General features: G+C 47.7%; 2 protein-coding genes across 11 annotated transcripts; both read right to left on the reverse strand.

The window, feature by feature from the left end:
• Window positions 1-375: 375 nt before the first annotated feature.
• Window positions 376-40,446, reverse strand: ZDHHC18 (zinc finger DHHC-type palmitoyltransferase 18). Of its 5 annotated transcripts, none has more exons than XM_056795468.1 (9): window positions 39,323-40,081; window positions 33,471-33,631; window positions 21,857-22,006; window positions 12,934-13,071; window positions 12,785-12,833; window positions 11,093-11,195; window positions 7,321-7,433; window positions 4,108-4,207; window positions 376-978 (listed from the first exon to the last, which is right to left on the reverse strand). In XM_056795468.1, the coding sequence occupies exons 1-9, from the start codon at window positions 39,628-39,630 to the stop codon at window positions 880-882; spliced, it is 1,221 nt and encodes a 406-aa protein (XP_056651446.1). In that variant the 5' UTR covers window positions 39,631-40,081; the 3' UTR covers window positions 376-879. The 5 variants fall into 5 exon arrangements, with proteins under 5 accessions (XP_056651446.1, XP_007491439.1, XP_056651449.1 ...); XM_007491377.3 differs by lacking the exon at window positions 39,323-40,081 and adding an exon at window positions 34,797-39,103; XM_056795469.1 differs by lacking the exon at window positions 376-978 and adding an exon at window positions 1,556-1,633 and having other exon boundaries at window positions 39,323-40,072.
• A 4,919-nt stretch (window positions 40,447-45,365) lies between these two features.
• Window positions 45,366-63,989, reverse strand: PIGV (phosphatidylinositol glycan anchor biosynthesis class V). Of its 6 annotated transcripts, none has more exons than XM_016422107.2 (6): window positions 63,911-63,989; window positions 61,979-62,066; window positions 61,606-61,679; window positions 52,335-52,457; window positions 50,292-51,434; window positions 45,366-48,640 (listed from the first exon to the last, which is right to left on the reverse strand). In XM_016422107.2, the coding sequence occupies exons 4-6, from the start codon at window positions 52,434-52,436 to the stop codon at window positions 48,359-48,361; spliced, it is 1,527 nt and encodes a 508-aa protein (XP_016277593.1). In that variant the 5' UTR covers window positions 52,437-52,457; window positions 61,606-61,679; window positions 61,979-62,066; window positions 63,911-63,989; the 3' UTR covers window positions 45,366-48,358. The 6 variants fall into 6 exon arrangements, with proteins under 6 accessions (XP_016277593.1, XP_007491436.1, XP_056651451.1 ...); XM_007491374.2 differs by having other exon boundaries at window positions 61,606-61,772; XM_056795473.1 differs by lacking the exon at window positions 63,911-63,989 and adding an exon at window positions 63,087-63,858.
• Window positions 63,990-70,083: the final 6,094 nt, after the last annotated feature.

Here is a 70,083-nt window from a genome sequence, read left to right on the forward strand (position 1 = left end):
AAGAATTGGGAGTCACTGTGGCGGAGTGGTCAGAAGAGTGTGGCCTCAGACTTCCCCGCTGGGGGACCCTGGGCAGGTCACTTGACCCCATTGCCTAGCCCTGCCCACGCCCACAGAATCGATTCTAAGGGGAAGGTCAGGGTCGGTTTATGAATACTCTTTTAAACGGAAGAGGTGGGCCTAGAGCCAGAGGACGCTGCAGCGGCCGCCATGATCCCGGCAAAGGCCGTCTCACCTTCGCTTCCCAATCTACAACACAGACCAGCCTTTGGGCCCCAGAGCGAGGGGAGCGCTCTGTAACGTCCCCCCCAGCCCCAAGACGCCTCCCCATGTCTCTCCCGCAGCCCAGAGTGAAGGCAACACAAGCAGCGAGGGTCCAGCAAGGAGAAGCGGCTTTATTTGGTGCGTAAAAAGGTCAAAGGCAAAGACGAGGAGCCCGACGCCACCCTCCCCCTCTCCGGCCTGGTCTCACTCCGCAGGGCCCGCATCCACCCGCACCTCCAGGGGGAGGCTCGCTCGGCGTCGTGGGAACCGGCGGGCCGGGGTGCTCCAAGCAGTCGCCCAACCTGTTCAGCAGCGTCATGGGCACGAAGGACTCCCAAGAAAACTTGTTCAGCGAGGCGAGGATGGCTGTGCCTAGGCTGGGGGGACGGCAGTAAGGCAAGACTGGGGAAAGGCCTGGCTCCTTGTGAGTCGGGGAACAAGGCTGGAGGAAGGGGGGCTGCTCACGGCTTTATGGCTTCTGACGGCGGGGGAGGGGAAGGGTCTCCGCTCAGCGGCAGGGCAGGGGAAGCTTCTTTCAGGCCCCGGAGGAGGGGCAGGAGGGGCCCTTGCGGAGCAGGCCCCGGAGGCACAGACGGTGGCAGAGCGGCCGAGGCTTCAGGCAGGGGGGGGTCCAGGATGCCCTGCCTTCTCGGAGCTTCTCCCAGAGAGGCAGAAGGCGGCGGTCCTCAAAAGCTCTTTAAGGCCCCTCACGCCCTGGAATTCCCCCATCATTGGGACAGCAAGGAAGGAGAAGAGAGAGGTTAGAAGTGGACCCGCTCAGGAGGGGGAGGCCTGGGGAAAGTGAGGCAAGGCTACCCGGATGGGGGTGGGCCCCCGCCCTGAGGAGGATCATGGAAGACACAGAACAAAGAAGGAATAAAACCAAGCGGAAAGGACTGCAGCGGGAGAAAGCCGAGGGCCCCCACACTCCCGGCCTGAGCTCTGGCTCCACGGCGGGGGGCTCTTCTGCCCAACTCTAGCCAGGGCCTAGGAAAGCCTGAGGGAGGGGAGTCTGCCAGCGCGTCCCCTCTTCCCGCCTCTCTCCTGCGGCTACCAGCGCGACTGGGACCAGGTGGGGGCCTCCGTCTTCGGGGTGCTGACGTCACCGGCCTCAGCGCCTCAACCCTCCATCCTCTTTCCTAGGGGTCAGGGGAGCCTGAGGCGAGCTCCCCCCTCCCCGGCCTCCTACAGAGCACTCACACACACGACACACCACACCAGACGGATGGACGGTTTCTGTGAGGCATGCGATGAGGGTGAGATGGGGGTGGGCGGGGAGGCGCGGTCTTACCAGCTAACCCTCAGCAAGGAGGCCTGTTAGCTCCCCTCAGGCTGTGCAGGAGATGGCAAAGTCCTGACAGGTGTCCTCCTGGGAGGGGAGATAGCGGAGAGTGCCAGCGTTATGAGCTGCCTGCCTGGCACTTCTCCCCCGGGCACAGAGGTGGGGGCGGCTCCAGGGTCTTCCAGACTCACTCAGAGGTTACTGGGAGTGGAAAGAAGATGGCTTGGCGAGGGACCGATGAAGATGGTCAGGGAGGAGGAGGGAGATGGAGAAGAGACAAACAGGACGCCCTGGGCGGTCCGGCCATTGGCCCTCTCTACTCTGGCCTATGTGGTCTGCAGCCTCGGCAGAATCGGGTGAGATGGCTCTGCTTTCCCTCCTCCCTAGAGGGACCCACACCTCGGACGGAAAAGCAGAGTCACCACCAGCTCCCCCCTTTTCAAAGGAAAAATAAAGCCAACCAAAGCAAATCAACTCTTAAAAATAAAAATTTTATTACAGGCAGGAACAAAGAACACTGGCTTCAATGAAAGGCAGATGGGCTCCCCCCACCCCCACCCAAGCCAGCGTCCCCCTGCTCTCCTCCGCAGGGCCAGGGACACGACGCTCGGGCCACTTTGAGCTTTCCGGGAGGTCCCTGGGCAGCGGCTACTTCTAGACAAACTGGCTCTCCAACCCTGGGCCCTTTGGCCCAAGGGAACATTAATGGGAGTGTCCCGAAGCCTTCGCTCCTCTCAGGAGCGTCCTGGAATAGCCACGCCTAAAGGACCGCGGTGGACGGGCCAGTCCGGGGCTTCTCCCTGCTCCTGAGAGGTGCTAAGGCTCTAGGCAGCGAGGGGAGGCAGGGAATGGGGCCTAACTCTAGCCCCGGCTCAGTCGTTCCCCAGGGCTACACCCTGACTCGTCCCTCCTCTCCAAGGGCCCCTCCTCTCCAAGGGCCGTCTCCCACGGCACGGGTGGAGGCCATCCGCCACTCTCGAGGGGCTCCGGGCTCGGATGCTCTCCCTTGCTGGAAGGGGCCACAGGCTGCGGGGACTGTTCCCATCTCCTGATACTCCCACAACCCCACCCAATGCACTTGGCTTGTTGGGGCAGATTTCAGGCGGAAGTTCATCGTGGAGAAGGGAGGGGGGCCCTGGCGTCACCCAGCTACCAGGATTCCGACATCAAAGTCCGTGGTTGGGAGGTGGGGGTGGGAGGTGGGAAGAGAGTGTGGGAGGACACCCAGCATGGGCACTTGGCCCTCCTGGGAACTCCAAGTTGTCATTCACAAGCAGTGTGCACACATGCGCGCGGGCACACGCACACACACACACACACACACACACACACACTCACTCACTCTCCCAGCACCCATGGCTCATAGGGCTCCTCTGCCTGCTGCTGCTGGGCCCACAAGTGGGAACACAGGCACGTGGGGAAGTGGGAGACACCCAGCCAATCAGCCAGGCATGCACGCATGAAAATCACACTCATACACACACACAGCCAGATACACTCACAACAAACCATAAGGTCTCTCGTGACAAAATCACAAAACCAACCTGCTCTTGCCAACACCACCCAGCACTAGAGAAACAACAACGGGGCTGAGGATTTTTTTTTCTTTTAAAAATTCTATGTAGAAAAGAGTTCTATAAAATTGTGCAAAATACCCAGCAGCTTCAATAACACCCATTTCAAGTATTGCCAGCATGTTTGTGTGTGTGTGCATGAGTGTGTGTGTCTCACCCACACTAGGGAGGTGGGAGAGCCTGGTGGAGGGTCTCTGGGGGGCCTGAGGGAAGGGCTCTCACTGCTTAATCCAAGGCCCAGGAATCTAAGCACATGGATGCTTCCTGGGCCCACTGGCCACAGGCGGGCTGGCTCCCTCTGTTCCAGGAGCCTTAAATAGGGACACTGTCCTCCTCCTACCATCACTGGACCGCCGGCCCGACCCTATCAGATAGCTCCGAGCAGGGGCCTGGCTGCTTCCCAGGAGTCAATCAAGAACAATAAGACAAAGGCAACCCTGACGCCAGACTCTGAAATCTGCTCTTCTGCCTGCTAAGCCTTTGGGGCTCCCAAACTTCCCTGTGACGGCGGCCCACGGTCTCTGGATCTCTTAGACCAGCCAGGCCTGGGGCCTCCTCATCCACATCCAACCATCCAGGGCTACACCTCCTCAGCACAGACATGGGTATAAAAGGCAAAGAAATTGGTTCTCTATGGCAATGTGGGCACTTGTCCAGCCCTCCATCTTCCCAACTATGACCAGGTGGAGGTTCTCTTGTCTCACCACTGGGAGCCAGTAGGGAGTCTCTGGTCATTTTCACATGGCTCCAGGACTTGGGCAAAGGGGAATCCCCCTGGGATGGGCCAGGGGCAGCAACAGAAGAGATCAGGAACAGCCATGAATGGGGAGGGGGGGGAGTGCAGAAATAAATAGGAGGCTTGACATGAGCGTTTGGTAGCTCTGCCCCGGTGGGGGTGGGTCCAGCAGGCACGGGGAGGCAGTGGGCGCAGGGAAGAGGGACTGGCAGCCTGGCAAGCACTGAGTTCCTCTAAGAGTGGCCTCCTACCATGCTGCTGTCTGGCTTGGCTCCACAGGTAGGTTCTTCGTTCTTGGTGGGAGAGGGCAACAGGGTATCAGGCTGAACGAATCCCCTCCGGTCAATCAAGCTTAAAAAAACACACACAAAAGTGAGAGAACCTTTGGGTCAAGAGCTCTCTGCCACCAAGCAGCCCTTGCCTGCCCTCTGCATGCATGTGAGAGGAAGGGAAGAGGAAGCAGGCAGCTTGGTTTCCCCCTGGGATGAGAGAATCAACAAGACCCAGCCTCTAGGGAGAAAAGCCCAAGAAGCAGGATGATCCGAAACCCAAGCCCTTGAAGTGTAGAATGTGAGTTGGAAAAGATTTCGTTCAAGCCCTGCTTGAAGCAAGAATCTCCAATAACCCCAGTGGGCCTCTGGCCTGACTGAATATCTCTAGTGATGGGAAATCACTGCCTTTCTAATCTGTGAACTCTTCTGGATTAGGAATTGATGGGGAAATAGGAAGCAAATGAATGTTGGGAGACAGTGAAGGGAGAAGGGCTGGCTCTCCAACCATCAGTACAGTCTCTACTCTTAGTGAGGAATAGCCACAGGCTAATGCTTCCTGTTTATTAAGGAAATCTGTCCATGCTGTGTTCCTCAGTAGAATGTAAGTGCCTTTCTAGGGAAGCTCTACAGAACCGAGTCAGAATTCTGGAGAGCCCTTTGGGACCAAGGCCTCAAAGTCATTAAACTGCAAACCCATCAACCCAGTAATAGCCCTACAAGGTCTATGTCCCAAAGTTATCAAAGAGGAAGAGTGCACATTTACACAAATAATTCTGGTATCTCTTTTTTGTGATGATAAACAACTAGAACCGGGAATGCCCAAGAATTGGGGAATGGTAGTAAATGGCTGAACAAGTTGTGGCATATAAATATGATGAAATATGATGTTGTCGAAAATGACAAAGGGGACAGTTACTGACAGCCTGAGAAGATTGCAAAGAGAAGTGAGCACAGTTAGGAGAACATCATGGGCAGGAACAGCAATACTGTGAGATGGCCAGCTATGAAAGTTTCAGGTTCTGACCAATGTAATAACCGACCACAACTCCACAGGACCCATGACGAGGCCTGCCGCCTACCCTCCTGGCAAGAACCAATGGGGTCAAAAAGCAGACTGAGGCAGTTTTTTGGACATGGGCAAAGAGGGAACTTGTTTTGCCTGACTATATATGTCTGTAATGAGGGTTTGCCTGGGTTTTTTCTTTCTTTCTTAGTGGAAAAGAGAGGAAGGTGAATTTTCATTGATTGAGGGTAAGGCCTGCTTTGGCTTTGTCTCGGTGTCCCTAGCCCTGTAGCTGGTCCACAATAGGCACTTAATAAATGCTTCCTGCCTGGGAGAGCAGTAAAATTGTATCGGGGACTCTAGGCTTCTTACAGAATTCTCTCCCTCCTGGGTTCACCAGGATGTGAGGCCTTCTAATGCTTGTTCATATAGTCAAGGGAGGAAGGGGAGGAGGAGAGCCCAGGCCTTGGTTTAGCTACTGTGAGGAGTCACAGGTAGGCTGGAGGGAAGGCTGAGGGAAAGCAGGATACAGGGGCAAGAGCCCTGAATTTGAAGTCAAAGTTCCTCATAACAACTAGCCAGTATGATAAAGTGGAAAAGGCACTGGCTATAGAGGTAAGGGAGCTGGGTTCAAATCTCACCTCTGCCACTTAATGCCTGGGTGACCCCAGGAGTCCCATAATGTTTCTGGGCCTCAGTTCCTCTCTGAAAAATGAAGGGGGTGGACTTGATGAGCTCAAAGGTTTCTCTAGCTGGGAGCCAAGGCCAGAGATGGGCTTTGGCTTTCTGTATTGTTTCTCCTCCAGGAAGAAGGCCCTGAGAAAGCACCTAGGCCCAACCCTCTTCCCTTCAGAGCTGAGGCCCCAGGGAAGGAAGGGGAAGTAGAGACTAGGCCACAGCAGCAGTTGGTTGCAGGGTAGATCTGTATGAGCAATCACCTAACATTCTGCCCAAGCTACCCAGAGCCTCCTTCCTGGACCACTCATACCCCAGTCCTACCCACCAGCTCCCTCTGGTGACAAACTGGGCTCCATGCTTGGGGTTCTGGTGAAGGCGGAGTCAAGGAGATGTCCCCCTCCCCCTCTGTGAGGAGGATAAAAGCTGGGCCCTGGAGCCACTTTCAGCACCCCAGCCAGTTTGGGAAGAGTTGGGAGGAAGTCTGCTGTACAGAGTACTTGTCTGGGAGCTGGGTCCCCTAACTCTGGGACTCAGTTTCCTCACCTGTAAAGTGAATTGGTTGGCACTAAATCTTAAAAGACCCGTTCTGAATCTCATGAACTTATTTCTAGGAGCCACAGGTGGTAGCCAAGACCCTTCTGAGGGGCCTAAGGAGTGAAGCCCAGGGACTTGGTTTCTCTTTCCCCAAGAGGCAGCCTGATACAGTGACCATGGTACTGGACTTTGAGTCTGGAACACCTGGGTTCAAATCCCATTTCTGAAGCCTACTTTACTAGCTGTATGACCTTGGACTTTCAGCCTCAGCTTCCTCCTCTGGAAATGGGTATAACAAAAATACTTTTCTCCCAGGGTTGTTGGGAAGATCAGATGAGATAATATAGGAAAAAATGCTTTGTACATTTTCAAGCACCGTGCACACGTTAGTGAGGCTGATGTTAATATGCATGGAATTCTAAATGTCTTCCCCATGGCAGTTCTTAGACTGGCGTTTCTCAGGGCATCTCCAGGTCTCTAGCATCTTTGAGGACATAGACCACATGTTGTTGGGGAAATTCTGGAATGGCTCAGGGACTGCACTAAGTGACCTGTGTGTCTGTCACTTTTGAGGTTTCTGGTGACTGGTTCCCTCTTATAGTCCATCTGTTCCTCAGCAAGGGGTCACTCTGACACCAACTGCCCTCACCTCTTAAGAAGTAGCCTGGTGAGGCAGAACAGCCTGAAAGCATGAGACAAGCACAGTCCAGCTCAGCCACTTCCTCTTTGTATGGTCTTGGGCAAATCCTTTTCTCCTCCCTGAGCCTCTGCAAAATGAGAGAGGCTGGACCAAGTAGCCTCCAACCACCCTTTTTGGTCTGCCTCCTTAAGATGATCCTCTTATTTCCCCATCCTGGGCCAGGGCCCTGGCCTTGCCTGGTGGCTAGGCTGAGAAGAAAGCCTAGAAGAGCTGCAGAGGCCCCAGTGTTTGATGCTTGGGGAACCTCAGGAGCCAGACTCCAGAAAGGGATGCTTACCTTGGGGGCAGAGGCCCACAGAGCACAGCGCAGCAGTTGGCGACAACACTTTTATGGCTGTAGGGGTTAGTGGAATTCTCTGGACTTTTCTTACTGGACCATGAGCCTTTGATCTGGAAGTAGAGGAGGTCAAGTTAAAGGCAAGGGTGGGGGGAAAGGAGATTTAATGAGCCAACTCCAAACAAAGTGCCACTCGATAAGGGTGAGTTTTGGGGTCCTGTTTATGTGTGGTGTGGTGCAGTGGGTGTGTCTCTGTGTGCGCCAAAGTGTCTGTGTATGTAATCTGATACCCAGAGGGCCAGTTCCTTCACTATTAGCCTCCTTTTCTGTGTCCTTCCCTCCAGGCCACAGGCATTGCTCCCACTCCTCTTCGACCCTGTTGAACTAATCCAGCTACTTCTGAAGCACTTAACACAGATGACCTCTCTGAGAGCTTCCTGTTTGGGTGTGGGCACTCAGGAATGAGTGTGCAGCTGGGTCTCATCTTCCCAGGCAGAATGGAAGCCTAAGGAGGCCCAGCACTGGATCTTACTCTTCTGGGCCTCCTGAATTCCCTCCAAGGAGCTGTTGCAGAGTCAAGAGATGCTTTTAGTCTGGGAGCTGACTGGATCCCATGTCCTCAAATCTCTCAGGCTCCTTCCCTTCCTGTGTGGGTCTTCTTCCTACATGAGTGTAAGCAGGGATGATGGGGGGGGGGGGGGGGGCTGTGTGAAGGTGTCTCATAAGAGCCCCAAGTGGGAATTCCAACTTGACTTCTCCACATGTCTGAGTCTCCATTTTTTTCCTTTTCTTAAGTAATGCCTTTACTTGATCAATGAGCACCCACTTTCTTTCCAACTCTGTGCTACCAAAAAAGTGCTCCTATGACTTCTCTTGACTACTGGGGGACACACAGATAGCAGAGGGCTCTCTGGTGCAATTCAGGTCCTACCTTAATCTGCAAAAGGGAAGTCACTTAGCTCCCATTGCCTAGCACTTGCTCTTCTGCCTGGAAACTGATATTCAGTATCAACTCTAAGACAGAAGGTAAGGGTTCAAAAAGAGGAGCACAGGCATGCTTTGACCACCCAAAACCCCCAAAGCAGAGGCCACATATCACCAAACATTAGTGCACCGCTTTCAGAAGTGGCCCCAGGGTATCTATCTATCACTTGGGGAACGGACAAACAAGCCATGGTATATGGTTGTAATGGAATACTATTGTGCTGTAAGGAACGATGAGCAGGATGAGTTCAGAAAAACCTGGGAAGACTTATATGAACTGATACAGAGTGAAGTGAGCAGAACCAGAACAATGTATATAGTGACAGAAATATTATACAATGACAAATGGTGAAGGACTAAACCACTCTCAGCAAAGCAATCCCCAAGATAACTGCAAGGGACTCATGAAGAAAAAAGATAGCCACAGCCAGAGGAAGAGCTTCTGGAGTCTGAGAACAGATCAGAGCATGCCATCTTCCACTCTAGTTCCTTCAGGAGATTTCTACTGTGTGTGCAATATGTGTATACCCTATATAAGACTATACATTGCCTTGGGGAGAGGGGAAGGAAGGAGAGAACTTGTACCCTAAAATGTCAAGAGGCAATTGTCAAAAATTGTTTCTATATGTAACTAAAAAATTAAAAAACATTAAAAAAGAAATGGCCCCAGCTAAAAGTTCCTTCACCTTAGGGCCAAGCTAGGGATGAACCTCTCTGAATTTAGCCATGCTGGTCCAAGAATGCCATTAACTTTTTTGGCTCCCATGCTTCACTGCTAACACATTAACTTTGTTATCTACTAAAATCTCTGGTCTTTTCTCCCCCCATCTTATACTTCTGAAACTATTTTGAACTCCTGGGTAACATTTTATATTCTCCTCTAATAAATTTCATCTGATTTGATTCTGCCCAGTGTTCTAGATGATGAAAATAGTTTAGAACAGTATCATGCGGTATGCTATTTCTTCCTGGTTTGGGGACAAAAGAAGATTTGCTAAGCATGCCCTCTATACTTTATCCAAATAATTGGCAAGAGAATTAAACAGTGTGGGGCCAAGCCAAGATCCCTTAAGTACTCCTATAAGGAGTTCCTTCCAGAGGGCAGCTAGGTGGCTCAGTGGAATGAGAGCCAGGCCTAAGGATGGTAGGTCCTGGGTTCAAATCTGAGCTGACACTTCTTAGCTGTGTGACCCTGAGAAAGTGCCTTAACTCCCATTGCCTAGCCCTTACTCTTCTTCCACCTTGGAACCAATACATAGTACTGATTCTAAGGGTTTAAAAAACATGTTCCTTCCACACTGATGTCAAAACACTAGGGACACTTCCTGGGTACTAGCCATTAAACTTGCTGTCTTCTTCAAGAATTGCACAAGAGATTTTCACTGGCCTCACTGGCCTTGTAAATTCCATTTTCTTCCTTTTTTGAAAGCTAGAACATTAGCCTTCTCCAGGCCCGTGCTGTTTCTCCTGTTCACCACCATCTTTCAAAGCTAGCAATCCATCTGCCTGTTCTTTCAGAACACAAGGATGCAGAGGTTCATCTGGGCCAGGCAACCTGAACTCATCCAGGGCAGTAATGAGTCTCAGTTTCCTTATCTGTAAAAGGAATGCTGTACTGCACACCTCACAGAGTTTTTGTGGAGAAAGCACTTTTTAAACCCTCAAGCACTATATAAATGAGTTACTCAACTGAATGTGTGATCTCAGGGATTTGGGAATCCTTTCCTGATGCAGACTGTGACCCATTCAGGTGTGCCTCTCCTGGGTGAGTACCTCTTGTCCATGCCCTTCTAAAAGCTCACCACAGGGCTCTATCCAAGGTGCTGGGGGCTTTCCCCACGGAGCCATTGTTATTATTCCAAAGGGCAGACAGTACATGACAGATAATCCTGACTGAGCCTGGAAAACAGGATCGCGGATTTATAGCTGAAAGAAGGTAAGTCCAACTGTCTCATTTTACAGAGGAAACTGAGGCCCAAGGAGTGACGTGGCCAATAACATGGTACTGGATTCTCTGCTTTAATCTAGTGTTCTTTCCACTCTACTTCCCTGGGGAAAGCCAAGGCTCTGAATTCAAGGTCCTCACTGGGGCCTTACCATTGATATGCAGGCCCAGTTTCAGGGCTGGCTTTTCTCATGAGAAGCCCCAAAGCCCTACATATATTAGGGGCTGTCTTCCTGGGGTCACAGATGTGCATCCTTTCAAACTGCTGGAGGAAGTTGAGATACAGGTCTTTAAGACAAAGTATCTGGGCAACTGAGCCAGTGTGCTCACACTGTTTAAGACAGTATCAACAGAAAGCAGGGAGATCAAAGCCCTGCTGGCTTTTGCCCTGGTCTACGGCGCTCAGAAGGTGAACACAACAGATGAGAGACCTGGAGGCCACCCATAGGACACCTCTTCAGGTATCTGAAAGGCTGTCATTTGGGAGAGGGATTAGACTTCTTGACAGGGCTCAGATGGATATTCTTGGCCCAGGAGCCCAGGACTAGAGTGATGGGTAGAAGCTCCAGCAGAGATGGCTCAGACCTGATTGAGCTATGGAAGAAGTGGAATGAGCTGCCTTGGAGACAATGAATTCCCATTTATAGAAGGCCTTGCTGCCTGCTTGTCGCCAACATTGTAAAAGAGATTCTTGTTCAAGTCTGGCTGGGAATCTGGATGGCCTCCTAGGTCTCTGCCAGTGCTGGAGGTCCAGCCCTTCCTCTGTTCAGTCTGCTCTGCTGACCCAACAGTCCCCACTTCCTTTCCCAGCTGGTACCCAGAACGTGCCCTGGCTGTACTCACATCCTCGTTGGTTGTCAGGTTGGAGGCGACGAGGTAAGTGTGAAACCCTGAGAGGCCCAAGATGGACCAGATGGAGAAGAAGCAAATCACCAGCTCCAGCACAGTGAGCAGGAGGTCAAGGAAACCATAACTTCCCAAGGAAGGAGAGGAAAGGAGAGCTGAAGACAGGCAGGTGTAGACAAATGGCCCAAGGGGGAGTTCGGAACTTGGGTGTCAGATGACACTCGTTTATAGCTAGGGGATGTTGGGCAGGGTGTGGCCCCTCTGGGGATCATTTTCCTTATCCGTAACATGGGGATAAAGAGCACTGTATGACTTACCTCACAAGGCAGACAGTAAACCCCTCTTGATGGCTAAGCCATCACTATGATGAGAAGCTTGGCTTGTGGTCCCTCTCAAGGGATCAGGGCTTGATGCCGAGAAGGGGCAGTCCAACATAGACGTTTCTGAGACCCGAAGCAGCACCTTAACTAGCCTGGGGTGACTGTGGTTTGGGCCCAAGCTCCCTGAGGGGCACAATTCTTCCCCTGAGTCTTGACAGGATAGGTTTCCTTTCTGAACAGCTCTGCCAGGAGGCATATGATGGAGGACCTTGAAGCACGGAGGACTTGCCACTTCAAGCTCCCTGCCCCAACCAACCAAGAGTCCCTTCTCTCTTCTGAGGCCTGTCCTTCCCCCATACTACACCCCTCCCGATCTGGGGACCTCACACACAAAGGATGTGCAGGGTGAGAGGCGATTGTGAACTCTGCTGGTCTTTGTTTCTTCATTCCTTCAACCAATAGTTGGTGTGTCCCTCCCTGGATTTCTAATTCTGTCTTTCCCCTAAACAGAATCAACCTTGGTGGTTATCATTCTCCCATATAGCCCTGGGGCTCAGACCATCTTACCCTCCAACCTTCTCTCCATCCTCTTCTCCTTCTTTTGGCTTCTCTAGCAGGCAAAGAAATGTAGTCACCAACAATCCTCCCTTTGCCTTCTCTCCCCTTTCTATAGAGACCAGTCTCTTATCGCCTGACTGACACACCAGACTGAGGCCAGGAAGGGACACCTGAGGGTCTCTGAGTTCCCTAGGACTTCACACATGGAGAACTCTACAGAAGGCACTGGGCATTCTAACAGGGCCACTTACGTATGAACCATCTCCTCTGACTCTCCCTCGACCTCTGCCGACACAACACCTGATCACCCAGAGCAAGGCCTGACACTTCACGGGGACCAGGAAATACAACCTCATGCAGTAACCGTTGTCATTGTCATCATGGTTGTAGTTATAAGTAGTGACAATAATAATAACATAGCGTTAGCATTGATCTAGCACTCAAAAGTTTGCAAAGGGCTTTATGAATAGGATCTCATTTGATCCTCACAACAATCCTGGGGAATAGATATTGTGATATTCCCCATTTTACAGATAAGACAACAGAGGCAGGTGGAGGTTTTGGGTGGCTTTCACAGCCTCACCAAGTTAGTCTGAGGTGGGATTTGAACTCAGGTCTTCCTAACTCCAGACCCAGTGCTGTATTCACTGTGCCATCTCCAGATCCTATAGCAAAGCTGCAGACAAATACCAGACACCTGGCATGCAGCTGGACATACATATCTCACGTCCCTCCCACTCAGCACAGGGAGAGAAAAGAAGAAACCAGGCCAAGGGAAAAACTAGGTTCTAGCGGTACCCCCAAAGGATATCTTGCTGGTGTCTCCTTCAGAGTGTCGAGTAAGGTGCCTCCCTGAGAACCTACAAGGAGAAAACAGCAGAGAGCGATGAATGCCGAGGGACGGCCACCACAGGGCCCTGGCCCGGTGCAGCCCTTCCCCACCTCCCACCCTCTACTTACGCAAAGTCAGGTGGGTGATGACACAGGCAAAGATGAAGGAAGTCAGGAAGGAGAGGGAGAGGATGAAGGCATAGAAGAAGCGGTAATTCCGTTTTCCTACACAGTTGCCCACCCATGGGCAGTGGTGGTCGAACCGCTCTGCAGAGAGGAAGTGATAAGGGAAAGGGTCATGGCCATGTCCTCCACAGGCCAGCAGAGAAGGCTGGACTGCGCTCGGCTAAGGGGGCCGTTGATCCCCAGGCTGGGAACCTCTTTGGGTCTAAGGACTCAGATGTCATCCAGCCCAAACTGTCCTGCAAGAGGAATTTCAGTGTTCCCTCGAGGGCCTCCAGGGGTGAGGAACTCGCCACTGTCTGAAGCAGTGCAGTGTCCTGGGCAGCTTTCCTCCCCAGGGAGTCTGTCTCACGGAGCCCTCTCAGCTCCTTATTCCATTCTCTGGACAGAGGCAAGACAAGAGGAAGCCCTTTTTTATCTGGCAGCTCTCCAGACCGTTGAGACTTGAATTACCTATAGGGCCTGGCACCCAGTGAGTGCTTAATAAATGCTTATGGATGCTGACTGCCTGCCACCACCCGTCTTCTCTTCTCCAGGCTAGCGATCCCTATTCCACCAGAGCTGACCCACAGCCGTTAGAGTAACAGTTGCCAAACGGCAGCCAGGGAAGAGAACTAGAGGCTGGGTCCAGGGAAGAGAGCTGAGCTCACCCTGGAGACTGTCACGCCCAGGCTGCTGTGGAAAGTTCCCAGTGGGACGGGCAGGGCAGGGCTCGCCCCAGACTGCAGCCTGTGGGACGGGCAGGGCAGGGCTGATTCACAAAGATGAATGACACCCACTGATTCACCCACATGGCGGGCAACTAGTCAGAGAGGGCTGAAGCTGACGCTGCTTAGCCAGCACAATGAGCTCATGGCAAGTGCCCTGCACAGTCACTGGGGCCCAGCTCACCTGGATCTCGTCACCCAGCCCTCTTCACTCCCTTTGAGCTATTCACACTGGGTGGCTCCCACGGCCCCAGCCACTGGAAGCACCCATTCCTGGCAGTTATCATACCCCGAGCCCCTCCCCCACTCCAATTAGAGTAGCTCCCCAACATGATGGTGTTAAATTCTCTCATCCCAGAGTCTGTAAAATGAAGCCCCCACTGGCCTCCCCTGCCCTGGGAAGGGTATTCATAACGACATCATGGCCTTCCTGCTCCTGCATGAGCTCTAGATCAGCCAAGGTGTGTCTCCCTCAGTCAGGGGCCAGCCCTGATGTACTTCAAGGCTGAGGCAGCAGGCCAATTGTACTTTCCCACCTCAGAGCCATCTTCATCTTCTTTTGGGGGGCCCGCTTTCCTCAAACTCACCCGGCCCCCACACCTGTATGGGAATCCCAGCTAGGCTACTTTCTACGGAGTGGCCTTGTAGGTCTCAGTTTCTCTATGTGGACAGGATGTCTCCAGAGTCTAAAAATGTCACTATGACTTCTGGGATACCCCGTATAATGACACTGAAGGTCCTTCCTCATTCTAAATTCTGTGATGCTTGTAGAATGTGGCTATCTTTCCAGCTCCACTTTCCAAACAGAGATCCAGAGTCAGAGTTTGGAGGAGGAGAAGGGAACGGAGAAATTATAATTTAACTTCCGGCTTCTGTGGCAGGCAATATGAGTGAAGAAGCAAAAGGGCATTTGGAATTGAAGCAGAAGGAGTAAAGGTGATCTGGTGGGCTCTGTGACAGCAAAAAGGCCAAGAACTGAATTTGGGGAGAAGAAATGAAGGCAGCAGACTTGAAAAAGGCTCCATTTGAGGGAATCCAGGAGAAGAAGAAAAACTTAGTCAGGAAGACCCGGGGAAGAGGAACATTAAGGGAAGGAAAGGAACCTGAGGAAAAGAAGAAGAGAAGGAGGACTCAAAGAAGAGGATTAAAACCCAAAGGAAGAGTCAGGGATTAGGAAAAGAGACAAAGACAGAGTGAGTTGGGTGGTGATAAGAGAAGGGAAAGGAAGCTGAGTGTGGCTATCAAGGAGGTGATGAGAGGAGGGGACAATCTTAGAAGTGAAGGGGCCCAAGCTGTTTGTGACCGTGGTTGTCCAGGGGAGCTAATACAAGGAGCCATCCAGACTGGGGACCTCACTTCCCCCAACTTGGAGGACAGAGACCTGCCCCAAGGACATGATGTTCATATATCTATTAAGACCGTGTGACTATGGCCTAGGGTCAAAGCATTAACTCTCCTTTTTTCTCCCAGAAGAGGTCAAATGGTTGAGGAATGCTTAGCATCTCTTAAGTTGATTGGGGAAAATCAAATATTCCTTTTTTAAAAATAGAAGAAAGACTTTAATGGAAAAACAAGCCAGAAAGAAGACCTGAAGAAGCTAAGGGAACACCTCACCTGTGCCAACAATCTGGGGAAGGGATGGGTGGAAGGATGTCACCCAGAAGAGGGCAGGAAGGGCCAGTGAACAGAAAACAAGAAGAGGCCCTTCCTGAAGACAAGTGAGCTATACATCATCCAAGGAATTACAACATAAAGCCCTTGAAGCTATGAGTGGAATTGATCCTTCAGAAGAATGGGAAGAAGAGGAGAGATGGAGGATTACTTCCCATCAGACTCCACAAGAGGTGGAGGCAAAGAATACAACTACTACCCCCTTAGGCTGGCTCTTGTGGGCACCAAAGATGCTACAAGAAATGATGGTCTTGCATCCAATGGGGTGTTCTCCTGCCTGATGAGGATTCAAGGCAAAGGCTTCAGAGAACTGGAAGATTTGGGACATGAATAGCTGTTCGAGAAGAGGATTTCAATTAAAAACAAACAAACCAAAAAAAAACAACCTCTGACCTTCTGTCTTAGAAGCAATACCATGTATCAGTTCCAAGGCAGAAGGCCAGTAAGGGCTACACAATGGGGATTAAGTGACTTGCCTAGGGTTACACAGCTAGGAAGTGTCTGGCAGTAGATTTGAACCCAAGATCTCCCAACTCCAGGCCTGGACCAATTATCTGCTCCCAAGGACTTGGATTGCTGAACTTTAGCTGAAAATACAGCAATGATAGGCCCTTAGCCATGGATAGAGAGCACCTCCCTGAAGTTGGGCAGAATGGGATTGCAGGTAGTTCTCCAGATCTAGAAAGAAGGATTTGAAATTGAAGAGGAGGTAGGGCTTGTGTGTGGGGAAACAGGTCCCACAACTTCCTCTATATGGCCACCAAGCTAGACACAAAGAGTGTAGCTCAAAGTAGGAAGACTAGCAAGAGAAGCACCCAGAAGGAATCAGCAAAAAAAATTTCTTGCCTCTGGATGACCCAAAGATCCTGACTCAAGTAGGCAAATGTGACTGCCTAGACTCAGCAGAGTCTGAAGCTGGGATTAGGCTCTGGAAGGCTACAAAGGAGGAAAAAAGAAAGGGGATGAAGTAACTCTAAATCTTAAGATTTGAGTGAGTAAATCCAGGAACACAGCAGGAAGCCTTGGGGCAAAGATCAAAGGAGGCAAAGAGAAGCAATACTGTACCCACCAGACTACCTGAACAGAGGAAAGAGATGAGAAGGGGAGAAAGTACTCAGCTAGCCTGGAGCTGAGGCAGGTCAGAGGACTCTTCAATGGAAGGACTCCAACTAGCCACACATCTCTTAACATTTTCTGTCAAAAGCACAGTGGCTAATAATTTCTAGGTTTGTCTTAATGCTCATTTCATGCTTCAAAGGGTTGAGAAAACAAACTGGGGAAATTATCGATCTGGATCTGATTCTTAAAAACATGAAGAACTTATTACTTCCTTTGACACCACTGACAACGTTTTGCAGTAAGGCTGAGATAATAATGGTAGCAGAGTTACTATTAATTACTACTAATTAACGTGAGCCAAATGAGATAATAATTGTAAAGTACAGTGCCTGGCACAGAGTAGGCCCTGTATAAGTGGCAGCTAGTAATAGTAGTAGTAGTCGTCGTCGTCGTCGTCACAGCAGCAGCAGTTGTAGTAGTGGCAGTAGCAACAGCTAAAATCTATCTATAACTTTAAGTTTAGCAAAGCACTTTACATGGTAACTCATTTAATCCTCACAACAACACTGGAAGGTAAGGCCTGTTTTATTTCCATTTTACAGCTGAGGAAAGTGAAGCAGAGGTAATGCAATTTGCTTGGAATCACCCAGTCAGCAAGTGTCTGGCCTGACTAGAACTTAGAGCTTCCTTATTCAGTCCTGCACTCTACTCACCATACCACTCAATTACCAGAGTTGGGAGAAAGAAATTCTCTTGTCTCCCCGTCCCATCAATTCCCCCCTACCCCCGACTTTTCAAAATAACCTTTACCTTCTGTCTTAAGTATCGATTCTAAGATAGAAGAGGAAGGGCTAGGTTCATGTTGGCAAACCTATGACACCCTTGTGGAGGGGGCTGCTCCTGCCCCCTTTCCACTGTGCCTGAGGACATTCTTCACCTGACCCTCTGTCCAGAAGCCCAATGGAAGCACTTCCTCCCTCCTCTATCTGGGGTGGGGGGGTCACATGCAGTGTGAGGGTGCCATCTGGGCATTCCATCTCTAAAAGGTTTGCCATCACTGGGTTAGGCAATCAGGGTTAAGTGACTTGCCCAGCATCACACAGCTAAGAAGTACCTGAGGTCAGATTTGAATCTAGCACCTCCCATGTTGAGGCCTGGTTCTCTATCCACTGAGCCACCTCGATACCCCTAGAAGGTTGAACCTTTAATGGAGAATGGAAGGACCACTAAGAAAGGGTCAGTAGTGCTAAAGTATGAGATGAGCTGAGGCTGTTGAGGAAAACTTAAGGACTACATAAAGGATGTTTTTAGGTCTGCTGGAGAAAAAAAAAAGAATGATGAACTGAGAAATGGAAGGCAAAGCTTCTAACTGGTTTTGCTTCTGTTTTCTCTGCTAAGGAGAATGGCATTTGGCCTGAAATGACAAAACAAAGAGAGTTAATAGGGAATTGACAGGAATAGGTAATGGGATCAGACATGATTCATCCATATAGAGAATTCCTGGAAGAAGAAACTCCCTTTATTGATGCCTTCTTTGTAGCTTAGTCCTAAAACAAACCTATAGCACATGTGCCAGACAGGGCATGCAGAGCCCTCTCTGTGGGCATGCTTACAGTCACCTGCCAGAGTTTGTTACTAGAAAGTCAGAAGGACTGGAGCTGAGTTGCTTCACTCGCCCCTCTGTCCAGCAGTCCAATGGTAGCGCTTCCTCCCTCTTCAGTCTGGGGTAAGGTGGTGGGGCAGCATCTGGTCTCTGGGGGAAGGCGGAGCTCAGCACATGGTCTCAAAAAGGTTCACCATCATTGTCCTAGAGTATTGCCCAGAGGTTTGGTAATCCGCAATGGGGCATCACATATCCAGCAGAGAAGAGAGAATAGGGTCCTGACCTCAGGCCTTCCTAGCTACCTCTCCCAGGGAACTGGTATTCAAGGTAAAGAAGGTATGTGTAACACGTAAAACCCAGTGGAATTGAGCATTGGCTATGGGAGAGGGGATGGAAGAAGGGGAGGAAAAGAACATGAATCATATAACCATGGAAAAATATTCTAAATTAATTAATAACATTTTTCAATTAAAAAAAAGAAGGTATGTGAAGAAAACAGCAGCTGTCTTAGATGCATTCCAGGGAGCTGACCCAGAGAAGAACCAGCAGATGTGACTGCTGAGGCAGCAGTGTGATCTTCAACAGGTCATGAGAGGGAAATAGGAGACACAGCATTGGTCTAGAGAAGTCCAAAGGTTGTTCTGGTTTCCAAAAAAGAGGAAAGCAAAAGGGTTGGCAAATCAAAAGCCAATGAGCTTAACTTGGATTCCTGATGACACTCTAGAAACTATTATTAAAGGGATGGTTAGAAGACATCTAGAAAGGGAAGTAGTGATCACAAAGCGCCTACATGACTTCAACAGGTCCTGTCAGACTAATACTATTTCATTTTTGACAGAGTTATTACTAAATGGGTGGTGCAGTGGTGTGACCTGGTACATATCAGCTGAGGCTGGTCAGGGAGACAGGATAAGTTCAAAACTAGCTAACTGACCAAGAACAAGTCCCTTCATCTCTATGAGCCTCAGGTACCTTTCTAAGACTGGAAATTCTAGAAAGGCTGCAATCTGTACTCCTAAAGGAATTCCCCAAATGGGAGCCCACAAATCTGGAAATAGCAGGTCCTTTAAAGAATGATTATAATGGTAGATCAGAACAATGTGATTAAGTATAATTTACCTAGAATTTTTTAAATGCTTACTTTCTGTCCTAAGAACAACTCCAAGATGGAAGAGCAAGAGCTAGGCAAACAGGGTTAAGTGACTTGTCTAAGTTCACACAGCTAGGAAGAGTCTGAGCCCATATTTGAACCCAGGTCTTTCCAACTCCAGATTCAGGATTCTATCCTTTGGGCCACCTAGCTGCCCCTAGTTTACCTAAATTGTAATAAAGTATTTGGCAGTCTCTCGTGCTTTGCTTGGGGAGAAGGTGGAGTGAAGAATGGCAATATGTGATAATATCACTGGGTAAATGAAGGACTGGTTGAATGTCTGGATCCAGGAAGGACTCATTAATGGACTGATATTCATTTAGAAAGTGTCCAGTGGAGTGCCCCAGGGATCAAGTAATCAATGATTTGGACAAAGGCACTGATGGCATTTTTCTCAAATATGCAGATGGTACAAAGTTCAGAAGGATAGTTACCACTAGATAACAGAATCAAGATTTTAAGACATTTGGACAGAATTGAGATGAAGCCAGAGCTTAAAAGAAGAAAATGTAATAGGGATAAATGCCAACTCTTCTATTTGGGTACCAAGTTAAGTCCCAAGGTGATGGCTAATTGTCTATCTGAAAAAAAATCTAAGGGTTTTAGTGCATTGAAAAACTCAAAGTGAGTCATCAGAAAGGAGTAATAGGATAGCTAACATTCATGTAGCACTCACTGTAAGGCTGGCAAAGTGCTTCATAGGAGTAAACAAAGAAGTTAATGGAATCTTCCGGTGCACTGAAAAAGAGCAGTACAGGGTCCAGGGCCAGAGAGCGACAGCCCTGCTGGGCTCATCTTCTGGATGCCCTGTTCTAAGAAGATCACTGATACGATGGAGAGCAGCAAGGCAGCCCCTCAGAGAAAGAAGACCTACAAGTTCATGTCATACAAGGATTGCCTGAAAAAGCAGGAGGTGCTCAGCCTGAGAATAGAAGACTGAGGGTTGGGGCTCTTAGTCGTGTTTGTGTCACAGACCCCTCCCTGGGAAATCTGGAGAAACCTATGGCCTCCTTCCCAGAATCGAGTTTTTAAATGCATCAAATAAAATATGTAACAGAACAACAGAAGGCAATTATAGTGAAACAGTGATCAAAATATTAAAAAAAAACAAACCCAAACCCAATCAAGTCTATGGACCCAGGCTAAGAACCTTTGACATGGTAGGATGTGATTGTTTGCTTCAAGTATCTGAAAGGCTGCCACGTAGAAAAGGAATTCCATTGGTTCTAGCAGGCCCCACAAAGCAGAATTAGAAATGATAGGAAGAAGGTCAAAGAGGAAATTTTAGGTCTGATGTAAAGGAAAAACTCCCTAACAATGAAAGCTGTCCTGAGCCCCTTTGGGCTTTGGGAGAAGGGGCTCTCTTGGAAAGGATCTTCCTCTTTACTGGGTTTTTAAGCAAAGGTCAAGTGACCATTTGTTAGATATACTGGGGAAAGGATTCTTGTTCAGGTTCTTGTTGGTCTAGGTGGCCACTGAAAGCCCTCCTGAATCAGATTCAAATATTATGTAGTCCAATCTCTTAAACTTGCTCCTTGCTTCCTCCCTCCCCTCTTCTCTCTCTCCCCTTCTCCAACCTCACACAGGCTAGGAATACAGGGCCTAATTACAAACTTGATTCCATTACCGCACAGTGTATATATATATATACATACATACACCGTTTTATATATATATAAATATAAAACTCAGCCTTTCTCCCTAGCTGGGATTATAGGTATGTGCCACTAGATCCAGCTCAATCCCTTATTTTTTTTCTCTTAAAACTCTTACTTTCTGTCTCAGAACAAATATTAAGTATTGGTTCCAAGGCAGAAGAGTGGTATTGACTAGGCATCGGAGGTTAAGTGACTTACCTAGAGTCACACAGCTAGAAGAAGTGTCTGAAGCCAAACTTGAACCCAGGACCTCCCATCTCCAGGCCTGGCTCTTTATCCACTGAGCCACCCTGCTGTCCTTCAATCTCTTATTTTTTATAGAGGAGGAAGAAACAAACTCAGAGATAGGCAGTCACATAGTCAGCTAGTGGCATGAGCTAGAAGGGCCACTTCTCTAACTCCTTCTCTGTAATAAGGACTGGGGTATAGCTCTGAATCCCAGCTCTGTCTCTTAGCCGTGTGACCTTGGGCAAGTCACTTGGGTCTGCCGGTTCCTCCTCAGTTAAATACAGGAGCTGGGCAGGGTGATCTCTAAGGTCCTCCACATGAAGTCGGCGACCTGAAGTCCTTTCCAGCTCTGACCCGCTCTGTGGCCGCACAGAGGCCCAGAGGACGTCCCTGGCTGTGCCTGGGCTCCCCACTCACACTAAGCTCTTCTGTTTGTAAGCCATGTGGGGCCAGGGAGAAGGGGCTGCTACCCAGGCCTGCCAAGTCACGAGGGACAGACACCAAGCTTGGCTGGAGGCAGGACATTCCAAGGGCCCGAAACCTGCTCTGTGGGGCAGTCAGTTTCCTTCACCTCTCTGGGCCTCCACGTCATTCTGTATAAGGTGGGGCAGCAACAATACTTATGCCATCTAGCTCATGGTAGTCCGGAGAAGGCGCTTTGTGTACCTGGAGCACACGATAAGAGAATCCCAGGAACAACCATCCCCTTTGGCAATGGGGACTTTGAGGCTGATTCCAGGCCTGCCCGAATCCCTCCCCGGCTCCCTGTCCCTCAGCCCCAGCCCCTCCTCACCCACACAGTTGTCACACACGCTGCAATGGGAGGTCCGGGGGGGCCGAAACATCTTGCAGGTGAAGCAGTACTTCAATTTCACCATCTGTCCATTGATCATCACCTCCTTGGTCCTCGGCGGCGGCCTGTAGGTGGAATTGCCGCTGCTGTCTGCAGAGCAAGGAGAGAAAGATGGGGAGACCAAAGATCAAACCAAGCCAGCGGTAGGATCCTAGGGCCTATCAGGCAGGGGAGGAGCCCGGGTCCCACTGACCAACAGCCAAATGAAAAATGCTACAGTCGCATCTAGGATAATACTAGAGAACGCGGAGGCTTCCAGGGCAATCCTTTGTAGAAGCTGGGCAATCACTTGTGAGGAGAGCGACCCTTGTTCAGGAAGAGGGAGAGCTGGACAACTTTCCAACGCAAGAAACTGTCTGATCCTATTACCCTCCAATCCAAACAGAGGCAACCAGGGGGTGTAACAAGCTGAGCACGGGGCTTGAATGCAAATTCAGCTTCAGGCACCTACCGTGTGACCGCAAGAAAATCACTGAACCTCTGCCTGCCTCAATTTCCTTATCTGTAAAATGGGGATAATAGCAGCACTGACTTCACAAAATTATTATAGGCATCAAATAACATACATAATGTTTTACAAACCATAAAGCACTACACAAAGGCAGTATTGTGATTAACATTAGAATCCCCATCACCCTCCTCGGTCATCTTTGTCTCCATTTCTAGGCCTGGCTGGTTGCCTAGTTGCCAGCTCCAAAAAGAGTCAGCTTCTTGATGGGAACATCCACTTATGGTTTTCAGATTCTCCCTTTGCTCAGAATCATCCTCCGATTCATCCTTCTCCTCATTGTTCCTGGCATCACCACTCTCAGGCTCCCTTGGGCCCAAGACCACGGAGTTCTAGATTCGAATCCACTTGACAAAATCTCACAGTTGGGAGGGTCTTCGGAGACCATCTGTCCCATCTCCAACATGAACCAAGTTGAAACATCCTCACCTTTGCCTGAAGACCTCTGGGGCATGGGGGGGGGGGGGGGGGGGAGGAAGCACAACCCCCTCCCCCACCCAACCCCAGCAGCCATTCCAGCCCTAAACATCATAGAGCTCTCCTGGTTAACAAGGTGTTCTTCTCAACATCTTCTGATTTCTGAGTTTCATCTCTGGGGCCAACGAGAACAAATCTAATTCCTTTTCCCCCAAATGGGTCCTCAAACACTCAAAGATTAAATCACGTCTCCCCTGTGCCTCTCCCGCCCAAGATGAACACCCCTGGTTCTTTGGGCTGTAAAAAATAGACTCGAATACAGGACTACAATCCCCACGAGCCTTTGCTCCACTTCCCCAGAATGCCTTATAATCTCACCTGGGCCGAGATCGAGAAGGTATTTAAACTGATTCAAAGGCTTCTGAGGCTCTTTCTCTCTCGGCTCTTTTTGGACTTCCGTTTTGGAGCAGGCGGTCTCTTGCGTGATGTGAGGTTATTTTGTCTAGGCCTCTGGCCTAGGCACATGTTTCTTACTTGTATATTCTTTAATCTTTAACCTTTAATAAACCTCTAAAAAATATAATACTCCTTGCAGAGAGAAACTAATTTCTACCTGCCTCAGTCTCCCCGTCTCCCCTAAATTTTAATCTTTACAGGGCCAACGTATGACATGAGCCTAACCCAGCTGTCTTCCTTTGGACACATTCCAGCCCATCAATGACTTTAAAATGAAGACAAGAATTCAGATGTGGTCCACGCAGGGCAGGAGGCAGGAGCCATCCCGCCTCGTCCTGCCTTCTTGGCTTATGTCTAGACAAAACTCGAGATCACTGGAGTTTTACAGCTGCCATAGCACTTCTGATTGGCACTCAAGCCCCCACCTCTTTTTCAGACCAGTGGTTGCTCAGGCATTAGACAATGTCTAATTTGTAGGTATGCAGTTATTTTTGTGGATCTCTATTAAATTCCATCCTAGCCTTGGCCAAATGTCCATCAAGACCTTTTTGGATACTCTGCTTGCTGTCCCTCTAAACTCTGGGTCACTTCAAATCTGCTCATAATCCCAGTTGACACCTATATGCTTTAATGTTTGCAAAGGTATTATCCTGTTTGAGCCTCGTATAAATCCTGAGAAGTGGGTGCTATTCCGATTTTACAGATGAAGAAACTAAGGCTGAGAGATTAAGTGATTTGTCCAGGGTCACAAAGTTAATATGTACCTAAGATGGATTTTGAACACTTTAAGATAGTCAGGTGGTACACTGGATAAAGAACTGGACTTGTGGTCAGGAAGACCTGAATTCAAATCCTGCCTTAGGCTCTCTCTATATAATCCTAGAGAAGCCTCGGTCTTTTCATCTGTAAATGGAGATAATAGCCCTTCCCTCCCAGAGTCATGGTGAAGATCAAATGAGACAGAATCGCAGGGATGGAGAGGCTCTCAGAATTCACCCAATCCTGTCATTTCATAAGTGAGGAGACTAAAACCTAGAGAGATGAGTGATCTCCCTGGAACTAGAACCTAACCTTCCTGACTCCCATCCTGTCCCGTGTCCTTCCCATGAATCTGCCTCCTCCCAGGGCTCTTTGCCTTGTTGTATTTATTGGGTATGTGCTAATACATATGTGGGCAGCTAGGTGGCGCAGTGGATAGAGCACCAGGCCTGAAGTAGGGAAGACTCCTCTTCATCAGTTCAAATCCAGCCTCAGATACTTTCTAGCTTGTGTGACTCTGGGCAAGTCACTTCATCCTGTTTGTCTAAGTTTGCTTAACTATAAAGTGAAACCTAGAAGGAAATGGTAAACCACTCCAGGATCTCTGCTGAGAAAACCAAAAGGAGGCACAGAGTTGGACATGATGGAAACAACTGAACGATATATTTATGTATCATCTTCACTGATTGGCTGTGTAAGCTTCAGAAGAGCAGAGGTTATTATTTTTGTCTTGCATCTCTGGGGCCTACCACCAGGCCTGGCCCATAATAGAAGCAGGTACCAAGTTTTATTGATTCCTCAAATCCATGCTGGATAGAGCAGTGGGTCAGTAGTCAGGAAGACCTGAGTTCAAATCTAACCTCAAACACTTACTAGTGTGTGACCCTGGGCAAGTCATGTAAGCTTCATCTGCTTCTGTTTCCTTAACAGTAAAAGGGGAATAACACTTGTTGTGAGACACAAATGAGATAATATTTCTTTTTTTTTTAACCCTTACCTTCCATCTTGGAATCAATACTATGTATTGGTTCCAAGGCAGAAGAATAGTAAGGGCCAGGCAATGGGAGTTAAGTGACTTGCCCAGGGTCACCCAACTGGGAAGTGTCTGAGGCTAGATTTGAACCCAGGACCTCCTGTCTCTAGGCCTGGCTCTCAATCCGCTAAGCTACCCAGCTGCCCCTTTGAGATAATATTTCTTTAAAATTTAAAAAAATAAAGTACTTATCACAGTGCTGGCTCATAGTAGGTGCTCTATAAATGTTTCTTCCCTCCCCATTTCCCCCTTGCTCCATATCCTTCTTGTAGTCACCAGCCTGGGCTATTACTACTCAAAACCCTTCACCCCTGTTGCCTACTGAGTCTGGTTCAAATGCCAGAGCCTCTGATCTCCTCCAGCCTGGGGCCATTGTTCCGAGCTTTCCAACCTTTTCTCATCAGCCTTCCCTCCACATACCTATCCAACCAAACTGGACTGGAGGACACCAGCCTCGTGGCTCTTCCTCCCACAGGATACTCCATCTACTGACCTTCCCGGCTTCCTTTAAGTCCTAACCAAAATCTCAACTTCTAAAGGACGCCTTCTCATCCCAAAAGCATGAACCAATCCAACCACTTTGGAACTCAGTCCGGAATTCTGCCCAAAGAGTTATAAAACCGTGCATACCCTTTGACCCAGCAATATCACTATTAGGTCTGTTTCCTAAGGTGGACCAGGGAGAAAGGAAACGAACCTGTATGGTCTCAAATATTATAGCAGCTTTTTTCTTTGTGGGGGCAAAAAACTGGAAACTGAGGGGACACCCATCAATTGAGGAATGGCTGAACAAGTTGTAGCATGTGATTGTGATGGAATACTACTGTGAGGTAAGAAATGATGAGCAAGTTAATTAAAAAAAACTCACATGGAAAGAACTGCATGAAATTATGGAGAGGGAAGCAAGCAGAATCAAGAGAACATTATACACAGCAACAGAAATATTGTTTGAAGAATGACGTGTGTCCACATCCAGAGAAAATGCTGTTAAACAGAAACAAGCATGATATAGTTGGGGTTTTTGTCTTTAAACCTTTAGCTTCTGTCTTAAAATTGTTATTAAGTATTGGTTCCAAGGCAGAAGAGTAGTTAGGGCTGGGCAATGGGGGCTAAGTGACATACCCAGACTTGTATAGCCAGGAAGTGTCCAGTGCCACATTTGAATCCAGGACCTCCCATCTGCAGTTCTGGTGCTCTAGCCACTGAGCCACCTAGCTACTCCTCATATATCTTTTTTGTTAAATGATACTTTCTCCAGTGCAAGGAGGGGAGGGAGGAAGGAAGATAGCTGGAAACTTTAAGGTAACAAGCATGTTAGTTAATTAAAAATAATAATAAAGGAAGCCTTCCCCAACCCCTCATAATTCTAGTGCCTTCCTTCTTTTAATTATTTCCAGTTTTTCCTGTCTATAGCTTGTCTATACATAGTTATCTGTGTGTTGTCTCCCCCAGTAGCCTGGGAGGTCCTTGAAGGCAGGGCCTGACTTATTCTACCTTTCTAACCCCAGTGCTAGGCATAGTGCTGGTACACAGTAAGTGCATTAATAACAGGTAATGAAGAATCACCGATGGGTCCGTGCCCTGGGGCAGTTTTATCAGGTGGCAGGGCTTCCTGGTGGATGAAAAGGGCTAGTAGCAAAATGCCTTGGAGTCAGGAAGAACTGAAATCAAAACTAGCCTCAGCCAGTTTTCTAGCTGTGTGACCCTGGCTCAAGGTTTTGATCAGTAAAATGAGGAAGTAGGACTTTAGAGTATTTTTTTTTAATCCTTACCTTCTCTCTGTCTTAGTATCAATTCTAGTGGCTCTATCCACTGTGCTATCAAGCTTCCCTAACTCCATAAACTCCACAAAGTCCCTTCCACCTCTCTGGAAGCTAGACCTAGGTTCAAGTGTGGCCCTGGGAAAGGTTCCAAGAACAACGACAAAGGAAATGCCTTCCTGGAAGCTCCTTATATCAATGAAATGACAGCCTGGATTGGGGGGAAAACAAAAGAATACTCTTTGACTTATATTTGACCCTGTTTCTGCAGGGCTAGCCTCCATTTACAGTGATCAAGTGAAAAGCTCACTGGCTTTGGAGTCAGGTCCTAGGTTCAAATCCCACCCTGAGCAGGGGTCCTAGTCTGGGTCCCAGGGAGGGTGATGGATTCACTGACCTCTAAAATTCCCGAAGGGATAATCTTGTGACCTTGTTAATGCCACCCTGCGAGCCCCAGTTCCCTGACAGGATCAGCACTGGAGGGAGTCCACTGGAGTGAAGGGGCGTTCTCCTCTAACTGCTCAGGACACTTCACACATTCCTACAGAACCTCATTCTAAAAGATGGTCAGCTTCTGCTGATCTAGAGGCTACCTCTAGTATGGGTTAAATGAATGGGCTTCTGTGGGCTGGCCCTGGGCATTTAACCTCTTCTGAGAACAGTACTTCTTAGAGAAATCCTTCCATGTTCCAAACATCCATATGCAACCTGGGAAGTGCCATTGTTCTTTGTGTCTCTCACAGTGCCTAGCACAGTGCTCTGAACAAGAGTGGGCACAGAACAGTTGTGGAATGAAAGAACTTGCACTGGCCTTCCCACGGGTTTTCCCCAGGCAGAGAGGAGCCAGCCTGGGGCTGGGCAGGTAGGTGGAAGGAGAGAGAAAGAGGAAGAGACTCAACATGCCCTAAACCAAGTGAAACCCAAGTACAGCACTTTCTGCCGTTCAGATTTCCTACTTCATCAAACTTACCCCCTATAAAAGGAAGTGAGTCTTTTCATACCCAACCTCCCCAGGTTCCTGAGGACCGGGGGAGGATGAAAGGGGAGCATCGCATCAGAACTGTGGGTGTTGCTGAGGCCAATGAGTGAGAAATGTCACTTGGGTCCTGTGACGGTGGAGAGAGGCATGGAGGCGCCGGTGTCTGTGCTCATTCTGGGCAGTAAGTAGAAGAGAAAGCACAGAGGCCTCCAAAGTGAGACTTGGCCCGTGTCTGCAAAGCGCTGTTTGCTGCCTGTGAGAATCACAGCATCAGCCCGGACTTCTGAAGGGATTTAGTTCAACTTGTGTCTAAACTGATTTCACAGTCCCACCCGCAGGGCTCTTGGGCCCCAACCTAAAGCCCTGCTAATGCAACTCCATTCCACTTAGGATCACAGTGTTAGAGGTCATCAAATTGTTTTCAAAGAGGAAACCAAGGCACAGGAAGGTTGGGTGACCTGCCCAAGATCAAACAGCTAATGAGTACCTGAGATAAGAGTGCCAGGCCTGGAGTCAGGAAAACATGGGTTCAATTCTAGCTTCGGACACTTCCTACTTGTATGGCCCTGGCTAAGTCACTTAACCTCTAATGCCTACCCCTTGCTGCTCTTCTGTATTAGGCATGTTACTACGATAGAAAGTAAGGGTTTAAAAATTTTAAAATAAATATCTGAGGCAGTATCTGAGCCCTGATCTTCCCGAGTCCCAGGCCACTGTTCTATGCACTAAATACTACAGTGCCTTTCTACTTCTGTACAGCTCTGATCGTTGGGAAGGCTGTTCCTTTAATTGGGCCCCAAACCTGCCTTTCTACTCACTGTTCCAGCAGAGCAAGGCTGATCCTGCTACAGACTGCTATTATGTATATATCTCCACTTCCCTCAGAGCCTCAGTTTCCTCTATAAAATGGGGTGCTGGGAAGAAAATGCAGTAGGGGCTAGCTTTCTGTGGAGATACCCCTGAGCAGTGAGAGAGCAGAGCCCTCCCCCAGAATCCTTCCCTAGAATCCCGCTGTTACACCGAGTTTCCCAGCTTCCATTTAGGATTCCAACCCTGTAGGGTAGGAATCCCAAGGGTAAAGGAAAACATTTTCCATTATGAATGGCTGAAGGGAGCAAACCCCACCATCTTTATTCTGAAAATCATTTCACTTGGCTCACTGTTGCCAGGCCTTGGAGCTTCAATCACCTTTCTTGCGAAGAAGAGCTCCACAGGGACTGGGGGTGGGGGCAGTTGCCTCTGGGAACCCTGACGGGAACGCGTTCATCCATAGCTGAAAGCTCAATGTCGAGCCCCAGAGATGGAACTGAATGAACTCAAGGTGGGCAACATGGTACCAAGTCATCTTGGGAAGTCAGAATCCAGAAGTTATTCCTGGGGCCACAAGACTTGCCACAAGCCATGGCAGCCTGACCACACCCGCATCCAATCACAGAAACAGAAACTCAGGTCATTCTAGGAGTGGGAGGGAACTTGGAACACAGAAGACCACAGGGCGAAGGGACCGCAGAGCATAGAACATCAGAGTGGGGAGGAAGTTTCGGCCACAATAGCACAGAGGGAAGAGGCTGCAGAACAAAAGCATCCAAATGGGAAGGGATCAATCATAGAAACGATTCCTTCAACAGGAATGGATTACTCGCCTACACAGGCACTGTGGATCCAAAGAAAAGATGAGGGTCCTTGTCCTCAGTCACATGGGAGTCCTTAGGTTAGACTTACGGGGATCCCTTAGCCTCTGCGGTGCTGAAGGAAGCTAAGGGAATGAGTGAAGAGGGAGATCATTCCAGGCAAGGTGGATGGCAGAGAAGTAAGAGGTGTACAGGTTAGAGCTAGTCCAAGAGGCAGCTCGGTGGATAGAGAGCTGGACCCAGAGTTGGGAAGGCCCGACTCCAAATCTGGCCTTTATTAGCTGTGTGACCCTGAGCAAATCACTTAACCTGTTTGCTTTAATCCACTGGAGAAGGAAATGGCAAACCAGTCTAGCATCTTTGCCAAGAAAACCCCATGGGCAGCATTAGAGTGGTCCATGGGATCACGAAGGGTCAAACAAGACTGAGCAACTGAGCAACAATGAGCTTGCCAAACCCCTTCACTTCAGCATGGAGGAAGTGGAAATCTGGTATGGCAGATGTTAACATGCCTAACTTGGAGTCAGTAGAGCCAAGTTCAAAACCCACCTCAGACAGCTATATGTTCCTTGATAAGTCATTTACATTTCTCTGACTTGTTTGCCTCATCAAGAAAATAAGAATGCTGGAAGCACTTACTTCCCCAGGCTGTTGTGAGGGAAGCCCTTTACAAACCTCAGAATGGCTCTATAAATGTCAGCTCTTATTATGGAGAAACTAAGGCTAAGAGGAAGTAGCTGCCAACACAGCACCCAGTAGATTACTAGGCCCTGGGCCTGCTCTCATCTCTGTAAACATACTGCCCTCCCCATTAGAGAATGTAGGAGCATTGAGGGCAAGAACTGCTGGTGCCTTTCTTTATATCTACAGAGCCTGGCATGGTGACAGGCAGATAGTAGACATTCAATCAACATTTTGGAATTGGCTCAATTGATCCCAGATTCAGGGCTCAATCATTTCAACAACTTCCCCATCCCAGGACTCTCTGGCTTTTAGTTTTCCCTCCTCCCCAGGTTCTTGAGAAATCATAGCTAATTCTACAAAATCAAATTAGCCAGGTCGCAGTTCCTATGTGTGTCATTATACAAGTTATCCTGTCCTTCTAAGGAACCTTAGACCCTCCTGTCCAGCCCTCACCTAAGGCAGCAATCCCATAAGAGCCAGGTGGTAGGCAGCCTCTGCTTTCAGAGCCCTGGGAATGGGGTACTCAGAACCTATAGACCCAGTCCATTCTACTTCTGAACAGCTCTCATTAGAAGGCTGTTTTATTCTTATGGTGAGCCCAAATTTACCCCTCAGTAAATTCTGTTCACTGCTGCCCTCTGCCCCATGCCAAATCTTCAGATATCTAGAGACAGCAGCCATGGCCTTTTCCCCCTGAGCCTTTCCTTCCAGACCTTAAACATTGCAAGTTCCTTCAACTTGAAGTCAATGGCAGGGGCAGCTTGGTGACTAGAGAGCCAGACCTCAAGTTGGGAAGATCTGGGCTCAAGCTGGCCTCAGACACCTCCTAGCTGTGTGATCCTGGTCAAGTCACTTAACCTGTAATGCCTAGCTCTTACTGCTCTACTTAGTATGGATTTTAAGACTTTAAGGTAAGGACTTGAAAGTCAGAGACATTGGTCACAGTTCTTTAGTATCTTGGTCTGCCACCCCACAGATGCTCTAGATTGTCAGAGACCCTTCTAGAATGCAGTGCCCAGAACTGGATATCTGAATTCTGGAAGGCTTCCATCTGTGTAGATGATGGCAGAACAATGGTCTCCCTCAATCTCAACATTGGATTTCTATTTCTTCCAACAAGAGTAAGAAGGTTAGGTGGTGTCAACATGGAAATCTAGGAATCCCCAGTTTATTTAGTTTGAGGGTAGAAACCCCAGGTTTTGAGTCTGTCACAGGAGAGGTTTCCCCAGGGAAGGTCCCATTTCACCAGATAATGGACATCCTGGTAGTTTGGGTGGGAGCACCCAATGTTAATATCTCTTTTATCCCTATGGTTTCTCCCCCTAGGCTAAGGTCCATCACCAAGATGGCCCAGCCCTGGGCCGAGTCTTTCCCTTTTGTGTCCATTGTAGAGCATCAGCCCCTCCTAGTTATTCCTGTCTGGAACTCCTCATTTTCCTTTCTTACCATTGTAAAGTCAGTCAACTGTCCCTCTCACCCTAAGCCCCCAGGTCATCTAGAGTGGTATATAGGTTCCCCAAATTCTTTGGTTCCTGGGAGTCCATCCTGAGTCTGTGGCACTCCCTAGGGATAACATCCCCAGAGTCCAAGGTTTGCACCCTGAAAAAGTTGTGGCCGAACTCTGAGTAAAGGGCCAAATTGGACTTATCCCTGTCCTGATTAAAGACTTGGGTTTTTTTCTGACTATTTAATAAATAGTTCTGCGTTATTTCCAAGTTAACAGTAGCTGGGATGCCAGGTCTTACTCCTAATGGTACCAGATGGGGTGGGAACGCCTCTGTTTAGTCTCCAGATGGAATGTGACAGCCAAGATGACCAGCTCTACCATGGGGCAAAGCATGACCTCATGCATCTTATCACACACTGACATCTGAAGGTCCCTCTTACCTGGCTTCTTCCTTGCAGAATGCAAGTTCCCTGGAAGGACTGCTGCTCATTGACTGTCCTATGGTCATGTTAGTTTTTTAGGCTGTCACAACACACCCAAGTTCCTTTTGGGCAAGGACTCTGCCTCTTCTAGCCCTTCCTGTCACTGCCCACACTGTCTTAGAGGCAGCCTTTCCCCCAGGGGTGCCCAGGCAGGGATGCCTATCAACCTCAAGGCTCTAACAGCAGCCTGTGCAAGGAAGCTGGGCTCTCGACTCACATTCTCCTTTTCCCACCACCCACAGGGAATACTTCCCCAACCTCTCCAAAAGTTTTGGACCCTCTTGAAGGCAGGATACTTAAGGCAGGGTGGAACCTTGTAGCCACATCCTAAACTTCTTCCAGCTCTCTAGTCTGAACGGTCTAGAAGCCCCCTAAGACCCCAGATGCTATAAAACATCAAGTCTCCACCTTCAAAAGGTGGAGACCTCTCCAGCTAAGGCAGCCCTGAAGGCCATTCAGAAGAGATCGGAGCCCTCCCCCACAAGGGCTCAGACATCCTGGGGCTTATCTCCGAGCTCACAGAAGGCTATAGGATTGGGGGGGGTGCTCAGGCTCACCCTCCAACAGATCACTGACAATCCTTTCAGAGATTATTCCTGCAGAGGGTGGGGCAACTTGCACAGGCTCCATTTACTCAGCAGGCCCTGAAAGGAAGGCTCATGGAGCTAATAATAAACAAAGCCCAGCACAGGTCCGGGTGGTAGGGCCCGGTAAGGGGAGGAAGGAAGCTGAGGGCCGGAGAGAAGACAATGACAACAGAGGGGAGGGTCTGGGATGGGCCTGGGCAGCCAGGACTAGGAGATGAGGAAGGTGAGCAGGGAGGAAGGAAGAGCTGGTTACATTCGTTTTCCCCCTCCCTCCACCTCTCTCAGCAGTTACCACTGAAGAGCCAAAGGACTTCCTGTGCCAAGAAGTCGTGGTGCTCTGCCATTCAAAGGCCACCGGGGCACCCTAGAGTCAGCTGGAAGCTCACAAGTGCACTTCAAAGGCCTGTGATGGAGAAAGGAACCAGCCAACGCCCCCCTCCCCCTCCCCGGAAAGCCCAGAGGTGACAGAGTCAAGCAGCGGCTCCTCACAGGAAGGAGCCGAGATGGGGGAGTCTAAGACGCCAGCAATGCCTTCCGATAGCCCAGGAATCTGCGCGGTGGCTGAGGCGGAACGGACATATCCAAGGACAGAGTGCGAGCCCGGCCCTCCAGCTTCCCACATCCCCATCCATAGAATATCACGAATGGTCCCTGTAGCGTCGTCGCTGACACGCGGGGCAGGCTTTAAGCGTGGGGACGGGGATCTTCCACTCCCTCCTCTAGAATGGTGCCATTCCGGCCCACCCCATCCCCCTACCGTCTGGTTCAGTGTGGGGCACCTGGGCTGGGGCTCAAGGAAGGCAGGCCTCACCGATCTGTTTCTCCAGGGCAGCCGCCTCGCTGGGAGTAGCTCGGGGCAGGATCCCAGGATCAGTGAAACTTGTCTGCAGCAGGCAGCTCAAGACGAAGAAGAGGAGGATGCCCGCGATGATGGGGATGGCCAGGGTCAGATGATGGGCCAGAAAAGGGCAGCTACAACAGAGAGAGAGACTGGGTCAGCTGGCCCCACCACCACCGAGCGCACACGGCTAGAGGTAGCCTCGTCCGGCCCTCTGCAAGAGCCTCCTCAGCTTGAGACGAATGGGTCCTCTTACAGACTCTGAAGGCCTCTCCGAAGTCATCGAGTCCCAATCTTAGAGCTTCTCAACGGAAGAGGCCCAGAAATGGGGACAGAATCCGGTGGGTTCTTTGGGCTTCGGTGCTAGTTTCCAAAGAAGCCCAGTTACTGCCACTGTCTAGCTGCGTCCAGGGTCTGTCCTTCAGCCAAAGAGTATCACAGAAGAAGAGTGGGATTTAATGGTAATATACCAGCATGGGGGGCTTGGACTGTCAGAACTACTTCTGACCTCCAATTCCTCCCTCCTCCAACTATCCTTCAACCTGCTGCTGGAATATCTTTCTAAAATCTGGATCTGGACACAAGACTCTGGGGCTACAAATTCTTCTGGGCCCCCCCTATGGTTATAGAATTGCCTATGCTGGGGGGAAGCTGGGTGGCTCAGTGTATTGAGAGCCAGGCCTTAAGACAGGACTGGGTTCAACTCTGGCCTCAGACACTTCCCAGCTGTGTGACCCTGGGCAAGTCACTTGACCCCCATTGCCTGGCCCTTACTACTCTTCTGCCTTGGAGCCAATACACAGTATTGACGCCAAGACGGAAGGTAAGGGTTAAAAAAAAAAAAGCAAGAATTGTCTATGCTGGATAGATTGCCAGGTCAAGAAGATCTGAGTTCAAATCCTGTCTCCAACACCTACTTAGTAGTATGACCCTGGACAAATCACTTCACTGCTCAATTTCTTTATCAGTAAAATGGGGATAGTAATAACCCCTCCCTCCCAGGGTATTGGTAGGGCTCAAAGAAGATAAAGCACTTTGCAAACCTTAAAGCACTATCAAAATCTGAGTCATGAATCTAGTTCGAACCAGTAGGTCTGACACTTAAGGCTCTGTGTGATCTTCCTACCTTTCTGACCTAATCTCCCATCACTTCCTTCCATGGATTCCTACCCTCCAGTCAAACTGGACAAGCCTCTGCCCTTCTTCAGATTGTCCACCACTCCCCTGCCTTTATGGCTTGCCTCACCCTAGTCTAGCTGCCTAACCCTTTTCTCTTCTCTTTAGCTGAGGACTTCTTACTTCCAATTCGAAGGCTGCATCCTCCAAGAAACTTTCCCAGATCTCCAAGTCAGTGCTGGCTTTTCTCCTTGGGCTTCTCTCTGCACTGGCTTCTATAACTCTATAATGTACAGCAGATATGAAATTCTGTGCAAAGTACTCTTTATTGGGGTTCTCTACAAGAGTGATATTTAGTCACATGAGCACAGGGACTTCATTAAAGCTAAACTCTGCATTTCTTCCACTGCTGAGAACACAGAAGGTTTTCCCCACGGAAGTGTCCCTCAGGAGAATGTAAGTTCCTTTCTTGGGGGAGCTGTACTAAACCTGTCCAGCCTTCTGGAAAGGGGTTTTGAGCTAGACTTCAAAATAATTAAACCATGCATACATACCCTCTGACCCCGCAATAACTCTATTATGTCTAGACCCCGAGGAGAGCAAAGACAAACAAGAATTAGAAACTGAGGGGTCGTCCATCAATCGGGGCATGGCCGAACAAGTGTGGTATATGATCGTGATAGAATACTATTGTTTTTTTAAAAATGACCAAGAAGGTGGCGTCAGAAAAATCTGGGAAGACTTATGTGAACAAAAGCAAAGTAAGTGAGTAGAACATTGTACACAGTATCAGCAATATTGTAGCAACACTTAGTTACTGTGATGGATACAATGATCCACTACCATTCCAAAGGACTCCTCCTATTGATATAAAATGCTAACTTGAGAGGGAACTGAGAAACTCTGGGTACAGAGGGAAATCGATTGTTTTTCGCTTTCTTTATTTTTCTGGTCTTTTTTGTTTGTTTGCAATGTAGCTACTATGGAAATATATTTTGCCAAACTTCATATGTATAAAGGTATCCTATTTCTTGCCTTCTTAATGGGTGGAGAAGAAGGTAAAGAGAGGGAGAGAATTTGGAACTGAGAATAAAAATAAACAAACTTGCTTGAAGGGGGTGTAACAGATTAAAAAATAGGTGGCAGGAAGCAGACAGTTCACTCTCTGGACATATCTCTGGAGGCACCTACAATCATGATGGCAATTGCTTGCCCTCAGGGCTTGGTTTCCAGGGACAAGTCACCCAAGCACATCAGATTCTGCTCTATGAGCCTCACTTGGGACCCATTTTCAAAGCAAGAAATTCAACCCAGTAAGGCTCTGCCCTGACCTTTTCCTTTCCCAGAAAGTCAATTTACACACAACCAACTATCTTAAAGGACAGCAAGACAGCACGGTAGACAGAGCACTGGACTTGGAATCAGGAGGACTCTTCTTCATGAGTTCAAAGTCAGCCTCAGAAACTATTTAGCTGAATGACTCTAGGCAAGTCACTTAACCCCATTTGCCTCAGTTTCTTCATCTGGAAAATGAGCTAGAAAAGAAAATGGCAAAACACTGCAGTATCTTTGCCAAGAAAACCCCAAATGGGATCACAAGGAGTAGGTAATGACTGAACAACAATAGGTATCTTGGGAGTTTGAGGAAGCTTCCAAACTGGGTAGCGTCATCTATTCATAGGATCATAGTCTTAGAACTAGAAGGGACCTCAGAGGTCATCAGTTCCAAACAATTCGTTTTTACAAATGAGGAAACAGGCATAGAAAGCAGCAATGACTTTGCAGCCCTCCAACCATCGCATTTTATAGAGGAAATGGGCTAAAAGAGGAAAAATATTTTGCCTAAGATTACACAGTTTGTTGGTGACACAGGCAGGACTGAAACCTGGGTCCCCCAATTCTGAGTCATATTCTCTCTCCCTAGGACACCATTATCACTGTGAAATCATCCAGTAATGGGGTGCCATATGCTGTTGACACTGACTCTATGCTCACAAGTACTTTCAATGATCAGATAGGATTCTTTGAGTGTACTCTGGTTCTCATAATTGGTACTAATTACCAACTTTTTTGTGATAGCAACTCCCATTGCTACCCCACTAAGTTTTGCCTAGCTAGGTATGCAGTTTCCCCAACCTTCAAACTCTCAAACCAAACTTTAATCTCACTCAGGAAACAAAGAAAATGAAAACCCAACAGTTTCACCATAAGCTTTTCATACCCAAAGTTCTTGGTCTCATTCTTGTTTCAGGCAAAATGAGCACCAAATAATGATGTTCACCAGCCTGAGGGAATTCCCTGACTAAATTGCCTGACCTAAATTCCATATTCCAGAGCCTTGGGGCTCTGCCACCCCTAGGACCACTGCCTACAGCCTGGGCTCCAGAGCTAGCTTAAAGAGATCTGAGAGTGCTTGATCTCCTCCCTCTCCTTCACCAGGGCACAAATGGGGCAGGTGGTCCCACTTAAAGGCATTTTTAAACTACATTCCCAACATGCTTCAAAGGGAGCTGAAAAAGTTTCCCCTCCCTCTCTACAGGCATTGAAGTGGGCAAGCTGGGGGGCAAGGGCCTAAATGGTTATGAAACAGATCTGAGGATCCCACTTAAAGTAAACAGGGCTCCTGGCATGTTCTCTTCTCACAACACCAACCCCTGAACCCTTCACCTTGCCCTGTCCTAACAGGGAAAAGAAACTGGGTTAACAGGGAAAGAAAACTAGGCCATGTGAAAGGCCAAAGGAAAGAAGGTGACCTCTCTCACCTTTGCCTCAAATAATATTTGGTGGGGAAGACTAATAAGTGATGCTGGAGGGCACATGGAAGGTAAAATGTGGGCTGTGATGCCACGGGTGGCAAGACAATGAGGGAGTAATGAAGTCTTTCTAGGTCTAGGAAAAGATATCAAAGGGAGGGGAGGAAGAAGGAAGCAGGCACAATAGGGCAGGAAAAGTTAGGGCTGATCCAGGTAGAAGGCAATATAGAAAAATATTCCCTGACACTTTAGAATGATTTTAGCCCTAGTTTCCCTATCTGCAAAATGGAAAGACTAGGTTAATACCTATGTCAGATCCATCCTCATAAGGATGTGGGAAAGTTAAAAAAATCCCCTAAGGATCAACAAGAGCAGTCACATGAAAGCACTTCAAGTTCTACTCCAATAAGATATCAAGAACTTGTCATTATTCATAAATCAGGATGATCTAAGGAGATATTTACATGAGACAGGAGAATTAGGGTTGGAGAAATCAGAAAGAAGGTAAAAGAACAGAGTAGAGAAACTGAGGAAGACTAGGGACCAGGGAAAAGAATGATGGTGGTTGGTTTAGTGGATTCCAGAAGAAGACAAGAGAAGACCAAAGGAGCTCAAGGGCCTGAAGTAAGAGCAAAAAGAAAGTGGGAAGTCTTTGAGGGATCAGGGGAGAGACAGATAACAAAGGAGTGTTGGGGAGAGAGGAAAAGAAAGATGAATCCTGAGAGAAGGATGGAGAATGACTGAGACAGAAATGACTAAAGGTGAAAGTTTAATCAGAAGAGGCCAGAGAGATTAGAAAGGGCATGACTAAAGTAGGAAAGGGGAATAAAATGGATAGAAATGACTGAAGGGGCCATGGAACAGGGGTTGGAAATAACCAAGAGAGTTGGAAGAGATATGGTTAAAAATCATAGAAATTGAGACCTGGATGTCATTTTAGAGAGTGTCTAAACACAATCTGAACCTATATCAAATCCCATTGACAGTCTCCACAATAAGTGCTCATTGGGATTTTTCCTGAGACCTCCAGTGAAAGGCCAGAATCTACTCTCTCCTAAAGTGGCTCACTGCCTTACTGGACAGCACTAATTACTAGAAGATGGCTGAAGGAGAGATTATCTGGAAGAGAATGGAAAATGAGGAGACTGTGGGGAAAGGAAAGGTGATCCAAAGGGTGCCTGTTGGGACAGGGCTGGGCAGAAATGTCCCAAGAGAGTACAAAGGAGATTGGGCCAAGGAGGATCAGAAGGAGAAGGAAATAGGAGAAAATGACTCAGGATGGGCAGAGCACAGAAGGGTGGGAGGAATTGACCCAAGGGGACCAGAGGATGATGTAGAGATAAGAGAGGATGACCCAAGGATGCCAGAGAATATAGAGATAAAAGGAGATGACCTGAGAGAGACCTAGAGAATAGGAATGAGAGGAAATGACCCAAGGTGGGAGGGAGGGTTAGGGATGGCTAGTAGAGATGAAAGTGGGGTGTAGATGGGATTAAGATAACCCAGAGGGGGTTAGGGATGGAAGGAAATGACTCAAAGGAGACAAGTATGCACACGGATGGGTAGAGATGATGGGAGGAGGTGTGAATGGGGTAGGGATGGAAGGAGATGATCCAAAGGGGTCAGAGAAGTAGAATGGAAAGAGATAACCCAAGGGGTACATTGAGAATAGGGATGGCTAGAGATGATAGGAGGTGGGGTGCAGATGGGGTAGGGAGGTAAGGAGATGAGAAAAGGGAGCCATAGACACAGGAATGGGTAGAGATGCCCCAAGAAAACAGAGGGAGCGGGGATGGGTGGAGCTGAGTGAAGGGAACAGAGGACATACGGGATGACGGAGACTGAGTGGCCTAAGGAGGAGGGATGGAGATGACGGCATTGGCCGCTGGAGACAAGGGGTGGAGGTGGCGGACCGCGCGGGGGCTGGGCTGCTGCCGGCGCCCCCTACTCACTCACTCGAAGATGAAGAAGAGCGTCGTAGTGGTGACGATGAGCAGTACAGTGAGCGCAAAGACGCTGCCGTGCCCCGCCAGCATAAGGCGGCCGCCGCAGTAGAAGCGGTTGCGGCCCGGGAATACCTCCCATTTGCGGCAGGGCCGGGCGGAGGTAGCAGGAAGAGGGGCAGCTGCGGTGGGGCCCGGGACCGAACTCGGCCTGAGGGGCGTAGGGGGCGGCCCAGAGCCGGAGCCGGGGCGGGGAGCACTGGGCGGCGGTGGCGGCGGGGCGGCCCCGGGGCGGATCTGCTGGTACTCGCACTCCTTCATGCGGCCGCGGCCTGGGCTTCGCTTCCGCCCCCCGACGCCCTGCGGGCCGAGCCGGGCGGACGAGCGGACCGACAGAAGGCAGGGCTGGGACCAGCTGCTGCTGCGGCTGCTGCTGCGGCGGCGGCGCACACAGCGCTGGCTCCCCGGCTCCGCAGCTTCTTTAGGTCCGCTCCGCCCCCTCGGCGGCCGCCGCCGCCGCCGCCGCCCGGCCGGCCTCCCGCCGCAGCGCCCCTTCAGTCCGGACCTGGCATTGCGTCCTGCACCCGCGACGCTGAGGACCCGCCCCCGAAACAGACCACGCCCCCAGCCTCAGCAGACGCTCTGCTCCTAACCCAGAATTTGCAGTCCTTTTACCAGCCCCGCCTCCAACACCGGAACCTCTCTACCTCCCCCCAGGCCCCCTGCAGCAGACAACGCTAGCCCCACCTCCAACCCGATCCCTATTCTCTCCAGGCGATGGCCCCGCCCCCAACCCAGACCCCGCCCCCAGTCCTGACCTTGCTTCAGTCCTATTTCTCAACTCGGCTCCAATCTCTACCCACACTAGCCTCCGATCCAAATCAGTTCCAACGCTAGATCTTGTCTCCACTCTCAGCTCCAGTTTAAGACCGCATCCCCACCCCAGGCCCAGACCATTTTCTTGTGGTGTTGCCCTCGCCCCCAAACTAGCTTTAGTACAGCGCCAGTTTCATCCTCTGTCCTTCCAGACGCTGACCCCCCTCAAGCCTAGACCCAAATCCAGCCGGGCCTCCCACCCAGGCCCACCTGTAACCCCATTCTGGTGCTGGTGCTGCCCCCAACACCAACTCCCCCCCAGCCCTAACAACAGAGCCTTCTCCAGTCAAAGCCCCCACCCACTCCCGCCACTGCACCCTCCTCCAGCGCCAGACACCGCCCCCAACCCTGACCCCAAGTCCTGCCCCGCCTCCAACCTAGACCAGTTCAGTCTCCACCTCCTCCTGGTCCAGACTCCGCCCCCAACCCAGATCCCGCTCCTGCCCGCGCCGGAGCTTTGCCCGCGCCCAATTTCAGACTCCGCCCCCTCCTGATTCTGGCCCCGCCTCCAGAGCCGCTCGGCCACCGCCCGACCTGGCCCCGCCCCAGCATCAGCTCCAGCCTCCTTCTCTTTCCATCCCTGCGCCTCCTACCCCACCCCCTACATTGGTGCTCGCCTGTCCCCAGCCTCACCCCTGTCCAGCGCCAGCCTGGCCCCAGCTCCGCCCTCAAACCCGCCTCCAGTTACCACCCTGACTCAATTCTGTACCCCTCAACCCAGTCTCTTCCCGGGGGTCCCAATCCCGTCCCAAACTGCCCCACTGCCCCAGCTCACTTCGGGGCACCTCCTTCTAGTCCCCTCGTATCCCGATTCCCTGAACCACGCAAAGCTCAGCTCCCAGGACCAGACTCCCAAAGCTGTTTCCAGCCCAAGGCCCCCAGTCTCTTAATGGCCGCCGGGATAGTCTCATCCTCATCCTCCTGGACCCCCTTCATCGCTTGGCTCTTCCAACCCTTCTGTAGATGCCAGCTTTAACTCCCTGACTCCCTCCGGACTCGAGCCACCACCCGCCTTCACCGTACAAGCCTAGAGCCTACGCTTCCCTCTCCGCCGCCCTCGAAAGCCCAGGCGGCCTCTTTCGCCTCCCCCCGCCCCCCGGACCCTCTGACTTCTCCCCCGGCCATCTTCGCCTCATCTTTCATTAAGTTTATCTCTAGGGGTCATTAGCTTCCTGAAGCCTTCGCTGGTTCCCACAGTGGTGAATCGCCTCTCCCTACGATTTACTCTCTATAATGCTTAGCTCGGTACGGTCCCAGCCCTGCAACTCCCCTCAGGAGCAGGAGGGCTTTTTGTTTTCGCAGACCAGTAGGGAAGGGAGGTGCTTAAGAAATGTGTCGATGCGAGGCTCATTCCATACCCATCGGACTGGGAACGTTTACAAAAGATGAAAATGGTCAACATTAGAGGCGTGGCACAAAACAAACCCACATTCGTATACTTTTGGTGAGGTGGCAAAACTTTTTTTTTTAATCCTTACCTTCTGTCTTAGAATCAATATATCGGTTCCAAGGCAGAAGAGTGGTAAGACCTAGGCAATGGGGGGGGCTACATGATTTGCCCTAGCTAGGAAGTGTCCGGCAGGATTTGAACCTTGGACCTCCTGTCTCCAGACCTGGTTCTTTATCCACGGAGTCACCTAGCTAGCTGCCACTGGGGTTGCAAATTGATCCAACAGTTCTAGAAACCAATTTGGAAGAATACTACAATAGTATCCCAACTGTATGTAGCCTTTCATCCATCCAGGGTGATGCCACCACTTGGCATATACCCCTAAGGAAAGGAAAAGGCCATAGACATAGAGCAGTATCTATAACTGCAATATTTGTAATGGCAAAGGATTAAAAGGAAAGTGGGTATCTTCCGATTGCAGGGTGGCTCAACAACATAAAGCACATTCATATAATGGAGTATTAATAATTATAATAGCTAACAAATAACACGTTGTTTGCAAAGCACTCATTTGATCCTCATAGCATGGCTGAGATGGAGATGCTAACATCATCCCCATTTCACAGATGGGGAAACTGAGGCAAACAAAGGGTGTTTTTTTTTTAGGGTCCCACAGTTAGAGGTCTGAAATGATCCGTGTGCATTGGGAAGATATGTGAACTGATCAAATCCAAGTTAAGTGAAACTAGAAGAATAATGTATCCGAAGCCCAGAGAAATGCGAGGAAAAACATAAGTAAAAAACTTTGGGATGCTGATCAATGTGTCTGACCTAGCAGAGGCCTCAAAGTGAAGTACACCTTCTAACTCTTAGAGGATTGTCAGGCCACAGGTAAGGAAAGAGTTCTCCATTGTCCACTATAGCCAGTGTGCTGATTTATTTTGCTTGATTGTACTTTGTTATAAAGGAGGGGTGCATGTGTGTGTGTGTGTGTGTGTGTGTGTGTGTACATGGAAATCACTAAGAAAGTGGCAACAGCATAAAAAAAATTATCAACAGAACAAATGTTCCTTGGAATCGTATCTCCAAAGGGGGGGCCAGATGGCTCTTTATTGGGAATGTTGGCAGAGTAGATCCTGCTCAGGGGGGATATTCTGGCAGATCCTTTCCTCCTTGAAGAATCCATGAAATATGACTGACGAGACCGCCAGCTCGTTCTTTCTGAGTCCTGGCAGGACGTATAACGTGACTTCTTAGAGGAGGAGCTCATAGAAGACCAGGCAGATTTCTACTTGCTGGATCCTCTGGGGTACTTCTGCCCAGTGAAGGCGGTGTTCTGGGGTTCTAATCCCTTTAACCCAGTGCTCTAGTTCCTTCTCTCCAGCAGCAAAAGGTGGGCTGGATTTGGAGTCAGAGAACCTGGTTTCAAATTCTAGCTCTTGCTAGATGACCTTTGGCAAGTCATTTCCTTCTCTGGGCTTTGCTTTCGTCCTTTGTACAATGATGGTGGGTGGGTTATATGGTTGGTCTTTAAGCCTCCTTTCATTTTTACATCCTTCCTCTGTGTCCAGGTCACAGCTGGGGAACTTGACAAGCACATAAATTCCTGGTTACTCCCCAGTACAGAGGAGCCCTGACTGGGAAGGCTTAGAGCAGGTTTAAGAAGCAAAGCAGAAAGAAGGTGTGTCAGTCAAGGAGGGTGTACATAGAACAAGAAACACGAAGTATTTCTTCCCATCATCCACCTCCTCTCCCCAGAAAGAAAGGAAAAAAAAATGTCTCCACCTCTGGGTACAAGGAGAGTCTGGATCCTGCTTCAGCGGGGGCCCAGAAGGAAATGACTTGTCTCTGCAACAGCTGAAGCCCAACCCAGCTGGGGCATTGTTAGGCTTTAGGGTAAACAGGCCGCTTCCTGCCTTGGGGCCCTTCATGAAACTTTCCAAGCCTATTAAAGATGGCAATGGGATGGTAAGAAAGGACAGCTGCTAGCCGTAAAAGCAGCCTGTCACGGGGCCCCTCCAAGGTCAGAGACAAATGAGTCCCACTCCCCAGCCCACCCTGCACTTAGCCAGGGTTATCAGTTATCCGTGACTTTTTCTGTCCCAAAGGAGAGCCCTAGAGGAGACCCGGCTCTCCTCCCGGATCCTCGTGGAGAAGGACCGATTTCTCTGGCACCGAGGCAAAGATTGGGGGGGCAGGATGGGAGGGGGAGTGTAGAGGAGCAATCAAGATCCTTGTGTGTGTTAGCAAGAACAGCCAGCGGCCTCCCTCCTGGGAAGGCGCTCCCTTCATCCTGTGTGGTCCCAGTGAGGGCCCCCCGCTACAGTGGGAGGTAGAGGGGGGTGAAAAGGCTCTGTGAGCAAAGATTTCATCACTCCTACCAGAGCCACAAAACCAAGCAGACGGGAGTCCTGTGAGAAACAGCTGTTGGGGAGGAGGGAGAAGGGTCTCTGCCAACTGGAGAGACTCTAGGGCAAGGGTGATCGTGCTGTGCCAAGGAGGGCACTCAGGCAGCTTGGCAGGAGGCACAGGGGCTGCCCCCAATCTGTGTGTACATTTTTCTCAAGCATTTGACTCCAAACCAAATTCTCTCCGTAAGGCCAGTGTTGGGGAGATGGATGGGAAGTGCTCCTTGGCCAGGCTGACCAGAAGCTCCAGGAGAAAGGCTGCTGGGGCTGGGCCAGAAGTTTCCCTGGGTTGATGGGTCCGTAGCTTTGCCATGCGCAGAGAGAGTGGGTCCAAATTCTCATTCTTAGGGGAACGCTTGGCTGGTTCCCAAACGGGGCAGAGGAAGTCAGAGAAAAATAGGAAAAATCAATGTCCATCCTCATGGTTCAATGAAGATAGCTGGCATCCGGGCAGTGCCTGAGGCTTACAAAGGGTTTTTATGAACCCCTGAGAGGTGGGTGCTGGGAAAATGTGTAGCCTCGTTTTATAGATGAGGAACCTGGCTCTGAGACAGAAGGGAAATGAGCTGTCCAGGGTCACACAGGTGGGAAGTGACTGGGGCAGGGGTATTAGAGTCCCATCTTCCTGGCTTCTGGGCATGGCAGTCTACCACTGCCTCTCATTGCTTTGGAGAAAAGGGCTGGTGGCAAAAGGGGGAACTATTTGGTTCAACTTCAGAAGTAAATACAAGATTTACCAACACTCGTGTACATATGCATACACACGTGCCCTGGGTGAGGGAAGGGAGGCTATGGGAAGGACCATGGGCCATGGGAGATTACAGAGGCCAGGCATGATGGGGACAACACTGGATTTGGTATTAAGAGATTCAGGTTCGGATTCAACTTCAGACCATGGTCTCAAATCTGAGAGCCATGGGTAGGACAAAAATATGGACAATCATACTTTCCCTACTGACTTCACAGGGCTGTGGTAAAGAAACAATGAGTCATTTACAGTTCCTTCATATTTTTCTGCCCTCTATGATAACATAATATTGATTAGCATTTGTATAGTACTTTACATATTTTATCTCATTTGGGACCACTAGGTTAAGTGACGCCTAGGATCACACAGCTAATAATCAGGAGGCAAAATTTGAACTCAGGTCCTCCGGACTCTTAAGTCTAACATTCTACTCACTACCAGACCTAGTGGTTTTAAGGATAAAGTAGTTACGAGGTAGAATTTGTTCCACTGTCCATCATCAGGTAGCTGGAAAGCAGTGACACTGGGACAGAACTCCAGGTTTTCTGCCTCCTGGTGCAGGTGTAGCACTTTTCCCACTTTAGAAGAGGCATCTATGATGCCTCTTCTAAAGTAGAGAATTGACCAATTAAAATGCCAAATCATTTTGATTTTTATTTGAATACTTTCGCTGCTGTACAGTTACATGTTACAAGGAATAAAAAAAGAATAAGAAAAAACGGCTCAGCAAACACTTGATGAATCGAGGCCCACATTTTATGCAGCATTCCGTGTCCATATTCCCCAACCAAGCTTCAATAAGCATTTATTATGGGGCAAGACAGCAAGGATAGATACAAAAGCAAAATGAAAAAATGGTACCTCTCCTGGGGTGGTGGTGGTGGGGTAAGGAGTAGGGAACGAGGCATACCCAAAGAAACAAACACAACATGTACACAGGGTAATATGAAGGCATCTTCCTTGGTGGAAGGGGAGCCCTAATCCTTGGGGAGAAGGCACTGACTAGTGAGTGATGCTTGAGATAAGCCTTGAATACAGCTGGGAATTCCAAGAAGTGGATAAGAAGGGATAGCAATTTTTTTTTAAATGAACCTTTTGTCTTGGTATCAATTCTGTCGCAGAAGAGTGGTAAGGGCTAGGCAATCAGGGTTAAGTGACTTGCCCAGGGTCACACAGCTAAGAAGTGTCTAAGGCCAGATTTGAACCCAGGTCCTCCTGACCTCAGTCCCGGTGCTTTATCCACTGTGAGCTGCCCCCGAGGAATAGCATTTTAAGTACAGGAGGCAGAGCCAGCAGGCTTAGCATACCTGGAAAGCTGAGGGTGTCATGAAGAGTAATGTGAAATCAGTCCAGACAGATGAAGTCAGAGCCAGACTGTGGCATCCTTTAGATGCCAGAGGAGTATGTGCTTCATACAGCAGTCATAGAAGCTCTTTGAGTAGAGGAGCAATACAGTCAGAACTGTGCATCTGAAAGCTCTGTGGAGGACAGGGTGGAGAGGGAATTCTGGGGGGTAGGGGGGAAGAGGACTGGAGGCTACTGGAGTACAGAGGAGAGGAGTGAGGGCAAGAACAACTTAAGAACAAGAGCAGAGACACTGCACATGGGAAGAAGGGAAGTAACACTAGAGATGCTGTAGAAACAGCACAGATACTTGGTAACTGAAATGACGGGACAATGCAAGGGAGAGGAATGATGGCTCTACAGCTAGGTTTGTGGGTGACTGGGCAGATGATGGTGCTCTTAGTTAAAATGAAGGTGTTCAGAAAAGGATGGATTCTAAAGGATGAGGACAGGAGCAACTAGGAGGCTCAGTAAATGGAGAGCTAGGACTAGAGATAGGAGGTCCCGAGTTCAAATTTTAGTCTTAGACATTTCCTAGCTGTGTGACCTTGAGCAAGTCACTTAAACCCAATTGCCTAGTCCTTACTGCTCTTTTACCTTAGAACTAATACACAGTATTGATTTTTAGGACAGAAGATAAGGGTTTAAAAAAAACAAATAAAAAATAAAGGATGAAGATGAGCTGTTTTGAACATGCCAAATACAAGCTGACCCATGAGACACCAAGTTGGTGATGACTGGCAGATACGGTGATAGGTGAATCACCTGTTGCAATTCCACATCTGGCTTCTCCCACATTTCTTCCATCACTGTAACCATTTCTCTCAAGTCTCTGCTCTGTGGAGTGGATCCATCTAACCACCTTCTCCCTCATTTGATGAATGCCCTTGATTTCCTCCGGGGTCTCCCTTTACTTCAGCGGATGGGGTATCGAATTTTCCACCTAGTCCAGCTTCTCTAGATTTTGGTGTTAGGGCTGCTACAGCCCCATGGCAAGTACCTTCTCTCTTGTCAAGTAAGAATGTGCCTGTTTCCTGAAAATTTTCCTCAAATGTTTCTCTTGAAATGTGCTTGGTCTATTTCTACCCTTACTAGAGTTCTCCCTTCCTCCTCAGATTGATGTTCCTGAACTTCTAAATTTCCATACAAAGTTTCCAGATCCTACTAGAGCAGCAAAAGGGTCTCTTAGTTATAAAATAATCAGATTAAAATTAGAAGGCCTTTTGATAATATTTAGAGTCCTTTATTTTACAAAAATGGAAACTGAGGCTTGGCATGGGAAGTGATTTGTGCAAGGACTAAGCAGTAGGGTGATGACAAATCAGTCTACTTGGTACCAATGGGAGAAATGAAGACTCCATTTTTCATCTGGATCTATTCTTTGAAAGTCATGAGGTTGGGGAGAGCTAAGTGGCTCAGTCTGTGAGAGCCAGATCCAGAGACAGAAGATCTTGGGTTCAAATCTAGCCTTAGCACTTCCTAGCTGGGTAACCCTGGGCAAATCACTTAAACCCCATTGCCTAGCCCTTACCATTCTTCTGCCTTTGGACCAATACACAGTATTGATTCTAAGATGGAAGGCAAAGGCTTAAAATTTAAAAAGGAATGGGGGTATTCTTACACTATCCTCTGGACTCAAAGTTATCAGATAAGGTGACATTGTTTTGGATGATAAGGCTACCTACTATATCATGAATGAGTCCCTAGGGTTCCTCAGCCAGGAGGTCCTGTGGCTGTGCCCCTTCTCTCAGGGAAGTCACACTACCCTCCCTTCCCAGAAAAGAGAAGAGGCCAAGATAAGATAAATGACACCTACATGGGCAGATGGTTGACTTGGTTAGTCATGGATAGGAAAGGCCATAAGGGGTGGGATGACTAGGAAGGGGGTGCTGGCAAGCAAGTCAGTAGAAATCTTTAAGTGGAGAACAGATATTGGTGAGGAAGGGAACTTGGGCATAAGTAGGCCTGCTTCAAGCCCAGAGTTCCTTTTCAATTCTGAGATTCTGTGGGGAGCTGGAGATGTTTAATGACTGGGTTGAGCAGAAAAAACCAGGTTCAGTTTGGATCTGAAAGAAAACTTTGGCCAAAGTGCCTCTCCCATTTGTACCCAGAGCAGAAAGGGAATCTCCAATGGCCAACATTTTCTTTGAACTCTCAACCAGCTCACTTGAAAGCATTGTGGATGAGGACTTCTATTTCAAGTAGCCTCACAACTCAACTGACTAGTTTCAGGCCCCTTGGGAAAGTCTGCAGCATAGCTTGGATGTCCTCTGGGGCTCTGGGTCATGTCCAAGGCAGGAAATTACAGTGCAGGAGCAGTCCCAAGAGCCAGTAGGAGAGGAAATAGCCCAGAATGGCCCATGTGACTCCAGAGCAAGCTCTCCAATTGCAGAGAAGTCCCCAAACTGGATTCTTTAGGGCCTCTTGTCCCAGCAGGGAGCACATTACAGGGACCTTCTCAGGCACAGTCTCTTGAGTCCACAACAGGGGCTCCCGGTTTTGAAGCAGGTGAGCTGGAAACCAGTAGATGACAGGAGTGGAGGAGCCCAAGAACCTGGTGAGAACCTGGAAACCAGAGAAGGGGAAGCACACACTTATATAAGCTGTAACCATCTCCAGTTGGCTCTGTTTCCACCCAATGTGCCCCAGTTCATCTCATGTACTACAAATTTATTACCCTAGAAGACAAACTAGGGAGCTTGGGGTCTGCTTTATAAAAATGTGTGACATCAGCTGGGCAACCTCAGCCATGAGAAACACAGCTTCAGCCCAATTACCACAATAATGGGTCAATCAATACAAAAAATCCTATGGAGCCCAATTCCAGTTGAGGTCTGAACACTGCAAGTTGAGCCAAGTGGGAGGCTGGGAGGAAGAGGAGGAGAAAGTGGGGGAGGAAGAAAGGAAGTGGGGGAGAGGAGAAGAAAGAAGAGGAAGGGGAATGTGGGAGAGGAAGGGGATGAGGAAAAGAGAAGGGATTGGAAGAGAGGAAGAAAGAAAAAAGGGGAGAAGGAAGGAGAAAGAAGGGGGACAGGAGAAGAGAGACGAAAGGAAAGGGGGGAGAAGGAGGTTAGAAGGAGAGAAGGAGGAGAGGGGGAGTGGGGAAAGAGGAAGACGGGCAGGGGAAGAAAGAGAAAAAAGGAGGTTGGGGGCAGCTAGGTGGCTAAATAATCAGAGAGCCAGGCCTGGAAATCACACTTCCTGGCTGTGTGACCCTGGGCAAGTCATTTAACCCCAACTACCTAAGGAACCAATCCTTGATATTGAGTCTAAGATGGAAGGTGAGGGTTTTAAAAAGAAGAAATGGAAGAAGGGGGTGAGACAAGATAGGGGAGAAAGAGGGAGGTGGAGGAGATAGAGGAGAAGAACAGTGGGAGGAGGGAGAGGAGGGGGAAGGAGAGGAGAAGTGCCTGCAGTTCATCCTCTTCCCTCCTGAGAGGTGAGGAGCCAAGGCTCTAGTTGGCCAGCTTCCCTCACTGCTCCTTTGCTGGCATTCACTCTTCTGACTAATCCCCCAGCAAACACAGAATGTTACTCTGTACTTCCCCAGTCTTTCATCCACAGATCTCAAAGACTTTGACAAACAGCCTTTGTGAGCCTCGCTCAGGCTGGGAGGCTGAAGAGGGGTCAGCTGGAGGGCAAAGGGACTTTCCCAGACTGCCCTGAGGTCCCAGGCAGGGCCAAGGCCTCCCTACACTCCTCCTGAACCCAAGTCTGGGGCCTCAGCAGAAATTCAAGGGACTCTGGCCTTGGAGGAAGGAAAGAAGCTTGGGTTCAGTTCCACTTTCCACATTTACTAGGTGATCATGGGTAATTCCCACCTCTCTGAGACTTAGCTTTCTCCTCTGTGAACTACCAGAGTTGGAGTGGACAGGCCGGCCTCTGAGGTCCATTTCTAAATTCCTATGAACTTTTCTGAGCCTCAATTTATCTCCTCTCTAAAATGGGGGTGATATGTGTGTACGTCTCTACCTTTCAAGGCTGTGGTGAGGCTCCAATAAGAGCATGCAGACACACACACACACACCCACCCTGGGACCTTGCTCCCTGGCTGAAAGTGGTGCAGGAAGTCTGTTACACCTTAGATCCCAGGAGATCAGCCTGAAAGCTGGAGAGCTCCTAAAGACCATCTAGGTACACCCCCCCCCCCCATTATGGGAGGCTCACCCTGGGTGGTAGAACTGGAACCCAGGGCACCCCCCGCCCAGCTGCTTACCTGCACATGCATACACAGGGCTCCGAAGAACAACAGGGCAGTGCAGTGCACCACATAGACAAACACCCGGGGGCTGTGGAATCCAGGAGGAGGCTTTCTAGCCTTCTCATCCGCCCTGCCCTTGCTCCACAAGAGCCCAAGGGTGAGGCAGTGCTGGAGGTTGGCAGTCACATAGGTCCAGGCCGCCCAGGCCCCAAGCACAGCCACCGGCCCTGCCAGGAGAAAGTTGGGCACCTGGCGCAGCTCAAAGTACCTTAAGAAGCCCACGTTCCAGTAGACATCCTGGACGTAGCTGTATATAAGGGGCAGGCGCCAGGCACACCAGCTGGGCTGGCTGCCTGCTGTGACCCGGTAGCCCTTGTCCTTGGCCAGCTGTACAAGGGGCTCAGGGATGAGGCGGGCCGAGTGGGGCTGGCAGAACTGGCCATAGGCATAGTACTGGAATAGGGCGAAGGGCAGACCGACCCCAAGGGCTCTCAACAACAGAAAGGCCACCAGCCGCAGGGGCCTCCACAGGGCCTGAGGAAGGGCCCGAGGGGGACGTGGAGCCGAGATGAGGTCTTGGCACTGGGCATGGACAAGGAAGCCAGTGTTGATGAGCCCATTGGAGCGCACGGCCGTGGCGAGGGCAAAGAGGAGTGTGCTGTAGCTGCCTCGGCCCCTCTCCAGCTGGCTCATAGCACTAAAGGCCAGGAAGGCAAAGAGGCTCTCAGAGTAGCTTGATGCCAGGAAGACATTGGCGGGGCTGAGGCAGAAGAGCAGAGCTGAGAGGAGGGCCAGGCGGCGGCAGCCCAGCACTAAGCAGCTCAGCTCATAGAGGGCCAAGGCTGCCAGTACCGAGCACAGGCTGTTGAGCAGGGCGGCCGTCAACAACAGGCGACTCCGGAGGGTGAGCAGGCACTGCAGCGGCCACAGTACCAGCTCGGCCCCCACCCGCAGGGCCAGGGGGAAACCCGGGAAGAAGGCAAAGTTGTGCTCATAGATGTAACCATGCTCCGCAATGAAAAGGAAGTGTTCTGCGTCCCAGCGGGACAAGCCCCCGAGGAGCCATTCCACTAGCTGGTCCCCCAGGCCGGCAGGCTCCAGGCGGGGTGGGGAGAAGGCATCTGCGGCATGATCCGGGATGAAGGCATTGAACAGGGCCTGCGGAGGGAGACCAGGGAGGTTAGTGAGAGCAGAGGGGCTCCTCTGCTAGAGAGCTCCAGCCCCCATGCATCCCCACAGCTTTCTTTTTTTCTTAATAAATCTGAAAGGAAGGGGCACCTGGGTAGCTCAGTGGATGGAGAGCCAGGCCTAGAGATGGGAAGTCCTGGGTTCAAATCTGAACTCACGACACTTCCTAGCTGTGTGACCCTGGGCAAGTCACTTAACCCCCATTGCCTAGCTCTTACCACTCTTCTGTCTTGGAACCCATACATAGTATTGATTCTAAGGCAGAAGGTAAGGGTTTAAAAAATAAATCTGAAGGGATCCACCTTTTGTTTTTTTATATCACCTGTACTTCCCATTGGGCTCTTCTACCCCACCCTCCAAATAATAAAGCAGCACTTGTCAGGGGTGTTAAGGTCTGCCAAGCACTTTACACACACTATCACATGGATCCTCCCAGCAACCCCAGGAGGGAGGTCTGCTATTATCCCCATTTTAGTGATGAAGAAAACAAGTGGTTTGCTCAGTTACACAGCTAAGCTGCTGGGAGGTAGGATCCCTCTAACCACTGGAAGCCCCACACCCACCTTAGACACTTTCCAGCTCTGTGCCCTGGACAAGCCACCCTCACTCAGCCTCCCTTTGTATGTAGGGAGAAACAGGAAGAGCATAGAATTGGGATCGTCAGAGACTGGGGATCCAGGCCTGGCTTGGGCTCTTCACTGGTTGTGTGACCTTGGCAGTCACTTCGTTTGTGTCCTCATCTATGAGGGTGATAAGGCTAGCCCTGACACCCCAGGAATGGCAGCTGTCACAAGGGGCCTTAGCTCCAGCCCTGATGTGGAGCCCAGCTGGAAGGGCCCAGATGCAGGGACAGGGGGTGAGGCACCTTACCTGGAGGACCAGAGTCAGGAATCGGCAGAACGCAGCAAACCTCAGCACTTCTCTCCAGGACGGTTCCCCAAGCTGCATCCTCAGGGCATTCAGGGAATCCATGTGCAAATGAGCTCCCTAAATCTAAAACCATGTAGAATGACAGCTGTGAGACAGTTGTGCCCATAAACCTGAGCTACCAGAGAGTCCAGAATGGGAAACGCACCAGTGCAGGCCAGGCTCTGCCGCCTTCTGAGTTGTGGTGCAAGTCTTTTTACTTGCAAGCCTCAATTTTCTCATCTGTAAAATGGAGATAAAACCTACTTTGTGGCATCCCAGAGGTTCACAGAACCAGAAGTAGTATGAATATCAGAGGTCATCTAACCCAATCTCCTCCCTTTGCAGATGAGGAAATAGAGGTTGGAATAATGGTACATAAGTCACCCAATTTATAAGCACCAGAGGTGGAATCCGAACACAGGTTCTTAGACAAGTAGGACTCACCCAATAATCCAGAGCCTAGAACAAAATCAGACTGAACTATTTACCCACAATTGCCCAAGCAGTCAATAAGCACTTATTACATGTCTACCCCATGCCAGGCACTGTCGAAACTTAAGAACGCTTTAAATAGATATAAGCATCCCAAATATCCATTCTCTAAGCTACATGAAACTAAAAACTTTCAAAATATAGAGACTGAGCACATGTTAGTCTGATTGCTATTGAGCTAAACAGAGAATGCTTTCAGTGAGCCCCCTAATTCTCTGATTAAGAGACCAAAATCGATTCCTATGTCTGCCTGTGCAATATGTAGAAATATTCAAGACAAAATAATAATACAGACATCGACTTATCCCAGAACCCAGTGAAAAAGGTGAGAATGAGATGATGATGATATAATAACCCTAGCCCACTAATTCCCTAAACAAAGGGAAAGCTTATTCTAAACCTCACAAATGCTATACAGAAAGGAGCACTTGGAACATGTGGCCAGAGCAATACAGAGGCTAACTCCTCCCATAAAGGTCAAAAGCCAGCTCCCCGATGTCCTGGCGAGCCTTGAGATCCTGACATACATCCCATAGACCTGATCTACTGTTATCCACTTCTTAACAATCCCTAGGTAGACCTTTTTTTTTTTTTAAACCCTTACCTTCTGTCTTGGAGTCAATACTGTGTATTGGCTCCAAGGCAGAGGAGCAGTAAGGGCTAGGCAATGGGGGTTAAGTGACTTGCCCAGGGTCACACAGCTGGGAAGTGTCTGAGGCCAGATTTGAACTCAGGACCTCCCGTCTCTAGATCTAACTCTCAATCCACTGAGCCAGCTGCACCCCGCCCCCCCTAGACTTTTTGAGAGATGGAAAAAGATACCAGAGTGGCTTGCCATTTTCTTCTCTAGCTCATTTTACAGATGAGGAAACTGAGGCAAACAGGATTAAGTGATTTCCCCAAGGTCACACAATTTCTCTGAGGCCAGATTTAAACTCAGGAAGATGAGTCTTCCCAACTTCAGGCTCAGCACTCTACCCACTGCACCATTTACCTGTTCTTGGGAGATGGAAAGGACTTTCAATTCAATTCAACAAAGATTTATGAAGTCATAGATGTCAGGACCTTGGGGAGTTCAAGGATAATGATAAAATCTCACATTTATAGAACCCTTTAAGGTTTGCAAAGGACATAAATTAGCTCATTTGATCCTCACAACAACCCTAGAAGGTGCTATAATTATCCCCATTTTACAGATGAAAAAACAAGTAGTAGTTTTAGCAACTGTTTAGGGTGAGAAAGAGAAAAAAAGAGCAAAGGGGAGAGAGGGAGAGAGAGAGAGAGAGAGAGAGAGAGAGAGAGAGAGAGAGAGAGAGAGAGAGAGAGAGAGAGAGAGAGAGAGAGAGAGAGAGAGAGTTCACAGTGCCATGGTGTCTCTGATTATAACGAAGCCCATGTTTTGATAAAATCAGGGCATTTTAGGGATAGAAGGGACCTGAGAGCTCATCTAGTTTAATTCTTCATTTCCTCAGGTGGGAGGTTACAAGGCTGATAAGTGACAAAGCTGTAATTCAAAATCCAGTCCTTGATCCAAATCCCATAGGTTTTTCCTCAATATCACTCTCTCCCAAAGAGATACAGCCAAGTACACATAAACTAGGACAATGCAAGCAAGAATGAGATCAGTACAAAAGAGGTCCAGGGCTTTACTGAAAGGGGAAGAAACTTGGGTCCAAAGCAGCAAACTCACAGAACTGTAGGGTTGAAAGGAACTTGAGTGGTCATTCAGTCCCCCTTGACAAGAGACCATCTAGTCCCCAGTGAAACAGAAACACTAAGTCACAAAGCAGCCCAGTCCACTTTATGCTAGCCTTAACCATTAAGAAGTTGTTTTTTGGGGGCAGCTGGGTGGCTCAGTGGATTGAGAGTCAGACCTGGAGACGGGAGGTCCTAGGTTCAAATATGGCCTCAGACACTTCCCAGCTGTGTGACCCTGGGCAAGTCACTTGGCCCCATTGCCTAGCCCTTATCACTCTTCTGCCTTGGAGCCAATACACAGTATTGACTCCAAGACAGAAGGTAAGGGTTAAAAAAAAAAAAGGTGTTTTTTGCTCCTAATATCAAGCCTAAATGGTTTGTCTAAAAACAGAGAATAAGTGTCAGAGTTGAAACTTGAACCCAGGTCTCTAGCTTGATGCTCTTGCAAGTGGCTTTCTTGTGGTCTTCTCTCATTCTATGTTGTGTGTGGGAATATACCTAATTAAGGGAGACCAGGCCTAGGGGGAGAAGACAGAGGAAATTGGGGAAGGTTTTTGTATTCGGAATCTAAGTAAGTGAAAGGGATAGGGAATAGAGATGGAATTGTAATTTCATTAGTGTAGGATTTGGGGGAGGATATTCTACCACTGAAGGCCAGTACCTTTCTCTGTCAACTAGAGTCTCTGAGAATTATGCACTGAGAGGTTAATTGAGTGCCCAGGGTCACAAAGCTAATATGTGTCCAAAGTGGGCTTTGAACTATCTTCCTGGCTTGAAGGCCAGCTCTCTTTCCCCTCTGCCACACTATCTGTGATACTGGTATAGGTTCCTTCTTCTCCATAAAGTCCTCCTTTAATAATATATCATAACATGCAGGCCACCAAGTACTTAGAGGCTAGGCCAAGGCCAAGCAATGACAAGTACTTCCAAGCTGTAAGTTTTGAAGAGGCAAATTTAGGCTTGTTGGTATGAGGAAACATTTCTTTCTTTTCTTTTTCTTTTTTTTATTTTGTCAATTTAGAACATTATTCTTTGGTTACAAGAATCATATTCTCTCTCTCTCCCCTCCTCCCACCCTTGTGAGGAAACATTTCTTAACAATATGAATATCCCAAAGTGGAAGGGGCTGCCTCAGGAAGCAGTGCTCCTCCTATGTAGTAGGTCTTCAGCAAAGGCTTAGATGATCATTCTTCAGGTATATTGTAATGGGGATTCTTCTTCTGAGTCTAGCTAGCCGGATTCTGTGATTGTAGAGGTCCCTTCCAACTCCAAAATGCACAGTGACAGAGCTACAGTGGAAGGGCTCATATCAGCCATCTAGCCAGATCCCTTCATTTTACAGAAGAGGGCACTGAGGCCCAGAGAAGTTGTTTCCAAGGTTAATATAGGCAGCCTTAGGTGGGAATTGAACTTAGGTCTTTTGAGTCCAGAGTCACAAAACCCAACTGCCTCCACAAAATTGTGTGATTCTGTAAAGGGTCCAAGTACAGGTCTGGTGACAATTGTGTGTCTGCTATCTACTAACTGGCCTACACTGGTAGCAAGATCACAAAGTTAGTAAGTTTGGCCACAACCACTCTAGAGGCTTATCAGCTAATGAACAGAGAGGCCAAGATTGGCTAAGGTGGAGGAAGTAGCCACCCTGACAACAAAATTCCCCAACCCTGAAGTGATCAACAAAGGAGTACCCCTCCACCTGTGTAGGTAATTAGAAGCTGTCTAGATACAATCTAAATGGAAAAACCAAGGTACTAGATGAACCGGGGCTACTTGGCAAGTGAGATCCAGACTGGGCTCTATTTCCAGGATAGCTCTGGATTCCACTCTTGGCGCTACGAATTGTCATTAAGGATAGCTGATGTTTGTGACTTCCTGGAGAAACAATAAGCTCCTAGAGGGCTAAGTTTCATTTTATCATTGTGAGGCCCAACACTTCACACAGTATGGGCTTAATAATGCTCATTGATTTGGTAGTGTGTTTAATAGTCAACCCTTTGAGATTGAGGAATTTAAAGAATAACTGTGATTGTGGGGAAGGAAAGGAAGAGGGATATGCCCTTCCCCATTTCTTTTTTTTAACTCTTACTTTTTGTCTTAGAATCTATACTAAGTATTGGTTCCAAAACAGAAGAGTGGTAAAGTCTAGGCAAACATGGTTAAGTGACTTGCCCAGGGTCCCATAGTTAGGAAGTGTTTGAGGTCACATTTGAACCAAGGATATCACATCTCCAGGCTTGGTTCTCCAACCACTAATAGACCTAGCTGCCCCCCTTCCCCATTTCTTAAGCCCTTAATGGATGATCTCCATCCAAGTACTCTTCATCCTATGGGGCTGGGCAATCCAGTGGAAAATTAGGGGAGAGCAGAATAAAAGGCCATGGCAAAAATAGTTTAAAATAATAAAAAACAAAGTTTGGATCACCATTTGTCAGATAGTCAGATAAGTGGAGGGAATTCTAGTAAAGATCCTTGTTGGACTAGATGGCTTCTGAGTCCATGAAATTCAATAGTGGTGGGGTTATGGAAAAATTGGCACTCATATTATTGTTGGAGAAACTATAAACTGATGTAAGCTTTTGAGAGAATAATAGAGTGGTATCCAATAAAAGTCACAAAACTGATCATGCTGCTTGACCCAGCAATATTGCTTCTAGGATCATACTCTTAGCTGTTATTAAAATATTCATAACAGATTTATTTGTAATATAACAAGAATCTGGAAACCATCAACATTTTCGAACTTGAGAATGACAGCCTTAATAAAGTGGAGTATAGTAATTAGTAAAATGACAACTAAGAAAAACCCAAAGAAATATAGAAGACATTCTTCATACAGGACACTGCTACTCCTGTCTCCTCAATTCCCCAGTGACCAAGGCTGTTCCTCCTCTACTTTGTAAATCTGATAAATACTTCTATGTATTTTTACCAAAATAAAATGTAAATGCCGAAAACTGAAAATTGTTTTGTTTTGTTTTTCTCTATGCCAAGGGCCTAGCAAAGTGCCTGGATTACAGGAGACACTTTATTAAGTATTTGCTAACATAAAATTTATGTGATTATTATTTTAATCCAAATATAAACAGCTCATATTTAATGGTTTCATTTAGGGTTTAATTTCATATTTTACTCTAAATAATATTCTACATTATTATTTCACAGAGAAACAAAATTAACCAAAAAACTGCTTTGCAAAATTTATTTGCATTTGTTAAAGGTTATTAAGATTACAACATGAAATTATAAAATTAATTTGTAATAAAAGGTGTTTTTTTAAAGCAAGGCGTCCTAGATTGGCAATACTACTAATGATGAGGATGATAATGACTAGCACTTAAGTAGTGCTTTAAGGTTTGCAAAATGCTTTATATACATTCTCTCATTTGATCTCTATAACAATCCTGTGAGGTAGCAGCTATAATTACTCCCACTTTACAGATGAGAAAACTCAGGCTTATAGGTTAAATGACTTGCCCAGAGTAACACAGATAAGTGACTGAGGCAGGAATTGAACTTAGATCTTCCTGACACCAAATCTAGCATTCTACCCATCTAATTTGCTGACAGAAGAGCTAAGGGTGAATCCTATTTCCACCATTCAATAGCTGTAGCATCTTGAAAAAGTCATTTAATGGCTCTGTATCTCGATCTCCTCATCTCTAAAACTGGGCTAATAATGCCTGTTCTACCTCTCTTCCAGGGCTTTCACAAGTTTCAGTTAAGAGAATATAGAAGAAAGCACTTTATAAAGTACCAAATGCTCAACACCTCCAAGGAGGTGTCATTGTTATGACTCTTGGGGGAATCTCATCAACACTGCCAGCCCAGGCACCCTGCCCATCCCTGCTTCTCACAACACCCAAATTCCCAAACTCCCCAAATCCTTCCTAGCAAAAGAACAAAATAAATGACTTGGCAATATGCTATCAATGTGTCTCCATGCCTACATATGTTTCTACATCTGTTTTTAGACTGTAAGCTGGGGAGAAGAAGGGAGAACAACACACCGCTGATCCTTGCTGTGTTAAGGATGCCAAATGCTAAATAGCAATAGTGCCTAAGAAGAGTCCTGGCGCTCACCAGGAGCCTCGCTCTCTCAGGGGACTTTTCATCCAAGCTCACTCTGAGGTTCTTCCTTCATGGAATCAGAATCAGTGGTATGAGGCCCAGAGTTTCTTAACCTTTGAGGAAGTCAATGGTCTCCCTCTCAGAGTGTCTTTTAATGCATAAAGTACACAGTAATACCAAAGTGTAGGGCAACTAGGTGATGCAGTGAATAGCACACCAGGCCTGGAGTCAGGAAGACCTAAGTTTAAATCCTACTAGTTGTGTGATCCTGGACAAGTCACTTCACTTTGCCTCAGATTCCTCATCTGTAAAATGAGCTGGAGAAGGTAATAGCAGCTAGATGGCTCCATGGATAGAGTATTAGACCTGGAATCAGGAAGATTTAAAGTTCAAATCTGGGTTTAACAACCTATTAGTTGTGTGACCCTGGACAGGACACAACCTCTGTTTGCCTGAATCTACTGAAGAAGGAAATAGCAAACCATTCCAGTATTTTTGCCAAGAAAATCTCATGGACAGTATTAGTGTGCTACAGTCCACATGAAGAGTCAGACAAGACTGAACAATTATTCTCAAAGAAGCCAATTATAGTGAAAATTATAAAAATTAAACAAAAACAAGCTCATGGAATTACCCCAAGTTAAGAATCTTTGATCTCCTCAAATCCTCTCATCTTTTGGATGGGAAACTAAGGCCCAGAGGCATAAGTGCTATGCTCAAGTTCACAAAGCTAGCAAGCAGAAGAATTGGGACTTGAATAGTCCAGGGGATAGAATGACGGGCTTGAAATCAGGAGAGTTCCACCTCTACCCCTCAATAGCTATGTGTATTTAAGCAAATCAATGCATCTTGTGAACCTCAGTTTTCTCTTCTTTAAAATGGAGACCAAGGGGGCAGCTGGGTGGCTCTATGAGGCCCAGAGATGGAAGGTCCTGGGTTCAAATCTGGCCTCAGACGCTTCTCAGCTGTGTGACCCTGGGCAAGTCACTTAACCTCCAATGCCTAGCCCTTACCACCCTTCTTCCTTGGAACCAATACTTAGTATGGATTCCAAGACAAAAGGTAAGAGTTAAAAAAAAAAAGAAACAAAACAGGGACCATAATAGCACTACCTCCCTCTCAGATGACAGTAAATTTGAAGGTGTTTTGTAATTGTAAAGACTATTTCAATGGGAGTTATTATTATTGTTAGTTTGGAATATTTTTCTTCTCACTCAGAATTCTGCAAAGTAAACTAAACTATGACCTCCGAAATTCTAAGGAATTCTAATGTATTAGGGAAACACAAGAGCAATGACCATGCAACTACTGCTTAGCTGCTGTTGTACATAGTTTATAAAATTAAAATGGAGGGAGGGGAGAACTCTATCACTAAGCAGACCTGGTTAAAATTACTAATTTACAGGGAGAAATTCTTGTAGGATCCTAGAAATAGAAAAAAGATGTTATCCATCCCCTGGCCATCAAAACAAACTGAACTGCCTCAGGGCAGAAAATGCCCTTTTAAAAAATACCCTGGTCACTTCTCTGCTATGAACAATAGTCATGGATCCCTGGAGAACTGTGGATCCAGCTTGGATAACAGGAACATGAAATATAAGGGCCTAAAATGGGGGAGGGTAGGTAAAGAAGAGCTGTTTCTCAAAAGAGAATCTTAACAACTGGGAGAAATGACAAGGATATATTAACTATTTGTTTATCTAGCAGCCAGACTTCTAAAAAATACATAGACTGTCAGAGCTGGAAAGGGTCTTAGATAGGGGTGTGCTGGAGCCAGTCTGAACTACCCAAACCCCTATTGCTAAATTTTCAGCAATACAATAGTCCCACACTGGTTTATTGTTTTATTGATTGTCTAGACTTAAGAAAAGTGTTAATAATGTGTGTCCATACATTTTTTTCCTCCCCTGAGAGTCCAGTTGTTAAACATTTACCAGCACAACCCTGTAATGTTCTATAAACATTGTTTGTACTCAGCAGGAGGGCTGTAGAGGCTTAGGGAATGAAGGTGTCACCAGACTAGAGGCACGGTAACTAGAGCATTCATTGTTGCTGCTGCTGTTCAGTCATTCCTTGCCCTATATGATGTTTTCTCAACAAAGATACTGGACGGGTTTGCCATTTCCTTTTCTAGTAGATTAAGGCAAATATAGGGGAAGTGACTGGCCCAGAGTCACCCAGAGTATCTGAGACTGAATTTGATCTCAGGTCTTTCTGATCTCAAGCCTAGCACTCTATCCACTGAGCCACCTGACCACCTCCAGAGCTTTCATAGAGTGCTTTAAGGTTTGCAAAGTGCTTTACATTCATTTGAGCATCACAACATTCTTGGTTTTAAAACACAGAAAGTTAAAGAGTTGAGAAAGAACTTAGACTACAGACTATATTTTCTAAATGAGGAAACCAAGGCACAGGGGTGGGAAATGGCTCATCCAAAGTCACACAAATATTAGGTATGTTAGCTGTACCCCTGGAGTCGTAACATCTGCAAGTATGATATACCAGACCCTGTTCATGGCTCATGGTTCATGGCCTCTGGAGACGAAGCTACTGCCTCTGGGACCCAAATCACAGAGCACCATGATCCAAGGCACAGAAGCTAGTGACAGGAAAAGATCCACAGTCCTCAACCAAATCTCTCCCTGTTGATATTCTTCTACTTGACCTTCAAGTTCCAGCTCAGATGCCACCTGCTCCATGAGGCCTTCTCTGATTTCCCCCTGCCAAAAATCATTTTATCTCCTAAGCCTTTGTATGGCCTTAAGGAAAAAACCTTTTCATGTATTTCTGTTCCACTGCATATTCATTGTTTGGATATGCATTATATCTCCATTCCAGACTTAGCTTCCTTAAAGGGAGGGACTCTGTCTTCTCCTTCTTTACATTTTTCTATCCCTCCCCTCATTTCCCCTCACTCCCCAGCACTTTTGAAGCATTTAAGTAGGATAGAGGGATAGAAATTTAAAATAATTACCTGTTTAATTCAATCAACTGGAAGAAACCAATGCTCTTCCCTTGGCACAAGGGGGCGCCTGCAGCTTGCTCCATCTCCACGAAGCAGGGAAGGAAGCAAGGGGGGGACTAAGAACAAGGCATTGCTTGGGTTCAGGCAAATCCAGCTCAAAACTGTGTCTGAAACCCCTAGAGAGCAACAGTAGTTTGAGAATCTGGGAAGACTGTTAACATTTGACTCTAAGGATAGAGAGGGACTGGGGAAAACAGAGATCAAGCTGGGAACGCCCCGCCCTTTTTTGTGTGTGCTTTACAATGGGCCTGGTTTTTTCCTCCCTGGCTCCATGCCCCCATCCAAAGAGGCCTTGGGAAGGGGGGAAAGGCACTTTACCCACCTCAGTCTTGCTCCTTCCCTTCCTTTCCCCTCTACCATGTCCAGATTCTGATGCAATGGGTGAATAACACTTGGATCCTATACCTGGCCTAGAGAGAAAGAAATCAAAGAAGGCAAAACAAAAAAGGAAAGAAAAGAAAAATACTTCATTGATATGACCTCTTCATGCTAAAGGGAAGATCGTCTAGTTAATTCAACACCTTCATTTTATAGATGAGGAAGCTAAGCCCCAAAGAAAGACTTGCTCAAGATCATCAGGGAGGGTGGCTGGTAACAGAAATTAGGCTCTGAGCCCTCTCTACCACATCAAACCATGTAACTTTCAGGTCTGGCAGAGACCTCAGTGAACAGCCTGTGCAAACTATTTGACAGATATGGAAACTTAAGACATAGAGAGAAGAAATTTGCCAGTGCCACGTGGTTAGTGAGAGCTATTGAAACCTATCTCCTCCATCGTGGTCTCTTTCCCATTTATGGATAGAACATGCTTTTTTTTTTGTTTTTTGTTTTTTAAGTTTGAGTTCTTTTTCAGGGGTTAGGGAAGGAATCCAAGAACTGAAGAACTTCTATTATGTAGAACTTGCAGTTTTCAACTTCCAGTTTCCAAATAAGATCTTAGCTAGATTCTCAAGAGATGGAAGGGATCTCAGGGGATCTTGCAAGCCAAATCATAACTTAGCAGGCAACCCCAAGAAAAGGAGAACCCATTATATTAATTCATTGGACATGTATGTACCAAATATCTATAATGAGCATCACCCAACAGTTCTAGGCCTCAGAAATTAAGAAAAAAAATCAAATGTTTTTGGCCCCCAATAAGTTTAAAAGTCTACTGCTATATTCCACTGGGACAGTTGTGGTTTTTAGAACACTGTTTCTCTTCACAAGTTCGTCCTGTTGTCATGGTAACTACCCCTTTGCCAGAGCTGGACACCCAAGAACAGCACTAACTTCGGAGTCCAGACAATGGGGTTAAAATCCTGCCGCCGTTTTATCTCTACACATGTGTAGAATTCTATCTATATACCGTTTTATCTCTACACATGTGTAGAATTCTGTCTATATACGGGGAAACTTCGTCACCTCTTTTGAGTCTCAAGTTTGCTTACTTATAAAATGAAAAGACTGGACCACATGGCCCCGAAAGTCCCTTCCACCTCCAAACCTGCGATCCTAGGGCTACATGCTAGCATATGTTTCCAGCTCTCACTCTCTCTCTCTCTCCCCCTAAGGTGCCCTCCGGCACTCTCCCGGTTTTAAGGCTCTTTTAGAATTTTCAGCCTCCACGGCAAACTGCCTTTTGGTTCTTAAAGCCACAAGTCTAGCATTTCTTCCTGCCCTTCCAATCCCTGTTTGTTTAGGACTCCTTCCGGTTCTTCCAACCTCTGTTCTAAGGTTCTTTCCGGCTGTCCCAACCCCCACCCCCGTTCTAAGGTTCCTTCCGGCCCTCCCATTCCCTGTGTAAGAGTCCTTCCGGTTCTTCCACCCCCTGCTCTAAGGTTCCATCCCTAACTCTTAAGGTTCCTTCCGGCCCCCTCCATTCTCAGTTTAAAGGTCCTTCCGGTTCTTCCACTCTGTACTCTAACGTTCCATGTCCTGCACTAAGGTTCCTTTCCAGCTAACCCATACTTCCTTCTAAAGTTCCTTCTGGCTCTAGGCTCCAGCTGCCTCTTTTCCCCTGGGATGGGGGCAGGGACATTCCGGAGTACGGAAGGGCGGGGTACGGATGAGGAATTCATCTTGGGAAAGGGGGCATAGAGAAGTGAGAGAAGAGAAGGGGATCCGTCCTCTAGAGCCAGAGTCCTTTTCCCGGGATCCTCAGCTAGTGGAAGGTTCTCGGTCGGAGGGCTCCCACCCCCCAACTTCCCACGCGAAATCCACTCCCCGCCCACCCTTGGCCTTCTCCCACCACTTCCGCTCCGACCCACAGTACCTCCATCCGGGTTCCCAAAGCCGCGCCTGCGCTCCAAATTCTGTAGACGCCGGCCCCGCCCTCCCATGCCTGTGCTCCAGAACTGGCCCCGCCCCTTCCTCCACTCTTACTGCCCCTCCCCTGCTCAGCCCGGCGGCCATGTTCGCTCTGAGCGAACTGGGTGGGAGAGGTTGGAAGCTGCTTCTTAGTTCTGATTCCTATGAGCCTCGCACTCCGAGGCCTCGGGAGCTTTCCCGCCTCTGTCCACCTTCAGCCCATTACCTGACTCTTTCTGACCCCATTTTGGGTTTTCTTGGCCGAGATACTAGAGTGGTTTACCATTTCTTTCTCCATCTGTTCTCTTGCCCAGTGATCCTTTGTAGGCCCAGGTTCTGCTCTGGAGATCTTTGGAACAAGAAGATAGGGCCTTGAACCTCAGGAGTCCCAAGATGTCAGAAAGCCCGAGAAATAATATCTATTCACATTTCTATACGGCCTTAAATTTATAAAACCTTTTCCCTCCCATAATTATCTAGTGAGATAAGTAGCAGAAATATTATTGTCCTTTAACACCTGAGGAAACAGGCCTAGAGAGAGGTATAGTGTTTGCTCATGGTCATTCAGGTTTTCTAACTCTTTTCACAGAAACATGCCACTGTTAGATATGGGAAAGAAGGAAGGAAAAGAGGTTACTTTTGTGGACACTCCTAGAATCTTGGGTAGGACCCTAGAGATCATTTAGTCCACCCCCCTTATTTGACAGGGAAGAAAATTAAGGCCTAGAGAGAGCTAGGAGAAGAGGATGTGACCTTTCTCCAGATTTTTTAGTGATGCCCTTTTTTAGATGTAATGGTTTGTCTGTGAGAGAGCAAAACTGGATTATGTTTGTAACCAAAGGCTTAGACTGCAGCTTCCTATTTAATATGAAGCCAAATGTGGCATGATAGGGCATTTGACAACATCTCAGGATACCTGTTCACATCCCATCTCTAATGCTTGCTCCAACACTTTGGGCAAATTATTTAACCTTCTTCAATTTTCTTGATCTACAAAATTGACCTGATCATGTTTGTATTACCTATCTCAAGGGATTATGATGAAAACACTTTATAAACTTTAATGAACCATGGTATTGTTAGTTGTTTAATGTAACATATGTTCTGGGGCTACTTTCCCAACTCCCACACACTCTGATGTGTTAAATCCCCAGAGCATGACTTCTGTATCATCTCAGGAATTCAGGGATATCCCTGAGGAGTTGGAAGTATCTTTTCTATTACCAAAATTCTCAAGCCCCAACCAGTGTGCTTTCTGCCATGATTATCAGTAGAAAATAATTTAGTCAGCCAGACTTAAGCAGCTTTTAGAAAGAGTATTTACTAAGGTGGTATAATTGATACAATGAAACAATAAATCAACATTTATTAAAGGTCTTCTATGTGCCAGGCACTGTCCTAGGTGCTCTAAGGATACAAAAAAAAAGACAAAAGACAATCTGCTCTCAAGGAGCTTACATTCTAATGGGGAGACAACATGCTAACAAATATATTCAAAGCAAGCTATATACAGGACAAATAGGAAATAATTATCAGAAGAAATGCACTAAAATTAAGAGTTGGGGAAGACTTCCTACAGACGGTAGGTTTTTTGTAGAGATGTAAAGGAAGTCATTGAGGTCAATAGTCAGAGCAGAGGAGGGAGAGTATTCCAGGCATGAAGAACACACAGAGAGAATGTCCAGGGCAGAGAAATGGAGTGTTTTGTTCCTAGAAGAGACAGAAGATCAATGTCACTGAACTGAAGAGTGTTTGTCAGGGAGTAAGGTATAAGAAGACTGGAACAGTAAAATGAGGCTAGGTTAATCTGAATGCCAAATAAAGTGCTGGGGACAATGGGGGAGCAACTAGCATTTATTGAGTAGGGGAATGCCATGATGAGACCTGTGCTTTAGTAAATCACTCTAGTGGCTGAATAGAGGGCAGATTGGAGTGCTAAGAGGCCAGAACCAGGCAGACCCACCAACAGATAGGTTACTGCAACAGTCTAGTGTGAGGTGATGAGAGGCAGTGTCAGAGGAGAGAAGGAAATATATATGAGACATAGTTCTAGGTTTATTAGAATTGCCTCCCATCAGTGAAAGCCCAGCTGAAGTTATAAAACATAAATTTGTTGTAGATCCAGGCTATGTGATTTTTCTTCACATTCATTCAGCAGCATTTGTGTAGGAGAATAATGTGAGTAATCCAAGACTGAGGCTTGGTTCAAAGTAATCAGTGATATGAGAAGGGGGATGGAGATTCAAGAGAATAGAACAGTGCAGAATTGAATTTGTTCATCAAGGAGTCAAGATGAGGAGGAGAAAGTGGCTAGAGTAGTATATACTATAATGGGCTTGGGAGAAAATCAGGAGGGGTCAAGGGATTAGAAGTTGCAGATTGGCTTTTCATTTTTCTTTCTGCCTTCCCTTATTAGATAAATTAGATAAATAAGGGAAGGCAGAAAGAAAAATGAAAAGCCAATCAATTATAGTTGGATAAGGGGATTTGGTACATTTGTGGGTGATGGCAAGATCAATGGTGTGACCACCTTTGTGTGTGTTTGAGGTAGGGTGAAGGAGTAGTTCATGGGAAGAGAGTAGGAATAAAAATTTGTGACATACTTTCCTATCTGTACATAGAGGGTTCAAGGGAAAGTGAGCTCAAGCTTAGGGAGTAGATGCCACCAAGTTGAAACTCTGCTCAGAGGGAGAAGTCTTTTCTTTTCTCTCCTTTCTTGGACTGCTCAAGAAACATAGGTGTGCACACTCTTTGTGGTAGCAAAAATTTGGAAAGCAAGGGGATGCCCTTCAATTGGGGAATGATTGAACAAGTTGTGGTATCTGTTGGTGATGGAATACTATTATGCTGAATGGAATAATGAACTGGAGGGAATTTCATGTGAACTGGAACAACCTCCAAGAAGTGATGCAGAGCGAAAGGAGAAGAACCAGGAGAACATTGTACACAGAGACTGATACACTGTGGCACAATCGAATGTAATGGACTTCTCTACTAGCAGCAATGAAATGATCCAGGACAATTTCTGAGGGACTTATGAGGAAGATGCTATCCACATCCAGAGAAAGAACTGTGGGAGTGGAAACAAAGAAGAAAGACATTTCCTTGATCACATGGTTCGATGGGGATATGATTGGGGATGTAGACTCTAAATAACTCTATTGCAAATATTAGTAATATGGAAATAAGTCTTGATCAATGATACTTGTAAAACCCAGTTGAATTGAATGTTGACTATGGGAGGGGGGAGAAAGGAGGGGAGGAAAAAGAACATGAATCATGTAACCATGAAAAAATATTTTAAATTAAGTAAAACATTTTTTAAATACATAGGTATGATATATTTCTTTTTGCTGGCCTCTTTGTAGAAATGTGAATCTGGATCTAATCTGTCACTGGCTCTTGATGCATACACTGCCATCAGCTGCTGCTTTTCCAGGGGATGATCCTAAGACACCAATGGGAAGAAGGAAATTACCAAATCTACTGGACCCTTCAAAGTCTGCAAAGTCTTCTTCTAGCCAAGATGGGGAGAAGAGACCAAAGTCAGAGCCAAAGCACTCTTCCTACTACCTACTCCACCAAGTGGCTCATTACCATGATTTAACTGGAACACTCTCTCTTCATTCACTGTTTTCTGGAATCTATATCTCTTTAAGAAGTTCTAATAATTTGGATCCTGAACTTGTCTTTTGGTTTCTAGATGACCCATAGGATAAGACTTAGGTTCCTCAGTCAATCCAAATAATCTTCCTGTCAATGTATTTAAAGTGTTATATAAAGGCTAGCTATTGTTATTATAAAAGCAGTTGATTAGTTGGTGAGGCTGGTTCTCACCTCCTTACTTTAAGCAAGATGAGGATGACGAAATTGCCTCTGTTCATCCCATGCTTATATTTGGATGCAGACCTACAATTCCTCTGTAAAGAGAATTGCTTGGGGCTCTGAGTGGTTTTGTGACTTGCCTGGGATCACAAACTGTACATACCAGAGGCAGGTCTTCCTGATTCAAATACCAGCCTCCAACCATCAGGCCACATTGCTCCTTAGAAATGTTATTTACTGTTTGTTTTTATTAGTTTGCCCAGAGAAAACTCAATGCAATGTGTTGCCCTTGTTATGTGTATCCATTGAGAGGAAAAGCCAGTCTTCAAGACATTTTCTGGCCACATGAAATTCCCTTAATAATCTGTTTACAAAAGGAACAGGAGTCACTTAGGGGGCCCAGAAGCCCATGGCTTTTGTGAAGGTAGCTGTGCTCTGATGCCCTGGGGTCCCCTTTCATTATTTCTCCTTCCTTCTCTTCTCTACTACTCACCCCATTCCCCTTCTGCTCTGTTTCCTGCTTCATCTTCTGGCTGTCACTTCAGCAGCAAGATGGGGAAACTCAAACCCTCTGCTTAGAGCAGTCTGGAAACCTGGGCCACTGGAGGCTACTGAGAGGAAACAAGGAGGAGGCTCTCTCCACTTTCTGCTTTAGAGGTAGCAGCTAAGATGGATGCTGCAGGGGCCCTGGGAGCCCCAAGAGTAACACTGCATGGCTCAATCCCTTTCACTAGGAAGCCAATCTGTGGCTCACCAGGACCCCCCATGTCAGGATGAAGGAGCCCTTGCTGTCTCACCCTACTTTATTAGTTCCAACTTCAGTTCATAATAATGCAGGAGTCAAGTTACTAATTTGCTCCTAGGAACATATAAGGCCAGAGTTGCCAGGGATCATCCATTCTGACCCCCTCATAGTCACACAGTCAGGAAGTATTAGAGCTGGATCTAGAACCCAAGCCTTCTGACTCCTAGGTTACTCCACTAGATTTGATAATACAGGCATATCTTGGAGATATTGCAGGTCTAGTTCTAGATCACAACAGTAAATCAAATATCTCAATAAAGTGAGTTACATAAATGGTTTGGTTTCCTTGCATAGAATAGTTATATTTATATTATACTGTAGTCTTTTTTTTTTTAACCCTTACCTTCTGTCTTGGAACCAATTGGTTCCAAGGCAGAAGAGTGTTAAGGGCTAGGCAATGGGGGTCAAGTGACTTGCCCAGGGTCACACAGCTGGGAAATGTCTGAGGCCAGATTTGAACCCAGGACCTCCCGTCTCTAGGCCTGACTCTCAATCCACTGAGCTACCCAGTTGCCCCCTACACTCTAGCCTTTTAAGTGTGCCATAGTATTATGTCTTTTAAAAAGTACATACCTTAATTAAAAATACTTTATTGGACCAGATCTAGAGACTTTATTGGGCTGGAACCTAGGTCCTGGGTTCATATCTTGCCTCAGATACTTCCTGGTTATATGACCCTGAGCAATTCACTTAACCCTCACTGCCCAGCTCTTACTGCCTTGGAAACAATACACATTATTGATTCTAGGACAAAGATAAGGATTTAAAAAAAATATTTTATTGGTTAAAAAAAAACCAACAAAATTGCTATCCATCATCTGAGTTGTGAGCAAGGCCCAATCTTTTTCCTGGTGAAGAATCTTGCCTTGATATTGATGGCTGCTGACTGTGATGGGGCTGAGGTGGCAGTGACCTCAGATAAGAGCACAATGAAGTTTGCTGCATGGATTGCCTCTTCCTTTCACTTGAACACTTAGAGACCATAGTAGGGTCATTAGTTGGCCTAACTTCAATATTATCTGTCTCAAGGAATAGGGAGGTCTGAGGAGAGGGAGAGAGGCAGGAATTAGGATTAGTGGCGTATTCAGAACACTCTCAACACTTGGGGATTAAGCTTTCCACCTCATGTGGGCATAATTCATAGGACCCCAAAACAATTAGGATAGCATCATCAAAGATCACTGATCACAGGTATGTCTATTATATAATAATAATAATAATAATGAAAAAGTTTGAAAGATGACAAGAATGACCAAAATGTGACAAAGAGACACCATGTGAGTACATGCTGTTGGAAAATGGTGCTGATAGACCTCCTTAATGCAGAGTTGACTCAAACTTTCAATTTGCAGTATCAGCAAAGTGTAATAAAACAAGGCTTACCTGTATTCCCTGCTCTCTGGTGTAAGAATCTCATAAAATCCTAGGCTTTAAAGCTGAAAGTGAAAGGCCAGTCTGACTCACTCATTTTGGAGGAAGAAACTGAGGTCCAGGTTGAAGGAGACTTG

Source organism: Monodelphis domestica, chromosome 4, assembly GCF_027887165.1.
Source record: "Monodelphis domestica isolate mMonDom1 chromosome 4, mMonDom1.pri, whole genome shotgun sequence".
Taxonomy (NCBI): Eukaryota; Metazoa; Chordata; class Mammalia; order Didelphimorphia; family Didelphidae; genus Monodelphis; species Monodelphis domestica.

What these genes read in the sequence shown, in the direction of transcription:
- ZDHHC18 (XM_056795468.1), bottom strand. Translation starts at nt 39,630, where the DNA reads ATGAAGGAGTGCGAGTACCAGCAGATCCGCCCCGGGGCCGCCCCGCCG. An exon ending in CGTGTGTGACAACTGTGTGG is followed by an intron (nt 13,072 to 21,856) that starts GTGAGGAGGGGC and finishes TCCTCTCTGCAG; the next exon opens with AGCGGTTCGACCACCACTGC. An exon ending in ACCTGACAACCAACGAGGAT is followed by an intron (nt 7,434 to 11,092) that starts GTGAGTACAGCC and finishes CTCTACTTCCAG; the next exon opens with ATCAAAGGCTCATGGTCCAG.
- PIGV (XM_007491376.2), bottom strand. Translation starts at nt 52,436, where the DNA reads ATGGATTCCCTGAATGCCCTGAGGATGCAGCTTGGGGAACCGTCCTGG. An exon ending in TCCTGACTCTGGTCCTCCAG is followed by an intron (nt 51,435 to 52,334) that starts GTAAGGTGCCTC and finishes CTCCCTCCGCAG; the next exon opens with GCCCTGTTCAATGCCTTCAT. An exon ending in CCCTGTGTATGCATGTGCAG is followed by an intron (nt 48,641 to 50,291) that starts GTAAGCAGCTGG and finishes TCTGGTTTCCAG; the next exon opens with GTTCTCACCAGGTTCTTGGG.